Source organism: Arctopsyche grandis, chromosome 3, assembly GCF_051622035.1.
Source record: "Arctopsyche grandis isolate Sample6627 chromosome 3, ASM5162203v2, whole genome shotgun sequence".
Classification (NCBI taxonomy): domain Eukaryota; kingdom Metazoa; phylum Arthropoda; class Insecta; order Trichoptera; family Hydropsychidae; genus Arctopsyche; species Arctopsyche grandis.
Genome location: NC_135357.1, coordinates 31,453,420 through 31,525,508, shown reverse-complemented (window position 1 = coordinate 31,525,508; position 72,089 = coordinate 31,453,420). Strand labels below are relative to the sequence as shown.

Below are 72,089 nucleotides of genomic sequence, written 5' to 3'. Positions count from 1 at the left end.
CTTAGATGCTAAATTGATCGAATTTCACACACACACACACACACACACACACTCACACAATTTATAAGAACTAAATAGCATCAACAATACATTCAACATGCGTTGAATTTAACAATAAATGCATTTAAAATAGAACAACAAAAAAAAAATCAGATAAAATTTACATCAAATGAGACGAAATTTTCATCCAATTTTTAAGTAATTAAAATTTTTAAAAGTTCATACAAATCTATATATGTGTGTGGGAAATTCATCAAACAAAATCAGCAGAAGTATATACTCATATAAAAAAAACAACCCTCAAAGCGTTAAGCCCACCCTTAACTGAATCAGTTTGAATCGCGAGCTCTGTACCCAAAAGTTTTTTTTTCTAGTTTGCTTTACTTGTTGTTTTTTTTTATTTTTTCTGCACCAGCTTTTGTAACAGATAATATGGTTTTAGTGGACACGGTTGGTCTGATCAGTCGAAGTCTGTACCGACCGGCCCGGTGTACCAGCACCGACTGAACTAAAAGATGCCGGTTGCACATCTACATATACCGCGGACATACTCTCTCGGTTAATCTTTATTACACACCGTACATACCGTATATACTATCTGCATAAGATGTGTGTGCGTTGCTGATGTTGATACTGATGTCGCGTTTCGATTGAATTTCGACAAAACGGTGGTGTGACACATCCATGTCCAAAGTGTGACAAGCACTCCTACATACATACATACATAGATCCAGATCTCCAACAGCTTATCGAAAATATGGACCACTGTGGCGTAACAGGTAAAATTGGAAGTATAAGCTATATAGGCTAGCTGACTGGTTGTACCGTTAGATTTTTTTTTTTTTTTTTTTTGTCTTCAATTTATACCAGGAAGGCCTAACAGGTAACCCCAATGTGCCTTCCTGGCCAGAAACATTGTAAATTTTGATACAAATATTATGGGTGACCAAATATTATCGTTTACCATGCATAAATATTAAAAACGGTTAGTATATATATATATATCAGTGGCGTGCGGTAAAAGTCTCTCTCCCCCCCGTCGTATATCCTCACTTAATTTAGCAGGATACAACAGGAACAAGAGGAACAGGCTTTTCCTTCCGTATCCTGCGCGCGCACATTAAACAAGACTGTATGACAAAAAGAGAGATAATTTCACCGCATGCCACTGATATATATTATAATAGCTGAACCCATCATGCGTTGCAATGCCAAAAAAAACGCCTGCAATTCCCGTTCCCGTTTGTCAGAAAAACGCAGGCAGCGAACACGTTGGTCGTGACGCGAAAAAATTTGAAATTAGAGCGTTGCAATGACATTCATTCCCGTTTTTCCCGTTTTTTCCCGCTTTTTTTTCACAGTAATCTTTTCTAATATGCATACAACAGATCCTGAAAGTTCCATTGTAATCGGTTCAGTGGCTTAGGAGCCTATTCGAGACACACACACACAGACATTCATTTATATATATACGTAGATATATAATACATACATAGTACCGTTTACCATTCACCCTTTTTTTTCCGACTTAAGATCTTTCGATTTTCGATCTTTGCCTTCCGATATTTGATTTTTCGACCTTTTCACTTTCGGTGCTGTGAGGTACAGCCAAATATTATTAGTATTAAACAAAGTACATAAATACATATAAATTTATATCCACAGACAGAGACACCTATGGTCAAATTTGTAAATTTACAGCATTTTAAACAATTCAGCGGAATTCAGTAATAACATATCAATCAACATCCACAGAGAAATTTATTGTCAAATTTGTAAATTTGCAGCATTTTATACAATTCAACGAAATTCGAGATTGCTGTGAAACTCGAGATTTTGCGAGAAAGTGGGTCAGGTTGCCAATTTGTTGGAATCGTTTCAATGAAAATCAGATAAATTGGCAAACTCTGATGGGAAACGATCGACCTGGAGTCACAAATCCAAGGTATGGCCAGCAGAAACCAGTGGGATTTGAACCGGTGACCACTCTGTCCAAAGCATTATATGCTAACCACTAGTCTATTCTGCTGGTTATATTTTCATAATCTAAATACAGACATTCGTGGGTTCGATCAAGTCGTGGTTCGATCCTGGCCGGAATCGAAAAATTTATTCTATTTTCTCAATGGTTAGGTATTATACATCCATCGCTGGTAAGTACTTGATTCCAAGTACTACCGAAACCGATTCTACCGGCTTTTGAATAATATTCGGCTTTCAATTCCACATGTAGTACAAAGTAGGGGTTCCAAAAAACCGCCCGAAAGAAATAGCCGGTGACCGGCTTTCACCGGTTTCAGAAAATTAAGATTTTTTTTTAAGTTTTTTTTTTTTTTTTTTTTTTTTTTTTTTTTTTTTTTTTTTTTTTTTTTTTATATTTTTATTTTATTTATTTTATTTTTTATTTTTTCATTTAATTTACACCAAGAAGGCCTAACAGGTAAACCCAATGCACCTTCCTGGCCAAAGACAATTATATAAACATATATGTATACCATCCATATATACACAAATTCTTACACGTATACACAAATACAGATACATACATTCATAAATATAAAAATACACATATATACATATACATACATACACACCTACATATATATATATATACATACACACATACATATACATATATACATATACATACACACATACATATACATATATACATATACATACATATATACATATACATATACACATATATATATATATATATATATATATATATATATACATATATATATACATATACATATATACATATATATATATATACCCACACATATATACATACATATACATACATACACATATACATATACATATACACATACATTACATACATCCATAAACATACAAACATTATACATGCATATACACATAAACACATCAATACACATAAATAAAGATAAATTACTCATATATATATATATACATATATATATATAAATAAAAAATAGCATACATATATAAATATAGATAAAACCAACATACATACACATTATGCTAAATAATAACATTACAAAATGAAAACAACATGTGTAAATATGTATGTAGCTAGAAGTCATTTAAAATATGCTGCCTGACAGAACTGTATGATGAAGTAAAAACATCAAGGCTCCCAGAAAGCAGGTTAAATAGTCGAATGGCTCTTGAAAGGGGTGAGTCATCAAGCACATTAGTCCTGGCCCGAATAGGTAGGAATAGAGTTCTGGAGCGAGATTCTCTCAGTTTCTCAGGTACTCTAAGTTTAAGATTACACAGAACTTCAGGAAGATGATATTCACCCCTTAGAATTTTTAGAAAAAGCTTACCAAGATGATTGTTTCTACGTGAAGCTAAGGAGTCAAAGCCCAAGGAGCCCATGACAAACTTACTAGGAAATAAGTAGGGATAGCGCCCAAACTCTCTCATGTAGAGATAGCGAAGAAATTTTCTTTGCACCCTCTCTAACATTAGCGTGTACCTTAAATGATTAGGACTCCATATGGCCGAACCAGATTCAAGCAAACTGCGCACCAATGTAGTATACAGTAAACGCGTCACTCTGGTGCTATTAAAGGCGCGTGAGTTTCTGATGACGAAGCCTAAAGTTTTTGTAGCCCTATTGCACACATCTTGGATATGAGAATTAAAATTCCAGATATTTGAAAAAGTAATTCCCAAATCCTTGATATGTGTGTGACGGGCAAGAATAGAGCCATCAATATTGTAACCAAATTCAATTGATGATCGAGATCTGGAAAAAGAGACAATGTGACACTTTTCAACGCTTATCGGAAGACAATTTGAGTGTGACCAAATAACGAGTGAATCTAAATCGCTCTGTAGCAGTAGAGCATCGGAAGAAGATTCAACGCACCTAAAAAGTTTTAGATCATCTGCATATAATAAGAAGTTGCAGTTGTGGAATATTTCCCTAATATCATTAACAAATAAAATGAATAGTAAGGGGCCAAGATTAGAACCCTGTGGAACACCAGAGCAGGTTGGGTATTCAACAGAAGAATAAATTCCATATTTTACAAACTGACGTCGATCCTTGAGATAATTTGTGAATAACTGAGAGAGACCATATGAGAAACCATAACCAATTAGTTTATTGATAAGGATGGAGTGATTTACTTTGTCGAAAGCCTTTTCGAAATCCGTGTAAACAGTATCTGTTTGAATATTAGCATCCAAGGAACCTGTTACAAAACCAGAAAATGACAACAAATTTGTGGTCGTTGAACGTTGTGGACGAAATCCATGTTGCTGATCAATAATCATACTCTGGCAATGATTGAAAATATACCTATGAAGTATAATTTCAAAAAGTTTTGCAGAAGAGGATATTATAGCAACCGGGCGATAGTTTCTAATGGAATACTTATCACCTTTTTTATGGATCGGAGTTACTTTCGAACACTTCCATGATACAGGAAAAACTGAAGTCTTCAGCATTAGATTAAAAATAAAAATCAATGGAGACGAGAGTCCAGGCTCACTACCCTTTAAAATGAAATCTGGAATGAAATCTGGTCCAAAAGATTTAATATTTTTAATTTTACCAAAACCGTAGCGTAAATCAGATAAATGGAACTTGTCAACAGACAATAATGGAAACATGGAGGAATCTAAACTAGGGGAAGTCATAACAGTAGTCGAATCAAAAACCGAATGAAAATAGTTAGCAAAGGCATTTGCGATGCTGTCATGACCAATAAAGTCCTCATCCATATCGTGCATTTTCGTAAGTTTTGAATCTATAATTCGTTTGCTGTTGATGAAGCTCCAAAAATTTTTCGGATTCTGAGCAATTGAATTTTCACAATTAGTAATGTATTCCTCGTAAGCGGAAGTCGAGATCCGCTTAAAAAGAGTACGCAAGTTACAGAAATCAATAAAAAATGTAGGATCTTTATATTTTTTCCATATTTTATGTGCATTATTTTTCTTGTGCATTAATGAAATTATTCGGGAATTATACCACTTTGGGTAAACCCTTGCTTCATTAATTTGACGCTTTCTCATAAAACATTTATCAAATACAGAGTTAACGATACTATAAAAGGAATCAACGGCAGAATTAACATCAACGCACTCATATAGTTTATCCCAATTACAAGCAAAAAACAAACTATTGAGGATCACGAAATCAACACCATCAAACAACCATCCACCCGGAGCCGGTATATTAGCAGAATGAAAATGAGAGGAAGCCGAAACAAGTGTATTTACTTCTAACTCAAGCGCCGGATGGTATGGATCCTCAGGCAGCAAAGGAAATAGGCTTCTAGATACATTGCAAGAAATAAAATTTAAATTAGTGAAAATTAAATCTAATAAATTATTATTACAATTAGTTATTGAGTTCAATTGACTCATATTAAATAGTTCTGACATAAAAATTAATTCATTAGGAACATAATTCAAACTTCTAGGATTAAAATCACCCAAGATCATGACTTTCCTGCCAGCCAAAACATTAAAATTATTTTGCAAATTTGAAAAAAATGAATTTATAATAAGAGGAGATTCATTCGGAGGAAAATACAGTACACATATTAAAATAGAAAAATTCTTTAAGCGAAGTTCAACCCAAATATGTTCACCGATGGTATTGAGCTGATCAAAAAGGCGAACAGATTGAAAACTAGCAGCTCGTACAGCGAGAAGAACTCCCCCGCCTCTGCTGCAACGATCCCTCCGAAAAACTAAATAGCGGTCATCGAAAAGTTCGCCATTTAAGACAGAATCGCAAATCCAAGTTTCAGAAAAAGCAATTAAGTCATGATCTTGAGCAAGAACAGCAGATAAACAAATGTCTGTCTTTGAATTAAGTCCCCTTACATTTTGGTAGTAAACATTTAAGGACTCACAAAGGCGCGCCCGTTCCTTTCGGGTCTTATTAAATTGCGGCCTTTGTCTTCCGAAAAAGCCACCGACGCAACCCGACTCCCCGCGGCCAAAAAGCAGGATCAAAAACCACAGAAAAATCAGCTGTGCAGACTCCTATTTTGAATGAAGCATAACTGCCCCTAGCTGATAGTGATTGAACTGTGAAGTTCTGATCAATTCGTCCCAACTTCCTACATAAATAATCCTTTATTTGAGTTTCTGTAGACTCACGTTTCAGATAGAATAAATGAATAAAACGTTTATCGGAGACAGCTTTTAGATGCTCATCTTCAATACCCGAGCAACGGATGAAAGACTGCCTCTGAGACCGTTGAGACTGAATTGGAGACTTAGAAACTGCATCTATCAGAGAAGCCTTCCGTGGTGCAGGAGTTGACGCAGGTGATGGATAAGGTATTGGAAGGCTGGCATGCGACGCTCCATTGTGAGTAGCCGAGCAACGGATGAAAGATTGCCTCTGAGACCGTTGAGATTGAATTGGAGACTTAGAAACTGCATCTATCAGAGAAGCCTTCCGAATTGCAGGAGTTGGCGCAGGTGATGGAGAAGGTAATGGAAAGCTGGCATGCGACGCTCCATTGTGAACGGCGGCAGGAACAGCAGTCTTCGGAGAAGCGTCATTAAAAGAAGCAGCTAAGTCCGGACGGGACAACAAAGCGCTCTTTGACACTTTGTTACGGCGCTTACGTTTGCTTATGCCCTGATCGGCCGGCCGCGCCGCTGCAGGTGGAGCATGGGTTGGAGACAAAGTAGAAACCATCCTTGCAGCCTCCATTTGAGCAGTCAGGGCACGTAAGGAATCTGCGAAGAATATCTTGAACTCACGCGAATCCTCCACCAGACCATCAATTGCTAGCTTGAGGTCAATCAGTCGCTGAGAGTCATGCGCCTCCTCTTCCTCTCGTGCGACCGTGACAATTTGAGAGGTGGCAACCAATATATCAGAAATCCTGGAATTGGAAAGGAGATTGCCCCCAGATAGAACGTCTTTGATTGAGTCACACAGTCTGTAAATGCACTCAAAACGAGACATTGTGAAACTATTGATAACCGAAATTATTGAAATCAAACAAAAAACACAACACAAGCACTTTTTCACTATGATTAAACAAAAATATAAATTCAAATTATTTTTATTACACGTCGAAACAAATGACAAAATTTTATTAATTCTTCATGTTGAAAATTCGTCACAATTTTCAGATAAGAAATTAAAACACTTCACTATTATAAACAAGCGGGTTTTTCATCACACTATTAATATTTAATATTTACAATCTTGCAAAACACAGACACTTTAGAAACGGTTAAATTATCGTTAATTTAACCCGATTAACGGAAGACCGACACTGCAACTAGTTAGCAGTTGTGTAACGTTTAAATTTTTTAAATTTTTGTTTTAAATTTTTATATCGAAAAAAAATAATAGACATATATATTATGTAAATATACATATATATTATGTAAATATACATATATATTATGTAAATATACATATATATTATGTAAATATACATATATATTATGCAAAAAAATAATTGCTTATAAATTAAATTGAGTTATAAACATTATGAACTTTCATAAGATCATTATTATATATTATTATTACAAATATTACATCATATATATCAAAGCCGTAAAATGGTAGACCCTGAATACGCACAAATAATTAAATTATTTAAATAAGCTACTATCAAAAATATATAAAAAATATAATGTCTTTCATCGTTGAAAATCTGTAATCGTGGAATCGTGAATAAGAACACTGCTCAGATGAATTTGTGTCCGAAAACGTAATGAACTATGAAATATTCCATCTTTCAAAGCTATTTTACACATCTGTTTTATTCTTAATAACTTACGATAACTTTTTCTATACTTTTACACGCAAAAACCAAAAAAATTATGAAAAACCCAAATTGTCCGAAATTCTGAAAGGTGTAGGTTACTGAAACTACATACTTTCAACAATATTTTATTAGTTTTAGACCTGGTCTTCGTTCATTACTAAATCTCAAAGCCGCACATTTATTTTGATCTTTCATATACATTTGAAATTCATAATTTTTAGTTTTCAGGAAAAAGCATTAACCAGCAGCGTGGTCTAGTGGTGAATGTTGAATTATTTCGTACTTGATGTTACGAGTTCGATTCCCCGCTAAGTCTCGTTGTTGGCCAAACCTTGATTTGTCTAAGTCGATCGTTTCTTATCAGAATTTGCCAATTTTTCTGATTTTAATTGAAACGATTCCTGTAAAATTGGCGTTTCCTTCCAAATTTTCCGTTGCGAACCTTTAGTTATTGTTATATCTTAGGTTACGCCATATTGCTCACCATAGATGTCTCTGTGGTTGTTTATCGAATATAAAATTCGTATTGTTACATGAAAGTTATTCATCGTTATTTATCGTATTAATACGATGTTTGTAATATATGTATACTGATCATATGTAGATGTCAGATATTTAGATTTACATGAATCTATGTAATAATTATGTGGACCAGGAAGGCACATTTGGGGTTTACCTGTTAACCCTTCCTGGTATATTTGTATATATGTATGTATGTGAAAATATGTATGTAAAATAAAATAAAAAATAAAATAAAGTAAAAAAAAAATAAAATTAAAGAAAACCTTAAAAAGCTGGTAGCTACGTCTGGACAGTGTTACTACAAGGATTTAAAACGTGGACTCTGAAGACTAGGATTATCAGCCACATCGAAGCTTTTGAGATGTGGGTCAACATACAGGCGTATGTTGAAGATCCCGTGGACCAAAAAATGGTCTAAAGGGTCGTTTTCGTATAGATAAATGTCAAGCAAGGATAAATACTACCATACAGTCTCAACGACATAGATGTCATGGACGTCCCATTTTTTCTATATGTTTAAAACTATCTAAAAAAAACCACGTGCCACATTCACCGCTGTGTGATTTCGCCATTACCCTTGCTACGCCACTGGGTACATACAATCGTAATTTTAATCAACACGTTTATAAATGAAAATGAATAGACAAGTAATGGCTATAAGTCTTAAGAAAATTTCCAAACAAAAGGTTGTGTTAGCCTTAGTATCTTAATATTGAAAGGTTTCTATTGAAGGGTTGGCTATTGAACTCGACAAATAAATTTTCATGAATAAATTTCCAATAGAAGTATATGAATTTTTGTTGTCTTGAGACCTCGAAAGACATTTGAATATTTATAATTTAATGTACATATTCGAATATTTAGAATTAACATTGTAGCTCAGTGGTTAGCGTATAATGCTAACAACGAGTGACGTCCCTAGACTATGTGCCGCCCTCTTAATATACATATACATATGTATATGGTTGAAATGAATATTTTTTCATAATTATAATACCATGGAGGGTTTAATATTAAAAGGAGTTAGGAGGTGGTAGACGGTGGTAAGGGGTGGTAGTTAAAAACATTAAATACACATACATATATAATATATAAAATATGAGTAAATATATTTTTAAGAATAGAATATGAAAAATAAAAAATATTATCTTAAGTAAATATATGTACATATGCAATAAAAATGAGCATGCGCTTTTTTCAGATTTTTGAGAAAGTTTGGTGTAGAATATGAGCTCAATGGGTCACTGTTCGAAGAAGAGTATCTGCGAAAGTCTAACAAAAGTCATACATTTTTTCATGTCTTCACCTAAGTTGTGTAAATAAAAATTTACCATCATAAGGAATAGATTGTTGACAGACCTTGACCATATTGCTGAACAGACCTTCAAAAATGTGTGGTCAATAGTAGCTTGATCCACTCCAGATAATAGTAATTAGTTAAATTTTATTCTGCCGCCTCTAGGAATTGCTTTACCCGTCTAAGCTCGGTAAATAAGCTCCCGACATAACCGCGCGGCGACAAAACCGTGAGAGACAAAACCGCGCCAGAATATATGAAAAAATTAAAATATCAATTTCAATTTCGACTGCGATTTGATTAATTAAACTTATGCAAAATCCATTAGTGATTTCCCGCTTTCAGTGTTTAGTTTAACTTAAGCAACGCATTGGGACGCGTGCTCTTGTATCCTATAATACAAGCTGTGCGATAGAAAAAGAAAATTTTCCGCCACACACCACTGATACATACAAACATTTACCAAAACCATATTTGTTTTAATTTCTCAAACTTCTACATACATAAAAATGGTATTGTACAAATATAATTCGACTGCCATTTATTCATAAGATTGTTAAAATTTATGGTAATTTAGAGGCGCTTTTGGAGCACTTGCTTGAACTCAATTGAAAAAATCATATTTTGTATGATTTGAAGTATTCCTGCGATGCTGCTGACCTGACTTTGTGACTTCGATCGTTTCTAATGAATTTTGGTAATTTATCTGATTTAATTGTTAAAACGATTCCGTATTAAAATGTCTACCAACCATCTATTTGACACCACTACTGAATATATTTTCAAATGTATAATGTTGACAGTTGAGCTATGTTCATACATATTTATTTATTTATTTTTTACATATATACCATGAAGGCCTTATAGATAACCCCAATGCGCCTTCCTGGCCAATTACAAACATTGCAGCATTTTTATTACACATACAAGTCGCTGAATAACGAGACACTAAAAAACTCGCAAATTAACGAGACATCTATGAATTGTACATAGATTGTATTGTCCATTAATCAATCTCAAATAGTGGTGACATAGTACTTAGGAAGGATATTTAAACAATTTTACCGGGAACCGTTTCAACAATGAAATCAGAGATAATTGGCAAACTCTGATTGGAAACGATTGACCTGGAGTCACAAATATCCAGGTCCAACCAGCAGCACCAGAGATATACTCAGAAAAATGCTTTTCAATCGAGGTCAGCTCATGGGATCGAACCCGGCGCCTCTCGACGCTAAGCAGAAGCTTAACGACCAATTTTTGCGGCTGGCTAACATACATATGTATACTGTTGAAAGTTTTTCATCATTAGAAATATTTCAAACGAACTCAAATAATCGTATCGCATCTTGCAATCTTCAACTAATTCAAGTCCACTTGATTTTTCCACAAACATGTCTTCATTGGATGACGGAAAATTTGCCGCCCGCTATTAGTGGTTGTTTCCATTTAAAAAATTGCACGTGGAATTCTGCATTTCCATGCAGTCCGATGCGCTTTGCAGCGGCGAGTGCATTCGGTGAAGAAGAAGTACCAGGCTAGACTGGCCACTCGAAAATAACAAGTTAAAAATATGGCGGACGCGCTCGAGGGAGAAAAAGTACGTACAGTTGCACATTCATTATGCACGAATTTTGCACGCGAAAAACTTCCCTTGTGATAAATGCAGAATTTAAAAAAAACACACCGAGGAAAGGTATGGGGAATTTCCACGGCGGAAAACTTTCCAAAAAATCTAATTTCATATCATATTTGATAAGTACATGTGCATATACACACACATAGGATTTTGTTTAAAAACCCAGGAGAGTGCATTTATAATACGCTAGTTTACCCAGTTTTGGTTTTACCCGGCTTCGCTCGGTATTTGTAATATAAACCGCTTAAACATGATTAATCTAATAGTAAACATTTTATTAACTTTATTTGTTTTATTTTATACAAATTTATTTCAATAGTTTTATTTTATATAAATTTATTTGAATACTCATTTGTTTTTTTTTATTAAATTGACTGTCTCGAACAAACAAACATATATACTAAGTCTCTTTCGAAATTATATGTATACCAGAATCCGGCGACTTTAAATCCTTTGAATCAAAAATAATCGAATCGGTACCTATACTATATGTATGTGCCAATATGTATTTACCGAATTTAGCTGAATTGTTTAAAAATGCTGCAAATTTACAAATTTGACCATAGATGTCTCTGTGAGTGTTAATTGATATTTATTTACTTTGAATCAAATCCACAATGTTTTTGGTCAGTAAGGCGCATCGGGGTTACCTGTTAGGCCTTCCTGGTAAAGATTTAAAAAATATATATTATTTCAGCGCATTGAGAAATAAACATTTTATGGACAACACTTTTTTATATGCACACGTCATAACTTTCAATACTCTGATGCTTGGGAGTATTGAATAAAGTCAAAAATATTTCATCTCTAAGATGATTTAAAGGATAGAAAAACGTTGCCATTCAAATGCAATAGTACAGCCAGGGAGGGGGGGTAGAGGAGGTAGATGCAGTGCCGGCCTTACACCCAATGGCACCCTCGGGAAATTTTTTCTAAACACCCTTAGAAAAAACTTTCGCCTTTGGCGCTCTAATCTAAAATTTTGTATGGCTTTTGGCGCTCTAATTTTAAATTTTAAAGCGCCTTTGGCACATCGTGCGGTGCCCTAACTTATTTGGCGCCACCCGACCCAGCCCACCCCCTAAAACCGGCACTGTGTGGATGATGTTAAGGGTTCGATGATTACTTGTCAAATGTGAACCAGTCACAAGACAACCGGTTGCTCTAGATCGGTCACACGTGATCACTAGTCACTGGACCCAGAAGGTGCCGCGTATTGTTCAAAGGTTGTAAATGCATTGTTAAAGGTTTGCCGAACCTTTTTTACAAAGTATTTACAACAATGGAACAATGGATAGCACTCTGACTATCCTACCTATAGTGATCACCCGTCACACTAAAACTGGTCACGAGAAAACTGGTCACACCCTAAAATCGGTCACGAGAAAACTGATTGACCGATTTTAGGGTGTGACCAGTTTTCTCGTGACCAATTTTAGGGTGTGACCAGTTTTCTCGTGACCAGTTTTAGTGTGACGGATCATCACGTGTGACCGACCTAGAGTGACCGGTTGTCCTGTGACCGGTTCACATTTGACTAGTAGTCCGTTTACCGATTATAAGGTGTATGTCCACTTTTTGGTCTGACAAAGTATAATATTAATTTCAGATGAAATTTATTTTAAAAAGTACAGTTTGATTGTTCTAAACACCACATTTGATCGGCTCAAGTGCTTAAAAGTCATCAAGAATCCGCCTAACAGCCGTATAACGAATTTATTGCGTTCATAAAAATGTTTTCTATGCGTAGTGTACGTAAGTGCCATAATCCTATCTCATTTAGGTTTATGTGTAAGATGTTCTCTAACCGGACGGGAACACGCGATCTTCGGCTACCGTACTTATCGACAGATCAATTCGACACTATCTCAAAGTATCTCAAACTGTGCGACTTTTCCCCTACACACCCCCTTAACAAAAGATTAGTTATATAATTTCGAACCACAGTTTAACATTCGCCGAACGAAACACATAGTTATTGTATCGCATTACTAACGCACAATACAATATTTTCACAGCAACGTATCGTTGATAAAACGTTCGGAAAATTAATTTTTCCGGCGAACGGAATTAATCGAGTAAGCAGCGATCGAACCGGTTGTTATTTGTTTTGTGTTTTATAATGTTGTCGTTAATTATTACCAAAGCTCAGTCATTATAAACCTTCATAAAATGAACACCGAATTTTTGACAAAGACAATACTGATCAATTTAGATATAAGTAAGCACTTCATTTAGTAGCTCTGGAAGTTATACCAAAATATAAACTATTCAAAAAGAACACAATCAATGCAATACCAAGAGGAAGACCTCCACTCGAAATATCAGGAAGGACATTATCAGATGGTAAGATTGCGCACAGACAGACACCAGCTCGAATCGATAAGTGTTCCGTGGATGAAGATTTATTTTTAGTTTTATTACACTATAAGTTGTAAAACCTTGATCATTTAATTTTAATTTACCGCCATCTATTGAAAATTTATTTAGCAATAAATAATACACTAAATAATGAACAAAGTATACATATACAGTGTAGATACGATATGCAAGGGCTGTTTATACTGAAACTGCTAGCGACAATAGCTTCGTATGCTGTTCATACATATATCAATTCATTTCTAAAAGCACCCGTTGAAATATCAACGTGCACAACACTAGTATGTTATAAAGTAAATATTGCTGTTTTTAAAATGTTCCATTCAATCTGATGAAAAAATAGCTGGTTGAATTATATTTTTCGACTTCTACCAAAGCGTAAAATCGCCATTTGGATACTATTATATGTACATATATTTAAGTATCATATATATAATATCGCTATTCTGTCTGTCTGTCTGTCTATATCAGATCATAACGCTCGCCGTACTACATATAATAGTCGAATCTATTTGACATATAATATGTACATATGTACGTCACAGCTAAACCACTACCAAAACGTATATACGAATATAATAAATCTCTGAGAATTTACCGTCATCTATTGAAAATTTATTTAATTAATCAATTTTTCTATTGGTGTTTTGTATTGTTTACATATAGTTAGGTAGGTAGTTTTTATTACAAACCTCCTTTACGTTTCACTTATTTCAGGAAAAAATTTGCCTCTTATCCGATCGTTTTTATACTTTGCCATATTGCTCATTTTGGTCATCAATATAAGTAAATGGATCCGTCGGCATTACGATGGTGCAAAAATATCGTGTAAGACGCGTTTGAAAACGCTCCCACGAAAAAGTGCTTGACGTTTATCCAGCGTTTGTTAACACTATTCTCACTTTTCGCCATGTATGATTTCAACTCTATATTTTTACCTTTTTTTTCATATTAAACAATTAAATATAAATATTAAGTTAAATATTGTTACGTACGCCGCGGATTGAGCGAATTGCACTTAGACCAACGGATATCTGTTATCGGATTAACTAAATGCATGCACTTACTTCCAAAGATTATATCTGGACTCTGTGTGCATTTAGGCTAAACAATGACCGTTATTAGTTATTTCTCAGAATCGGTACGGGGAGACCCAATGTCGTGGAAATACATATCCGAATACGTGACTATACAACAGGTTAACAGATTAGGCGTCCTGAGAGATCTATAAGGCGGTACGTAGGGGATATCATGTCATTCTGGACGGAGCAGTGATAGTGTGTGTAACTCCTTTATCATCAATAAATGCTGTGAAACGACTGTTGGCCTTTTACTTGGATCCTCCACCCACCCGTACGCAACAATATGTTTAAAAGGTAGTTGAAAAAAATTCGACCGCATGGGGATCGAACACATAACCAACGACACATTTCTTTTATTTTTTTTTGTATTTAACAACTTAATATACCAACACCCATGCGATGATATGTCATCGGGTACAACACTATTAGGGTAATAAAGGTAACAGCACATTTACAGCAACTTTAATTGTGTAGTATTAATAGTGGATTTCATTACACAAAAGTTACAACTTTAATCATCAACTTTATATGATATAATATAATATATCAACCAGCAGAATAAATCTTCTATAGTACTTTCATATCGATAATAACCTAGGGTCAAAATCGGCACGCGCAACACTCAAATGCCGATTTTAATGTGTTGACTCGTCGTAAAATCCCAGTGTCGTGTTGCGGGGGCGCCAGTTGCGCCACTGCACTTTGTCTATAAGGTTTTGTTGACTTTTTGTATAGGAGACGAGCTAATCGACTGGCGCGACCTTGAATTTTCCTAGATTGATCTCACTTTGATGACAAATCGGACGAAAAAAAACGAGCTTGGCGCGTGCCCTGCGTGACGGGCACGTGCTCGTGCGTGCCGGCGCGTGCTCCAACGCGCAAAAAATCAACGAGGCTCATTTTCCACGATTCCACGTGCTGAAAATCTTTAATGTCGCACGATTCCTCTCCTTTCACTTCGTGGGAACGCTTTAATTGCAGGGATGCCCTTTGAGGTGAATCTCATTTACATACATACATATGTGTATAGAATTTCATTTACATAAAGGGTTCAACGAAGAATTACAAAAATTGTAAAAAAATATATGATATGAGATTGAAAAGAGTGAATCTTTAAACTTTGGAGACGAGAAGAATGAGAGGTGATCTAAATGCAGCCTCTAAAATTATAAATAACCATTACAGTTGTCCTATGATTAAAGAGCGGACCAACTTTGTGCCGTTCTTTGTTCATTGTTCGCCGTGGTTTGTTCATTTTTATGATGAACCTTTTTTATGCTCTCTAGTTTTGTAGTTTGCTCTGTTTCCTGGAAAATAGACCCAAAACGCCCTATTTCCTAGAAAAATCAGGCTTCCGGTCCTACGTTTAACCACTTCATCGCCATAAGCGCACCGGTGCGCGCTCCTTCGTATTTAAGGCAATGACTCGAAATTAATTTTAGTTTCTTCATAGAAAAAAGTCAATATTTTTCGTTAGTTTGTGATATATTCAAGTGGTAGTATCAAGGGTTGACATTAAACACATACATATATATAATTGTTCAATATATAATTATACACATACAATATATAATTATATGTATTGTTCTCCAGCTATTGCGTGGTAATACGTCATGCCCGTTGTTGCTGGAACAGTTGGGACTTTATGTCCCTAATAATTATGTGCGTGGTAGACATCATCATTTGATGGTTGTACCTGCTGCTCGCACAGTGCTTTTTCGAATGGCTCCTATTCCAAGAGCTATTCGACTTCTCAATGAAATCGTTGCTGCTGTCCTTGAATGTGATATTTTCCACTTTGGGGAGCGTAGATTATCGGATATTATCTTAACATATTTATCTGGTAACCTGCGCTCATCATTACTTTCTTAATTTGAATGTGATGAATGAGTGGAATCTTAATCTACTCTCTTCCATTTGGGCCTCGTTGTGATTTTATTTTTTATTCATATTTTGTTTTATTTTATTTTACTTTTTCTTTCTCCTTTGTATATTTTTATATACTATTTTAATTTTGTTCAGTGTAAACAAAGAATGGGATTTATAGATTTTATTTTTAATTTTTACACTTTTGTTATTTTTTTTTCTCTCTGAATGATGTATTATTTTCCTTTTGTTACTTTTTTTTATTATTTTATTTTACCATGTTTTCTGCTTTTGCTTTTTTCCTTTATTTACAGTTTACTTGTTTTTATATCATGTTTTTATATCTTTTTCAAATGTAGGCCATTGTGGCGCATTAGGTTCTTCCTGTAATGCCACAATGGTCCAAAACTATTAAATAAATAAATAAATAAATAATAATGAATCGAATCGGTTTACAAACGCGTGGCGATTAAGTGGTTAACAATAACACTCACTTGAGAGGTCATACTCTCAGACTCCAAAAATATATTTACTAGAAAATTATTAGAGAATCCTTCTTTGAAATAGAGTGATTAAAGTTTGGAATAGTCTATTCGATGAATTAGTAACTTAAGCCTTTTTAAATTTAAACTCGATGATTTCCTTAAAATAAGTGGGTTTTTGTAGTTCTTCCCTTTTATTTTTGTCTATTTTGAGTTGTTAATGTTTTGTTTTGAGTTTTTGATTTTGATATTGATTTCAAGTGACTGGCTATTTATTATGTATGTGCCATTTGTTGCTTAGAGTAAACTTTATGATAACATGAATACTACATATCTCAATCATTCGTAGAAAAAATGATGATTGAATATCATAAGTTAATAAAAACTATTACTTCATCGGCGAAAGAGTTCTATATAATACTACTTGCCTGTGTTCGCATAATTGTGCACTCGGTAAAATATCGCAATTCGGATCAATAGAATTTTAAATTAAAGACTAATAGTACGAGTTTTAAGCTCGCAATTTTACCGATTCAAAATTCAGCACACTTCTAATTAACCCTTTTAACCGTAAACAAAAAATAGTGTGGCCAGAACACTATCCCAATAAACATGTTTCAATAGAAAATACTCAATATAAAATAGTATTAACAGTGGGAAAAAATCCCAAGTGAAAATATGTACTTTTGACTTTTGATTTGAACTGGACGACTACTTGGAGAGATTTGAAAGCTAAAAAGTACTACAAATGAAAGAATGTTTATTACCAGATTCGTGTTTATTAGGCGTAGATCTATAAAAAAAAGTCACATACCGTCTCTGAACCATTTTTAGTGTCAAACAGTGTAATTAATAAAAAATATTTTTTAGCTGACACCACCCCTACTGACGCCACTGACTACTGCATGATTATCAAACCCCTTGGGTTCATTTGCTTTGCTGCCTCTCCCAAGTACCTACATATATTCTGAAATAAATTAATATAATATACCACACGCTCTGAATCCAAACGCTTAGAAACTAATTTGATACTAAAACAAATATGCTTCAATACATGTTTCCTAACGCGGAAAAACCATTACATGAGTATAATCACTTCCATAGTATTTTTAATAAGAGAAGATCTAGCATGTTAATAGACATTCCATTCGCCCAAAAACTGAAGCAGAGAATAAATTTCTTGATTTCATCATGTCAATTTCGTGAAGCGATTGTTTAAAAAAAATAGACTGTAGGAGATTTGAAGCTTTTCGCTATCTTTATTAATATGTATTACAGCTTAATAAACATGTGGTTATATAAATACATACTCCTATGCTAATTTTTAAACGATTTAAAGTAGAACTTTTGAGAGTAGACCCCTTTAACAACTCCAAAAGGCAAAAGCTATAATTTATGTGAATATGATGATAGGTTCTGCGTCCACGCCCTTCTACAATATTACAATTTGAGATACTCAAAAGAAAAATTTCGATTGAAATAAAATGCACTATTATACATAGAAACTATTAGTGATTAGTTAAAAGTGTGTCTGTAATAAACAAAAACCAGCAACGTTTGCCAATTTATCTGATTTCATTGTTGAAATGGTTCCTACCTCGTTTGACACCATCATTTGAATTTAATTTAAAATCGTATATAATAATTGTCTAATGCGTGCGTGCGTGCCTGCGTGTGTATTAAGCACTCTCTGTTAACACCATGCTCCGTCTCGCGGTCTACCCTTCGAATCGTATATCATGGAAAGAGACGCGGCATATCATTTCATTCACATGATCAGCCGAAAAAACATAAGAATTTCTTGTCAAAAAAGTTAATTAAATTTTAAATTATTAATTCCATTGATCCGAATTGCGATATTTTACCGAATGCACAATTACAATTTATTTATTTATTTCATAGTTTTGGACCATTGCGGCATTACAGGAAGAACCTAATGCGCCACAATGGCCTACGTTTGATAAAGATAAAACAAAATACAAAGATAAAACAAGTAAAATATAAAATAAGGAAAAAAGCAAAACCAGAAAACATGGTAAAATAAAATAAAAATAAGCAATTATGTGCACACAGGCCATTAGTTTATAATAATATGATAAATTTATATATGTATATAGATACAAACATACATAGGTGTCGCTTTAGAGCAATTTCGTAATGACAAAGTGGTAAAAATAAATTTAAAAAATCCCCAAAATACACAGACACACACATACACCTATTTTTTCTAGATCCTGAAAACGTGATCAGTGATCGATTCTCAGTTCGAATCAGTCAAAATCTCGAGTTCGAATTTTCACATGGTCACAAAACATCATCTATTGTTACTACATACATAGATAAAGTAAAAAACCCATCTTCAATCAGCTCTATCATCATCATATCAGCTCGTACACAAGTCAAGCTAGGCTAATCGCATACGATAGGTTTTTATCGTTTATGTTGAAATCATTCATATTTAGCCTAATTTTATCTTCGAACTCCTCCTAGGCTTTGTGAGGCCATCTTTCATATACATAAATACTGTGAGACGATGCCCGAAACTGAGTGGACATCCCTGATGATTCGTAGAAAAGAAAAACTGGATCGTCGAAAATCGGTGGCACGCACGCCGGGTGTGGCACTCGAAAGTGAATCGGTACATACAACATAAATATGTAGGTACCATTTGAATTGAGGATGAGAAGCATGTGAAGGTGGAGCCGCGAAGAAGATTTGACATGATTGACGACTTCCAAGTGGCAATAGGAGAGAAAGTGCATTCGAAAAATAGCACTAATTCGCGCGCAGCAAGACACGAAGGGACACACACACGAATATCAGTTGGGCGATGCAGAAGAAGAAGACGAAGAAGAAGGCGACGACGAAGATGATGATGACGATGATGCCACATATTTTAATGGTGGCCGCGTCCTAAAATCCAACTTTCTATGGCCAGAGAGGTCGTTAAAGCCCTGTTACTTCTCAGTCGTAAATCTCGCGGAAGTTCAATTTTGTCGTTGCCGGTAGCCATTGCACCAGAGTTTCACGCAACTGGTACACTCCTTTTGCAGATACGTACATACATATGTTCATTTGTGCATTGACTTTATAACCCAACTTTAATTCGTTGGAATCCACATGAAGATGAAGCTTAATCATAGATACATTTATGACCTTCAGGTAAATACACAAGCAAGACTACATAAGCTAGAACTTTTATATATCTGTTGGAACGACTCACATTCTCAATAATTGTTGTAATGGTCCAAATCATTATTTGTTATTTTATTCCTTTGATATTTTGCTCGAAATTGAGTATGCAACAATTTAGTTTAATTTTTTTTATTTCAATCGAACTCGTACACCGACTGGTCTTTGTATGTAGATCGCTGCAAAGCGACGAGTGTACTAATACAGATACAATACGATCAATGCAATAAATACAAGCATTTATCCAATGTGAATTCATCGTCAAACATCTATGGAGAAATTTTTGCAGCATTTTATTATACAAATTAGCGAACCTCAAGGCGCTGAATACTTTGAGATTTGCAAGAGAGATTGGAAAGGAGATGTCAATTTACAGGAAGTGATTCAATTAAAATCAAAAAAATATAGGCAAACTATGATAGGAAACGATCGACGTGGAGTCACAAACCAAGGTTTAGCCAGCGGCTACTACTAGGGGGAATCGAACCGTGATCACTCTGCTCGAAAGCATAATATGCTAGCCACTAGTCCACGCTGCTGGTTATAAACAGTTAACAGTTATTAACTTAATGCAATTGAGGAATGAAGGAATCTGATAATGCATTGCTTTTCCTAGTTTGAATACCAACAGCAGTAAAAGTCTACACTCTTGAGCTCTTAATGATTATTTCTGTTTTATAGTTTGTGAATAACGAATTGAATGAATTATTTATAGCTGGAGAACGATCATGAACTTTATATTTATATTTTAGCAAGATTGATTTGCAAAAAGGTTAATTACATGACACTATGACAAACAAATAAAAATCTTAACAAATAAAAAATCGACTTTTTTTAATTAAATGACAAGTATTATACTGGATTTTTCTCGTGAAGAATATACATATTTAATTAATTGGAAAAAATCTAGATTCTCTACAGTAAAACTCAAATAATCTAGATTCTCTACAATAAAAGTACTACTTCCAGTTGAGGTTTGTAAAAATACTAGTAAAAGTACTAGTGTTTGAAATTCGTATAGCTTATTACATGTAAAACAAGTTTTAGCCTAATATGTTGAACGGTTAAAGGGAAAAGTGTATTCAAAAACTTTAGAGGATTCCTCTAACTATAATACCGGGTTGACACGAAGCGAGTAGCTTGGACCACGTATCTTGGACAAGTAATTTGGACGGCCAAAACGTTCAAAAAGCGGTTGGATCACCTGTTGCCACGCTGCGAGTAACGTCCGAGTTACTCGACAAAGCTCATTGGTTCAAGCAAATCGCATCGTGTCAACCCGGTATAAGGAGGTACCACTTAGAGGTTCCAACCTAAAATTTAAAAACAATTACATCGTAATTGTAAACAATTCTATAACTGTATGGTAGGATTAATAGTATTCGGATTATTTCCAAAATACACAACACATCATTGATCGATTCTCACCACAAATCAAAATCCTAATTTTGAGGTTGAATTTTTAGATGATCTCGAAACTTTATCTATTGTTACTACATATGTACATATGTATGTATCTATGTATGTATGTACATAGATAAAGTAAAAAGAAAAGTTCAATAATTACGATTATTTTTCACCACCGTAATGGCGGACTTTATTTCCACATATATTGATAACAACGCCGAGCAAAATGGCAAAGTTTGGAAACGATCAGATACGAACCCAAATTTCGTCAGATGAAATCAGACGAAAAAATAGAAAACGAAGTAAGAAGAGGCTAGTAATTATTATTTTGAATAAAAAATACCAATAATTTTATTTTACTACCACCATCTATGTTTAAAACTAAACACTGGATAGACGTCAGGCACTTTTCAGAAATTCAAATTTCAATTGCGTCTTACACAATATTTTTGCACCATCGTAATGGTGGAGGATCCATTTACTTATATTGATGACCAAAATGAGCAATATGGCAAAGTATGAAAGCGATCAAATAAGAGGCAAATTTTTTCCTGAATTGTAATCGTAAGTGAAACGTAAAGGAGTTATACATACCTCCTTTAAAAATGAAGAATGACGCTTTGCAACTAAAATTCTCAATGAAACAAAAACTTACCGACGTTTCATCTTTTTAATTTTAGTTTGGGGGTTGGTTTAATTGAATTTTGCATTTTTTTAAATTCATTTTACGTGAATCAAAAACGAAATTGCTTTATTATTACCCAATGATATCAAATTGGGTGAAAAAATATTGTTTGCTTAACATTAAACGGGGCGTGCCCATCGTTCGTACCTACTTAAATCGAGCATTGAAAAAAAAAACTAGAAAAACTATCGAATTCTATCATCATCGTTATTATTGTGTGTCGAAACAAAACGAGTATGGACCCCTTTCTGACCGCAAGGGCAGACCCCACCGACCCACCGCAAATTGTAAATTGGAAGATTTCAGAACGGATCGAACCGATTTGGAAACAAACCCGATGGCAACGATTGCTCAACACGCGTACAAAATGTTGCATATTCAGAACTAATTAATCGATACAACAACAACAAAAAACGTTTGAAAACCGCTGTAAATTGATTGGTAAAATATATACTTCAAGCAATTAGATGTCGAACATATGAACGTAAACATCGCTGTTACGGCCGCGATGATCATAGCTGTCAAAATCGCGTGCACTGTTGCCGTTTCTTCGCACGCTCGTGTGCGTGCACGAGTGTGAAAGAGATGCAGGATATATTTTAAAAATATGTAACGATGTTTACGGCTAACGACGATTTTACTTTTTGACATTTTTGAATACAAAAACAAGAAAAATATCACTGCTAGTTATCACTGTAACGAGTTCAAATTGAATGTACATACATACATATATTTTAAATTGAAATCTAGCATTTAGAAAGTGGCTGTTAATTGGCAACTTGTTGTGATGATGAAGCCTCAGTCAGATAAACGTCCATCGTTAGCAGCTAACTCTTTAAAAGCTGACTGCTTTATTTTGATTATTATTTTAATCAACCTCAACTTAAATTGTTTTACGCAATTTTCTTCATTTCCATTTTGACCCCATTGAGCTCAGCGGTGATCGGATAAATGCACTCAAGAGAGTCGCACTCTCGAGACATTTAAACTTTCAAAGATGCTCAAGAAGAACTACTTATAGAAGAATAGAATTCCAAAAAAATGCGTCAAGGGGCATTTATATTCCCAATTTTTACAAACCTCCTTTACGTTTCACTTTACGATTACAATTCAGGAAAAAGTTTGCCTCTTATCCGATCGTTTTCATATTTTGCCATGTTGCTTATTTTGGTCATCAATATAATTAAATGGATCCTCCACCATTACGATGGTGCAAAAATATAGTGTAAGACGCGTTTGATATCTGCCCGGTGAGATAGTTGTTGACGTTTATCCATCGTTTGTTTATTAGTTTTAAACATAGACGGCGGTAGTAAAATAAAATTATTGTTTTTATTCGGAATAATAATTTTATATACAAATTATAGAAGAGGTAGGTTTTTAAAAACCTCTTTTTTACATACCTGCTTTACGTTTTTACTAACCTCTTCTTAGTTCTTGTAATTATTTGTGAAATTCTATTGCGTAAGTTCTTATTGAATGCCTTCAAAAATTAGGATTTCTCGAAACTGTGCCACTATTCAGTGCAATTCAGTGCATTCTTCCGGGAACCGTACTCGGCATACATCTACGAGTACTACATATGTTTGAAGACGCAACATCTCATTTCAAGTTCAAGTTGAAGAAATGTAAGAGAAACTTGTCTAAATATTAAAACCATACAAATTAAGGTCTATTCATACTAGCACAGCACGTACCGGCAACCGCATGTTACAAGAAGTACGAAAAGTATTTTTTGGTACATTTTGTATGGACACATTCATGGGAAGTAATAGCAAATAGCAGCAGTAGCTGCTATTTGCTATTACTTCCGTGGCAACAAAATGACAGATAACCAGCAGCATGAACTAGTGGTTAGCATATATTGTTTTCAAACAAAGTGGTCACAGGTTCGAAACCCACTAGTTGCTACCGGCCAGACCTTGGTATGTGACTCCAGATCGATGGTATGAACATAAGCTGTCGTTTACGTAAGCTGCTGTGCTGTGCTGTAGCCGTGAACTGCTGGATAGTATGAAGAGACCTTTAATAATGACCTGAATAAACGCCCTTCCCAGCTGAAAACCACAAGCACGTGTATAGTGCACGTGTATATTCAGTATGTTTGCGCCTTTACCATCACAATTTTTCTACAAAGTCAATATTGAAGTTGAATGGGCACATATAAGACAAGGTTTTTATACTTAATCTATTAATAATTCATTTATTTATACGATTAAAGTGGTTGTATTACACTTTCCGAATACCTACAATGGGAAAAAACATGTGCATTTTGATTTTGTAAAATTGATATAACAAAAATGCCAAAACATATCTCATCGCCTTATCATTTCCAACGACCTCAACTGTAATGTCGTGAAAACAATATTTCATACAAATTACACGCTCATCATAATATTATGCAAATCGATTCAGGTCACGCTCCATTTCGATTACAATTTATTTATTCTCGATAATAATAAATAAACAAATTAAATTAATTGATTGTACAATATTTTTTACATACCTTTTATGCAATTTTCATAAAACAGAATTTTCTTCAGTTTATATGAAACGGTAAAACAAATGAAGATATTATATTAAATTTTATTCAAACTTGAAACTGGCCGCAAATGCGAGCACGACACGTTACACTTTTTGGCCGTAATACCTTTCGAATCGTGCACGAAATTAATCGCACAATTATTATGCGACATTGCATAATTATAAAAAAGCACACGTCACGTCAAACAACAATGCATCGACACTTCCATCCCAATTACATTTTCTTTATTAACTTTAATTATACACCCATTTAAAAATACCCCGTTAGCACCGAGCCGGCGTATGAAAAAAAACGTACCTACATAATGCAAATCGCCGTGCAAAAAAAAGAAAAGAGAGCTTTTGGCACATTTTTAATTGCACGAAAGTGTGTCGAATATTATCGTTTACGGATTATGGATAATGAAATTAGGACGCGTCTTAAGATCCGTTCGGTTTAAATGTTCGAATACCGTTCAATGCGATTTTATTCGTCTCGAAACGGTCCCGATTCTACTCGAACACTCGGATAAAACGCTCGTTTTTAAATCACAAAGACCTCGCTAAATCGAAATTCGTCACCGTGAATCAAATTGATTCGCGATTTTCGCTGTACGTACACGCGTCGTTAGAGTTCCACATCAACCCCATTCTTCGCTTCGAATGGATGCATGATATTAATACATTCCATTCCATTCATCGTTTTCCGCATTGCATAGACTCTGATGCATATATTAGAACTAGTTATATCTGTGAAATTGGATTCTTGTTTGTTTGTTTTTTCTGTAAGTAAATATACACAGGTACATATGTTAATACATACGTGTTTTTCATGAATAGTAATAGTGATAGCTAAGGCAATCATCTTCCTATACATATCGGCTATGAAAAATGGAATTGAAATCACCCAGCTGACTTCCAATTATAGCTGACAGAACTACTAGGTGTATGGAGTATAGAGAGAAAGGAAAAGGCGATGGTTGTAAATAACACACGTTTCAAAGGATCGCAGTATGTGTAATGACTTTTGACTATGATTTAATGGACAAAGCGAGAATATCCCAGATTTATTGATCGTAACTATCTACACCGTACCTGTAGCTGCAAACCAAATCGATCACTCAATTTGGTGAGGTGACTCATTTCTGAGAATCAATTTTGGTGGATAAAAGATAATTTTGGCAAATATTGTGATCGGATTGTGATATCCAGCAGTATAGCTCGGTGGTTGTGCGTTAATGCTAACCACTAACTATTCCAGGATGCAAGCCCTGGAATGACGTCGATCGAAGAGAATTAATTCCAAGTATTGATGCAATGCTGCTGATCAAATTTGGATATTTGTGACTTTAAGTAGATCAGTTCCTATGAGAGTTTGCCAATTTATCTGATTACATTGTTGGAACGGTTCTTCATGAAATTGGCAAAACCATCCTGTCTACTATTTGTCAACACTATTTATTTGAATTTCATTTCAAATTTAGATTTTTTTATTTATTACTTGGGGAAGTCAGACTAAAGGGGTTCGACTTGTAATTATAATAGTAATAACATTTTATTCCAGATGATAGGGAGAATAGTGCAATCCTCATCGTCCATATAAATAATATATAGATAATAAAAATAAATTATAAAATCAAAAAATATAATATAATGACAACAATAATTTACATACATATGTACATATAATAATAATAATAATAAATACATACATACATACAGAGAAGATCACAAACGATAAGACGCCGTAGCAAGCAAACAATTTGACGATACAAATACACGATAACGTAGAGAGGCCGCTTTCATACTGAGAATGGCCCCAAAGTTAGGAATGTGCTTATATATAAACTAACAGAGAAAAAATTAAATATGAAAAAAACATAATAACGAAATAAAATAAAATACAAAAAGATTAAAAATATTAATAAAACAATTAAATCTATAAATTTATATATGTTCAAGTTTAATATCATATGTAGGTATCGCTCAGGGGTAAAACGAGCAGGGGCTTCAAGCAGATTGCTGTGAAAAAGTTTTAGCTATAATAACGGTTTTTAGCTTTTAATTTGCCAATTTATCTAACTTTTGTGGCAGTTACAATAAAATCAGCAACCCCCCTTTTCATAAAATCAGCAACCCCTCTCTTGCAAATTAGGCCAGCCTGAGTTTGTTGAATGTTGCAAGCACATATGTTTGCGGTTTATAATTAACTAGTTGATTTGCCCGGCTTCGCTCAGTATTTGTAATATAAACAGCTTAAACATGGCGAATCTAATAGTAAATATTCATTTGTTTTTTTATTAAATTTATTTGAATCAAAAAAAATATATATATCGATTCGTCATAGAAATTGATTTCTTTTCGATTACCAACCAACAATACTTACATTCATACTATAGCATATGTGCTTGAATAGTACGATATATTGTCGATTTGGGGTGACCTATCGAGGCACTATGGCATATACATATGTAAAAACAATGTTCTCTTGTGCAATTCTTCTTCGCAATTCTTCTTTCATCTAAGGTTCCGACACTAATATTGTATATTGGACTTACATATAAGGATAGATATACATATATAAATGCAGCCATATGTGGTATTTCATCCGCACCACATTCTTAAATTGATTAATTGATTAATTAACTACACTTTATCGAAGACGCGTTAATTAGATAAGATTTAATAGCAGTGTTAAACCACTTCCAACGTCCTCCATATGAAGGCACACTACCCGCTAAGATTTATCGCCGTTTGTTCGTCGAGCTCTTCTGCAAAATTGAAATGCAACTTTCACCCGATGCACATGCGATGGCGATCTACAATATGTATGTCCATAGCAGCAAACCCCAGCGAGAATAGCTCCATATTGGAGAAAATCAGAAAAGTTGTTAAAGAGGTGTAATCAACGTGCTCTGATCACTGCTTGAACACTTCTCTCTCATTGGTGATATCGCTGCATTAGCTTTGACCAATGATAGAACTCCATTTAGAAATATTAATATGATCATGCGTTTTCAAAAGCAAGCAGCTGATTGATAAACTTTTAAAGACTTAGGGCAAAATGTGAACTTTTTGGCTGTTCATTTCATATTTCAGTTCTAAAATCTAGATCTAAAATATCTGCTAGAACTCATCTATATGAAGTACTAGTTTCTTTACTTGGCTTCGCTCGATATTTTTAATATAAACCGCTTAAACATGGCCAAACTATTAGTAAAAATTGTATTCAATTTATTTGAATAGTTTTATTTTAGTTGAATATTCATTTGTTTTTTTTATTAAATTTAACGTCACGAATACTACGAACCAACGATAGTTACATACATACAAAGTGTCTTTCGAAATTAGATATTAGATGTAATTATCGTATAATTTCTATGAATTATTTTCTTGGGTCAGTTAAAGTCTCCATTATTCTCCTAATTTAAAACTTCTTTTGACGGTCCGATCATTTTATAATTTCGTCAAATTGATATTTAATTCGAGTGCTAAAATTTAACAGAAAGGTTGTAATTAGATTAAAAGGTAATCTTAGGGTGATTCTACTGAATTTTCGTCAGAAAATGCGCTACATAAAACATCGTCATCGTGTAGTATGTGAGAAGTATAAAATTTATATTCTGATTCAAAATATTCGGACGAACTGAAATGGTGTATGCTTAAAGTTCACATCAAAGCTCATCGACAAGTATGGAAATCAAATTATTTCTCAACTTCTTCCCCATTGAGGGCGTATTTTTGGATCTATAGGGGGTGGGGAGAGACAGTTGGAGTGAAACGAGGGCATTATTTTAAACACGACTATTTAATATGACGGGCGGGAAGGTAGTTAAGTAGTCGCCATCAACGTTAACTCACAAGATGGTGACCCAAACTCAATCATTTCGAAGGGCCCATACAGTATGTAATATCCCCCTAGACGATACAAAGAAAAATGACAAATTACAATGTTACAAAAAGAGTTGAGACCGATTGGACAATGTTGGTGAATACTACTTTACTGCCTTCGCTCCCGTCATGTTAAATAGTCGTGTCTCCTACAATACCGTTATTTAATTCCTCTCGCTCAAATAGTAGTATTTATGTAAAACAGTGGCGTAGCTACCTCATATCAAAGGCATGCAAAGCATGAGAGCTCAGCTTGACAAGGGATCCAAATTTATATATAAATTGGTACATTTAATATAATTAAAAATTGTTGAGTCATTCATTTGTACGTATATAATATTATTTTGCTTCACGGCTATTTTACAACCCAGAAATGTGAAAATATCCAAGCCACTATTTGGGCTTGTATCGTTGAAGATCATAAAAAGCCATTTGGGTTCATGTGGGATACACTATGATTAAAAAATATTTATTTGGAAATATATCGATCAGACTCATCACAAAATTTTGCAAATCTTAAATCAAGAAAGATGATTTTTTTTAAATCGGTGAGTTAAGATAAATTAATTTTTTTGTACAATTATCGGTGCTACTTTAGTATGGGGTCTACCTTAGCATGCGTTCTACCTTTGAATCGCAGTCGACAATTTTTTTGTATTTGTATCGTAGCAACGAAATGTTTATTACAATGTTTGTTTATTTCCTGCCGCCCCATAATGTTGTCGAAGCATTTATATCAAAATATCGTCAACAGATACATATCTCTAAACCAAATCTCAAATGAATAGAGCCAACCTTAACTTATCCTGACCCTTACCTAAATAAGTGTTGGCTGCTAAGATATGCTTTTTTGTGAAAATATTGATGAAATAAAACTTTAAAAAAAAGATATCTTAACAGCCAACACCTATTTACTTAAGGATCAGGATAGGTTAGGTTAAGTTAAGGTTGGCCCTATTAATTTAAGATTAGGTTGTTAGGGTCGGTATTATTCAGTCTTAGTGTCACACGCGAGAACTGAGACAGTGAGACCGCATATTTAAGTAAAAACGTGAAGGTAGATCGCATACCACGAGGAGGCTACAGACGTTCCCGAATTCCGGAGAGGTCTACCTTGAGGCGACCCATGTTGACGCAGACAGCAACGTGTGTAGGAAGATTCGTCTTGAGGTCGATTCACCCTGAGGTCACCTCAACCTGTATGCGCTTCTGCTGTCTGCGTCAACATGGGTCACCTCAAGGTAGAACTCTCCGGAATTCCGGAGCGTCTGTAGCCCCCTTAAAGTAGATATGTGAAGTTAGACCACATACTAAAGTAGTACCCAATTATCATACCAATAGTCTTATGTAAATATGTATCTACAAACAAGTTGAATTATTTCATCTCATATACTATTAAAAATCGGGTTATGGGGGATGTGAGGCGGCCCTGGATAAATTTTGCATGAAGGTCCAAAATTCCTAGCCGATTCAGAATGGTGTGGACTCCATTTTAACAAGAGTTTCGGAACAAGATGATTTCTGATATATGTATGTATGTAGTTGAAGAAAAAAATTGACACTTTGAACAAGTTTTTGTATGATTGGGATCACTAATAACTTCATCCCCGCAAATAGGGAGATGAGATAGTCATAAATTTCTTTGACGAGTTTCTCATTTTGATCGTGGTTTTCGAATGCGTTTCTCTCCTCATGTGCAACGCACCGGTGCAAACATGCAGTGAAACCTTAATCGCGCTGCACAAAAGCCCATATTTGTTTTGCGGTTAGTAATGGGTGAATCTCTCTCCTAGAAACCGTGTGTGTGTTTATACTTATCTCCATTCTAAATATCTCTAATTTCAGGTCAACTGCGCGACTGAAATTGCTGCGACCATTATAAAATGGTATGCGTTTATATGTGATCTGAGTAGTTAGTTGGATACTTGACTTTGATATGAATTTATTGTCGTCGTATTATATTGTTCAAATTAATATCATGTTTTATTGTTAGTTTAATGATTAAATATGTATTCATGTTGTAAATATATTACACTATAAATGACGATAACCTATTTTAAGGCTAAATATTTATTACATGTAAATTACATACACTCTTACACATAAACTGCAATGGCATCTCTTGTTCATTATAATGGCGCTTGTTGAATGGTATATAAATTTTAGGTTATTTTTATAGATGGCAGTAAAGCAATTTATTAAATTAAATATGTTGGAGAAACTTGTCTTGTATTATGTGCTAGCACTGTTCTGATTCGACCCAAAACACTGTAAACAGAAACTTAATTTAATATATAATACGTAAAAATTGCAGTAAATGCATGTATTATATTTGTAAACAAGTATATTTTGCGACTTATAAAAGAATATGCATTTTGAATGTATATTTATATTAAGTGTATTAATTTATATCGTACGAGGTTTCTTGTTACAGCGTTGTAGTGGAGTCAACATGATCATACATATATACCTATATAATAGTGCTATTCTGTGTATCTGTGTGTCTGTGTAAGATAACGCTCACCGTACTATATTCGACATATGTACGTCACAGTTAAACACTGCCAACAAAACTTACGAACATAATAACAGATCAACAAAAAACTTCTATATATACTGTTTGCTACCAATGTTTCTTCCAGGGAAATAAGTCTCTGAGCATTTAGCGCCATCTATTGAAAATTTATTTAATTAATTAATTGATATATTGGTGTTTTATATTGTTTATATGTAGGTAGGTAGGTATTTTTTTTACCTTTTTTTCTTATTAAACAATTAAATTTAAATATTAAATTAAATATATTTAAAGGGTTTTGAAAAAAATACGACAGCATGCGGAGAGAACACATGACCGACACATTTCTTTTATATATTTTTTTCATTTAATAACTTGATATGCCATAAACCATGCGATGACATTTCATCGGGGACATCACTAGTATTGATATATGTATTTAACGAATTATCATGAAAAACCAATTAACTAATAACTATTTCATTAGTAAATATTTATTTTATAAACATTATGTACATATTGTATGCATTACAAAACTTTTTTATTTTCTATGAATTTATCTTTATTTTTTTAATCAAACTAAAATTTTGAATGATTTATAAATAAGTAAAAATAAAAACACTCTTGTATAAATTAATATCTAAATGGAAAACAAAACACAAATTTAACGCAGTTGATAATTTTTCGACTGGCAACTAGGGAACAGATTTTCCTACAAAAAAGAAAGAATAAGAATAATGAGTTAAAATTAAAATATGAGATGTAAAAATCAATATGAATCAATGAAATAATTAAAAAGCACACAACAAAATATAAAAAAAGTGGAATTATTTGTGATTCACACTTATGTACTTGTGTATTACGTATCGATCATAGGTATACATAAAAATCTTTACCATTTCTAAAACTAATTTATGTAAATACCCGGCTACACCCGGGATTATGTTAATTTTAATTTAGTAAGAAGTATCTTCAACTTCGATGGAATATTTCATCTATCTACTAAAATATGTACTCACTTAGCTTTTATAAAATATATAAATTTATATTAAAATGCTCAGTGGTTGTGCCATTCATGTGTATGGTGCCACACTGTGTTTCAAAATTTTCGTGCAACTTATCAAACTGCTACAAAAGTTTCTACATCATACCAGAAAGAGCTTATGATCCTTTCCTATTTAAAATCTAGAACTATTTGTGATTTCGACGACCTTCGAGTTTTTATGGCGATATAAATAGAGCACCGTGACAGTTTTTACTTGGGACTTTTCCCAAGCCTATGTATGTATATAATTTGAGCAATACCGTAGATTAAATATAAAACGTGAGCTTCATGCTTCAAACGGACGAGCACACAGTGAGAAAAACGTTCTTACTGTTCGGCTTCTTCGGATACATATCTTCAGTCTTCATTCTGGTGAAGCTACTCCTGCACTTGGCCCTGCGTCCTTCTATCGTGCTGGTGTTGTCTTCCAGAGAACGGTTCTTCTGCAGCATCGTCTTCCTCTTGTCCTTCACCTGGAGCGCTTCGGTACTCCGTATCAGACTCTGTTTCGATTTGGTTTGAAACGATTGACTTGGATTGTACACTTTGGACACGATCTCCACTCTCGGTTGTATTGGAGGCTTGGTGAAGCTCTCCGAGGTCTTTTGGGTTCGAGCTGGTGTATCGTTTTTGATCACGTCTGCCTTTTTCGAGTTCTTCAGAGGACTCGAAGGATAAGAACGCTGCTGAGAACCTAAAGTTTTATGCGCCGTTTCAGTTGGAGTCGGAACTCTTGGAGCTTCGCGCTCTCTAAAACCAAAAAAACATTGCATAAAATCAACACGAAATGAAACACAAATTTACAACTTCGACTACCTTGAACTGCCTCCCCTCAACAAGTCATAAATCCTATCGCGATATTCATCTATAGGCAACTTCAGATCTTCTCTGAGAGGTGGAACAACGTCACCTTTAATCAGCGGCTCGTTCATGTCAATATTAAACCTAGAAACATACATCGTCAAATTATGCTTGTAAACAATTGTCAATAAAATGATTTACCTCGCAATGTAAGGATGATTTAACGCTTGAGCTGCCGAGCATCTTTTGGCTGGATTGAACACGAGCAGACAAGAAGCTAGATCGACAGCTTCAGAAGGACCAGAACTGAGAATGTCGCGCAAAGAAGTTCTTCTTTTGACAGCAGTTCTGATTAAGGAAGATCCATAACCAGTACAAACTGCTAAAATGTCTATACAACATTTCGCACATTAGCAAAGATATATGTATATATGTATATATACATATAAGAAGAAGATTTACAAATATTAAATTATGCACACACCTGCTTCTGACGGTGGAGGAATACACGACATGATCCTTTCTATTTGATTTACAGTAGAAGATCCAGGAAAGAGGGGTTTGCCGACGATCATCTCACCTAATATACAACCCAAGCTCCACATATCCACTCCTTTTGTGTAGCTAATTAATTTTTCACAAAAATGTAATATTCTACTTCGATAGATCTTATAGATATGTTTTATAGTAGGTACCTTCTACTAGCGATGAGTATTTCTGGAGCTCTGTACCACCTAGTGGCCACGTAATCCGTTAAGCATGGATCAGCTCCTCCTTGTCCGATCTTCTGATTGTGCAAGGAAACCGATCTCGCCAATCCGAAATCAGCAATTTTCACTCTGAAATATTATATATTGAAATCGATCATACACACAACGTCAATTTACCCAAAAACGTTGCATTTCAATAGTTTACCTGCAGGCATTGTCAATCAGAACATTGCTCGGTTTTTGGTCTCTGTGTATGACATTTCCCGAGTGGATGTACTTGGTGGCTTTGAGCATCTGGTACATGATGTACTGTTTGTGTATATCCTTGAGTATGTTTCCGCATTTTATCACGTTGTGCAGATCTGTTTGCATGTACTCGAAGCCGAGATATATATCTCTGTTGTTCAATGCCCTACAAAAATTTCCGTTCAGTACGCAGTATATAGTCAGATTAGGAAAAGTTGACCCAAATTCGTCTTCTACGCATTACCAGCTTTCTACCGTGCATACATATATGTATATCGACTCTATGTACTGACCTGTGAATGCTGTGCAGTTTGATGATGTTTGGATGCTTCCTGAAAGCTTGCAAGAAGAAAATCTCCCGGTACGTTCTCTGGGCGTCCGTCTGATTGCGAAAAGCGTCGAAAATTTTCTTTATCGCCACAGTTTCGGTGGTTTTCTTGTCGATGGCTTTCCACACGATTCCGTAAGCTCCTTTTCCCAGACGTTTTTTAATATCGAATCTCACGGAAATGTGTTCGTCGATTTCTGAAGTTTTATCCGGAGCCTTTTTCGCTGTGTAATTTTGATTGTTGTTGGTTTTGTTTTCGCTTTGATGTGTGTCTTGCATTTTTATTTATTTTTTTGTTGTAAATTTTGCGTGTTTCAATCTTTTTAGTTTCACATTTGTCCGACGAGCTGTGCTGCAATGAGTAGGTATGCTGAAAAAGTATTGAAAATGCGCAATTTAAACTTTTTGCAAATCGATGTAGAAATAGCGTGTTTGCGACTATACAACTTGGGGTGGGTTAACTCAAAAGTTTGGTTTGAAATTTTTCAATTATGAGTTTGCAAACAATGATTGATTGCCTAAATTTTAACAATGGTGAACTGTCATCAATGATAACTATAAAGTCGAATCAAAGAAGAACGAAAGTTAATGTACAAAATATATGACTATAAATAAATATTTATATATAAGAGATAACGAGAACCTATAGAGCAAATTTCATAAAATATAGAGTGAATTATAGGCGTTTAAACAATTAAAATCTGATATCGCATATCAAGGCGAAAAGGTTGAAGATAGATTATGGTAGCTTGGCGTACCGTCATAGACGTCACCGTATCCGAGATTCTGGATATTTGATTCGCATTGTATACGATATTTTATCTCCAACGTAGTGGCAGACGATACATTAACATATATTGATGACCAAAATGAGCAATATGGCAAAGTATGAAAACGATCGGATAAGAGATAAAAATGACCACTAACACGAAAGCCATGTGAAACGTAAAGGAGGTATGTAATAAAAAATACTGAATATTTTTGTGAACGAAGTGACACTATGCCGCGTCTCTTTCTGCGATATACGATTCCAAGGGGAGAAAGAGAGAGACGGAGCATGTTAACGGACAGAACTTCACACACACGCATTAGACAATTATTATATTATATTACGATATGTACACATCTTCTCATATATAAAATCGAAAGAGACTTTTCATGTATGTATGTTTTGGTTCGTAGAATCCGTGACATCAAACTTTAATAAAAACAAAACTATTCAAATAAATTTAATAAAATGTTTACTATTAGATTAGCCATGTTTAAACGGTTTATATTACAAAAACCGAGCGAAGCCGGGTAAAACCATTAGTACATATACATATGTATATACATATATAATGTGAATGTTTCAGATTTTTTAATAATTTTCAAAATAAAACAAGCAACTAAAATTGCAGAGAAAATATCTGATTTTTTTTTGCAAATTTATGGGGTAATTTTTTTTTTTTTTGAATAACGTTACAGTTTTGTTTCATTTCTTTGAGATGATGAATGCTTTTTTTTTTAAAGTAATAGAAATGTGACCCAGATAAGGTAATATGTTCATGAATATTTAACTCTCGTACACATTTTCGGGGTTTATACATCAGGCTTTAATTAAAATGTCGTTAATCCGAGGAAACATTTCATGACCGGTATAAAATATAATACTTCTTTATGATGAATGTTTCGCATTTACATCAAGTCGGATGACAGTTTGACGAGTTTGATACATTTCGACTAGTCTATTTTAAATAATAGCCGAAAAAGTTGATAGAAAACAATTTCCGACGTAATAAAAAAAGCGATTAGAGCGACCCTCCAGTTTTAATATTTGCACGATACATCGTAACTAAGGGATGTTTATGATTCGTGGAACAGAATGACATCAGTCGAGTGGTACAACACGAAATTTTCATAATTTTATGTATATAGGACAGATTCGTCATAAAATCAATATGATAATATTTTTATATTTAAAAAAAAAAAAACAAATAAATAGTAGCAAAAATCATCAAATAAATTTAGATCATTATCTAAAGTGATTTTTATGATATTTTTTGTTAATAATTAAAAAAAAAACATGTGAAATTAAAATTCAATAACAAAATAAAAGAGTGCGTAAATTATTTAGCACAAATATGAAATCGATTTAAGGTGAACGATCTGTTTACAATAAAATGTAATTGATATCTCCCTAATTTCGCACTAGTTCAATGATTTAAATTAAAATGGGTTGCCGCCTCGTCACTTACCCGCTTGATTACTTCGCAAAATATAGGAAATGTCTGCAGAAACTAATGCCGATTGTAAAACGTGCCCATAGCGGTCACTGAACGAGTTTGATTTAATTTGTTTGGTCAGTGCCTTAACCCCTCGTGAATCTCCATGGAAACTCGAATGCCATAACTTTGCGAGCCGGCGTACTGGCAACACAGTCGGTACTCGCTCATTTTATTACGGTTCAGTGATTACTGGTCACAAATTACTCGTCACAAAGTCACTAAAATCTCTATAACGGAACATCTGGCAGCCGAAAAGTCCATCATACTAACGAGAACTTGAGTGCCAAATATTGTGTATTCGCGATTTTCATGGCAAAAATTGTCTTTGTGACCATCCCAATGTGACGAATAGTCCAATTACCTTTATTACAATGAACTTACATTTAATTAGTTAAACTATTTTGATCCAATTTGTAATGGGAAGATAATTAGCAAGCAAGATAACTTAACCAGCAGCATGAACTAGTAGTTATCATATAATATAATGCTTTCGAACAAAGTGGTCAAAGGTTCAATTCCCACTGGTTTCTGTTGGTCAGACCTTGAATTTGTGACTCCAATCGTTTTCAATCAGAGTTTGCCGATTAATCTGATTGCAATTGAAATGGTTCCTGCAAAATTGGCATCCGTGTCCCTATTTCTCTAGCATCTCGATATTTCGCTGATTTTTTAAATGCTGCAAATTTCTCCATAGATGTTGATCGTATTTGCCTTGTATAAAATGCTTATAGTATAAATTGTACTTCTGTGCAATGTTTGAACATATGTAGTATCGTGTTTAATGTAAAAATATATAATAATCATGTATTTATATCATTGATATTTATTGATATGTACATTCGTCGCATTGGAGGTATCTGTAAGAATATATACCTACATGATTGATTGAATAAATAAATCTATCAATACTATACAGCAGTACATTTCGATTGTATAAAATTCTGCGAGTTTACAAATTTGACAATATATGTCTCTGTGGGTGGATTATTCGTCACATTGGGGTGGTCACAAAGCCAATTTTTGCCATGAAAATCGCGAATACACAATATTTGGCACTCAAGTTCTCGTTACTATGATAGTTATCGTTAGTATGATGGACTTTTCGGCTGCCAGATGTTCCGTTATCAGTGGCGTAACTACCGCGCCCGCAGACCCCGCAATGCGGGGGGGCGCCTCGAAGCGCGCCTTTTTCACGGATTTTTTAATTTGTTCTGTATTTTTTTTAAAAACTTCTCTTATTTTTCAACCTATTTGTACCATATGTGTATGTACATACATTAACGTATTTTGAATTTATCCTCATTATGTAATTGATCTATGCCAATAGGGCTAGAAGACTACCGTCTTTTTCCATCTTTTGAACGTCAGTGCCACTTCAACCTATTAGCTGAGAATTCTCTTATTCTTGTATATATTTTTTCAATGTGTAAACATTAAAACAAAATTATATGATTAAAACCAATAGAATTTATACATTTTTCGCTGTCACCATTAACAGGTGAGAAGTTTTTAAGGAATATTCACCATCAGTTACATTAAACAGATTATGCACTGCTTGTTGGTCGTCCAGATTAAACTATTAATGCACTTTGATATATAGGTACACATATCGATACGTCAAAAAGTATAAATACTAATTTGGAAAGTTATTTTGCTAATATTAATATATGGGGGAGGGGGGGGGCGCCGTAAAATATTTTGCGGGGGGGCACCGGAAATTCACGCTATGCCACTGTCCGTTATAGAGATTTTAGTGACTTTATGACGAGTAATTTGTGACCAGTAATCACCGAACCGTTAATTGATATGTATTTACTTTGTATAATACTAATATTATAGTATTTATATAAAATGTATAATGTTTCTAGCCAGGAAGGCGCATTTGTGGTTACTTATTATTACGGCATTAGGCCTTCCTGATATATGTAGATTAAAAATACAAATAAAATAAACTTGAAATTCTTACCTACAAAAATAGTGCTAGTATTGATTTAAATCGATTTTTACTAACCTCCCCTAAAATCGATCAACCAGTTTTCTCGTGACCAGTTTTAGGATGTGACCAGTTTTCTCGTGACCAGTTTTAGTGTGACGGGTGATCACGTGTGACCGATCTAGAGCGACCGGTTGTCCTGTGACTGGTTCACATATGACTAGTAGTCCGTTTACCAAATTTTTGTTGGATTTGTGTGAATCGAATGTTTTTTCACACTGGCAGCACCGATCTGTCAATTTTGGCGGTTTGCCGGTTTGTGTTTGTGTCATACTAATTGTGGTTTTTGCAATCGTTTTAAACCATTTTCGTGCAGAAATTAGCCGTAAGATCCTTCCTTATCTATTTGAAAACACTTAAATCGTCTAATTTTGCCATTTTAAGAATGCTTTATATTCCATAAACGTAATAAAGTACTTCAGTATCATGGTTTGATAAATATCCTTTCGAATTGTATATTCACCACTCAAATTCAAATTTTATTTCATGTTCTTCTCTACAACATCCTCACACATTGATAGTTTACATAACTTATAAAATGTACTGTTTCGTTTATGTTTCAGATTATGGATGAATATGGTGAAGTCCACATCAGAATTTTGCAATCAATCAGTCGAAATGGTGTGCTGACGGATATCGAACTTGTAAGACTATTAGACTCAATTCCACAATACTCTCAGCGTAAGTTTTACTTAAATGTGTGTAATGTAATTATCCGTTGTATCTGTATCTGTCGAACTAATTTGTTTTGGCGCCCATTTTAATATTTTTAGTGGAAAGCACAGATGTGAAGGATATCATTAGTCAAATTAATAAAGAAATAAACGTATTTGAAAAACAGATAATATTTGTAAAAAACGATATCACTGGCAGCGAAGAACTTGTATACATTTCCACGTGTGACGATGAAATATCACGATCTCAGAAGTATTTCACAAAATCTGACCTGGAGTATTTCAAATGGGTGTTAGAAGACATCATAGTATCTGAAAATAAGACTATTTCAGGCATAAGCGCCGTGAATCTTGTATCGAAAGTACAAACAAAAAATATGTCAAAAGTTGAAGCACAAGTGACGAATTCATACACAAATTAAATTTTCCTTTATTTTATTTGTATTCTTATTACGACGACTATATAATTTCAGAGACTGTTGGATGAATGGTGTTATATGTATTATTTCAAAAAAGAAGCGTCTGGGAACTATTCTCTCAATACAAGAGGAATTCACGAGTTTGTACCATATTACGCAAGAAACTATCCAACTTACATTGATGTATGTGACCTATGCAAAAAAATTGTGTTTACGGTATATATTTACATGTTTTCTTTTACTGTTTTTTTTTGTTTTAATTTCAAATGTATAATCTTGTAAATAATCATTACAATTTCAGAGTAAAAGTTGCCCTCTGTGTGGAGAAAGATTTCACATCCATTGTTTAAATAATTATTTGAAAAGGATTAATAAATGTCCACATTGTAAAGAAGCTTACGAAGAAAATATGACTCAAAGCAGTTCTCAATATCAATTGCCATCTCAAAGTTCTGCTGTTTGAATATTTTATCTGTTAAAATATCTACATTATTATGCTTTCGACTGAAATAATTAAATTGATATAAGCATTTAAATTGATACAAATAACCAACGAAATGTATATTATTATGTATGTATATGAAATTGAAGGTGATCGGATAAATGCACTCAAGAGAGCCGCACTCTCGAGCCATCCTAACTTTTAAAGATGCTCAAGAAGAACTAACGCAATAAAATTCATCAAAAAAGCGGCAAGGGGTTTTTATTTGGTACCCGAGGGTGCTAATCCTTTTTTGTGGAATTCTATTGCATAAGTTCTTCTTGAGCGCCTTTGAAAATTAGGATTTTTAGAATCTGCGCCACTATTCAGTGCATTCTTCCGGGGACCAAAATAGAAATATGTTTAAGTAAACTAGTGATAAATCTTTATATGTTGAATAAATAATAAAATAAAATAAATAAACAACTAGGTACATATGTATATAAATGTGTAAAGTAATCCAATATCAGCTTTTTCTACCATTCGATTGAAAGTCCATTCTTTTTCTCCCAGTAGAAAGTTTTCAGAGCTGTGGGGTCAAGAGTTTGTAGAAAAATCAAACAAAATCAAATCAAAAAAATGAATCAAGAGTTTGTTGAGTCGTGCTTCTTCTATGACTCGACAACCCTGGTAGTTTCTGAAAAATATAAAAAGGGACATTAATAAATGGCATGACGCGACTTTTTTTGACATGAATAAGATCAAAATTATCTTGTCCAGGGCTTTTTTTAAAAAAAAGAGTCTAAATATTACTAAAAGTACTCTAAAATATTTATCAAGCTTTTCAGTAAAGAAAATTTTGTTAAAATAAAAATAAAAACAACCTTTTCTATTTTGACTAATTATATACAATCTAATAAATATGTTCATTATACGTAATTATGATCGCGCGAAAAATTTTTCGTCTAATTTCTTTTGAAACATTAAAAATGCTGTGAAAAAAGTTGTGGGGAACGCCGTTCTACCACGTCACAAAACAAAAATAGTTTGGTGATTATTACGCACAAATCGATCTCGCACACGTCACTAAAATCTCGATCACGGAATATCAGGCATCTGAAAATTCCATCCATCAAGAATAACCTACGTGAACTATCATTATAACGAGAAGGGAGTGTCACATATTCCGTATTCGTGATTATCGTGTGCGAAATAATCCGTATACCAACCAATACCCCCTACTCAAAAAAATAATTACAGCGACTAAAAATGACTCATTTTTAATATGACGTTCTTACGAAATAATTTATATCCTATAACTATCTCCCTAGCATTATCATCACAGGTTCGGTGATAACTCCACAAAAAGCGATCTCGCGCACTAAAATCTGTATCACGGAACGTCTGGCACCCAAAAACTCCATAAATCTAAAGTTAAATATTGTACTAACGAGAACTCGAGTGCCAAATATTCCGTATTCTTGATTTTTGTGGTAACGATTATCGCAATTTGCGCAACAATCCGTTTACCATCATCACAATATACAAAACTGCCTTCTCCTCGGTGTCAATTTTGAAAAATATAAAAATAAAACAGTACAAAAAAATTGAATTCATATAAAAAACCACTTTAACATAAATTCTATCAATATTAAGCGTGTATATGATTAAACAGTGGGCTTTTTATTTGATAAAAATGAAAAAGTGACATATGAGAGATGGCCGTATAAGTCGATGTTTGGTTATGTATCAGCGTGTTGATACGTCAGCCGCGCGAGCCACGAGCTGTCACTCTCCATGTCACCGTATTGTTCCTGAGTGGTGACCGCCGATCGTCGACTCCTCGCTCGCGACTCCCGAGGAGTGGACCAGCGGAAGACCAGCCACCTTCCGCAGACGATCCACCCCCACAGGTCAGCTTACGGCCTTCACTCCTCCATGTTTTAGTCACGCTTGTCGTGATGTTTCTCTGTGGCTTTTCTGCCGTTACTCACATGTATACATCGCTTCTATTGCACTGTTGATACCTGTCACTGTAATAGGTTAAATGAGTCGCATAATAAAATAATTAAAATCGACTTAATTGAATAAATTAATACTGATTGAGTCACCATATCGGAATCTATCATAATCAAATTGGAGGATGAGTAAAATTTATCTAGGAATTTTTCTGAGAAATTTCGGTCTTATGTATTAAGTTATCTCGTTTGTACAATTCTCTTTTTATTTTGTTTAACTTGTATATGTTGTCAATTTTTTTTTATGCATGTTTTCCTTATATGTAAAATTTAGTATTCACTGTATTTTTTTGTTGTTTTTACCTATTAATTGCCTTATTAAGTAATATTATACATATTTCGACTCGATTTTAACCCACTCTATGTTTCTCATATGTACATACATACATATATAGGTTTTATGTTTTTGCGATCAACATCAAGTTCTAAATGAATAATAATCAATTTCATAAAATATGTCAGTTGATAGATTTTCTTTGTAAGCCAACGATATAGTAATAAATAATTGTACTATTTACTAACAGATATACCCAACGGTGATCGGATAAATGCACTCAAGTTCGGATAAGTGCAATTCAGTGCATTCTTCCGGGAACTATTGTTTGTTAAAGTTATAAAAGTTACCAAATTTTGAATTATATTACACTAGTTATGTATGTACATATATATCATTATCATATAACCAGCAGAATACACTAGTGGATGGCATATAATGCTTTGACAGAGTGGTCACGGTTTCAAATCCCACTGATTTCTGCTGGCCAGACCTTGGATTTGTGACTCCAGGTCGATCGTTTCCTATCAGAGTTTGCCAATTTATCCGATTTTCATTGAAACGGTTCCAACAAATTGGAAACCTTATCCATTTTCTCACAAAATCTCGAGTTTTCAGCAATTTCGAATTTCGCTGAATTGTATAAAATAATGCAAATTTACAAATTTGACAATACATGTCTCTGTATATATTAATTGATATGTATTTACTGAATTGTTTAAAATGCTACAAATTTCACCATAGATGTCTCTGTGGATATTAATTGATATGTATTTATGTACTTTGTATAATATTGTTACGTACACCGCCGAGTAAGTGCAATCGGATTAGGCCGAGTAGCATCCCAGAGACTGTGTGACCGTTATAATTGGTTTCAAGGATTATCTCCAGACTAAGTGCAAGTAGGCTAAACAATGGCCACCGAATTGGCCACTATTGGTCCCTTCTCAGAAGTGACCGATAGCGTGGGACTGAGTGTTGTGGGAATACATATCCGGGTACATGCCTAAACAATGGGGAAGTAACCGGACGTTGAAGATGCCCTGAGCGACCTATCCGTTATAAGGCGGTACTTAGGCGATATCAAGACATTCTGGACGGAGCACTGCCAGTGCGTGTATCTCCTGAATCACCAATAAATGCTGTGAAACGACTTTGGCCTTTTACTTGGATCCTCCACCCACCCCTACGCAACAATATTAATAATATTTGTATCAAATGTACAATGTTTCTGACCTATAAGGCGCATTGGGGTTACCTGTTAGGCCTTCCTAGTATAAATTAAACACAAAATAAAATATTAAAAGTCAGAAAGTTTCTATATACATATAATGTGCTTAACATTTTGTAAGCATCGTTTCGAGTTTTTTAATATACATATGTATAATATGTTGGATTTGAAATTCAGTATAGTCGATTTAAACAAAAACTCACACAAACACACTTTCAACTTTTTATATTCAATTGAAAAAATATTCACAACTACATAATGAACGTATGTATGTAGTGTATCAAGTATTAAATTTATGATTATACTATTTTTCACTGTTCTGCAGTCGTAAGTGTAATAATCTTTGAATAAACTCACATTTTTACTATGCCTACTTTGTTGTAATCTATGATATATCCACATATGTAGGTTCAAAATACTCTACAGGCGTATGCAGGTCTTATCTCATCCACATTTACATACATGTGTACACAGTGGCGGACTGGCCATACAAGCGAACATGCCCGATGGCATGTGGGCCCCACTATCTGTTAGAAAATATGGGCCCTCAGTAAAATTAAATAACTTTTTAACTATTTCACGTGTGTAAAAATGTATAGGATATTGCAACTTTAGGACCTAAAGTTTGGGTATTTCAACAAAACAAATTTCTTACGATATACACAAATAACTAATACCTGCTTTAACAGCCCAAGGATCGGTTAACTTTTTTTATTAGGCTTGAAATGTAAGTTTCAACATTTGCGTGGGACCTTTTGCCGGGCCTATTCCAACCTCAAGATTATGTATATACCAATACCTATGTAACAACTAACTACTGAAATAAAAATGGGAATAAACAAATTTTCGTGAATAATATAAACTGAATTGCTTAAAACAATTTTGATAGGATGATTCATCATCAACCAGCGATTTAAATTTACTTCATACTTTCAAAATAACATTTGATTATACTTCGATGATATAGTAAGATTTAAATACACAATTTTAAACAGTTTCCGAATATAAAATCTTTTCCTAATCTAGACACATCCATGTAAATAGAAATATAGGATAGGGGCCCCCTCCCCAAAATCCCGATTTTCGATTAACATTAATTGAAAATATTATGCATTTTTTTCAGGGACGTAATTCCTCGCCTAAATTAAGGAATAGTGTGAATTTAGAAAATATTATGAATTTAATGATTAAAGAGATACTATGGATCTATGAATGCTACGTGTATTTCTTATGTATGTTACTTTTGGGTAACTAATAAAATAATCGCTGCTATGTGCTTTGAAAAAATAACAAAACAAAACTTTATCTAATGTTATTACGTACATATGTACATAGATAAAGTGACAAGACAGTCGGTAGAAATTAAGTTAATTGATAGTTTTTTGGAGAATCAGTTTGATGGTCGATTAATGTTGACTATGTAAAGATTTGTGGAAAAAAATTTTCGCCTGCGGCGCTTTTTTCTCTTTTTACATAATATTTTTTTATAATTACTTTTTCAAAAATAAACTTATTTTTTTCATATTTTATAACTCAATAAGGTAAAGAATATTTTCCATTTTTATTCCGATATAAAAAAGATTTTTTGAAAAAAAATTCAATGTGACCAATCTTTGCCTGCCCTGCCCCCCAAAGAAAAAGCTGAAATGACATCCCTGATTGTTTTCTACCGAAAGTAAAAGCCGCTTTTATGCCGCATTCTTTTATGATGCATTATATTTACCTAGGACAAGGGTTAAAACGAAATATACAATATAATTTATGGATCTATTTTGCTTTTGCCATTTTTCTTGTACCTAAATTTGTTTATTCCCAATTTTGAAAAAAAAAAAAATTTCCCTTGATTTTTAGCGTGATGGAAAGCAGAAAATTTTTTTATATGGGGGGAGGGGGAAAAATTATTTTAACCCTGGGTGGGGCCCCCTTTGACTCCTGGCATGCACTGATTTCAGTCCCAGTCCGCCACTGTGTGTACATTTAAAATATAAAATGTAATGATTCCTCGGTGATTTCACTCACTTGCATGTACATATATTAAATTTTTATGAGCTTATATGTATGTACATGTGTAGATGTTGTTCACTCTAACCGAGACTTTACACTGAAAAATCGGGTTCGATCGTTGAATATTATCTTGGAAGTTTTTTTTTGTTCTATTTTTCGATATCTATATTACTATCTAATCAAAATGTAAACTTTCCTTCTGAAGTTCTCAATCATTGGATTTTTTTTAGCACTTGTAAGCCGAGTGAACGTTTAATCGTAATTAATTAAGTTGAAGGAGCTCATTGGAAGTATATAAGTGCGTCTTATCTATGGACATATACGCGATAATATCAGTTTTACAAATATTGGGTAATTTTATTATTGTATATATATATTGAAAGATTTTTTTACTGCACTTAAATAAGCATAAATACATCGACTTATTTTATGGATGTGAAACTTGGACATTGAATATCAAGATGTTACACAAAATCTAATGCACACAACAAAGCATGGAGTGCTGTTGTGTGCTTTAAGTGTATGCAAGTGCTCCAATTTTTACGTTTTTCGTAATAACTATGTGGTTTTCAAAGCTATACACCCTATATTTCTTGTATTCCTAGAATGAAATACAAGAAATTTATTTTGATAGATTTTGTATGATTTAGAAAAGGTGTACATCGTAAAAAAATACATTATACATTTCTACGTTCCAAAGTATGATTTAAAGGCGGTAGCGATAAGTCATGTTTTTGACTGTTCGCTTGCATATATGTCTTGTTGATCGATGAATCAATGCGAGAGAAAGAGACAGCTATATTTTCGTAAGCTATTGTTTTCGACGCTTTTGGCGCGTGGCTATTGAGTCATGCAGTCGCCTGTTGGCCTTACCTATGTGCGTTTGCATGTTGATGCTTGTCGTTATTTTTTAATACAAAAATAGTCAAAAACATGCTATAGGACTAAATGTTGATGTATAAAATGATTAATAAGATATATATTGAACCCATTTGTTTTGAGAAAATCTGTATTTTCTGTATGACTACTTTTATTATTATTTGAACTTTTGGTGCTATTTTATTTTTATACATATATATGTATGTATACCAGGAGGACCTAACAGGTGAATCCCAATACGCCTTCCTAGCCAATTATATATATACGTCGATAAACAATTACATAGCATCATAGAGACATTCATGGATAAATTTGAAAAAAATTTCGCAGCATTTTATAAATCAGAAAATTCAAGATGCTGAAAACTTTAATTTTACGAGAAACAAGACAAGGTTATTATTTTGTTAGAACCGTTTCAATGGAATTTCAGATTATACATTTTTGAAATCGTATTCAAATAGTGGTGATATACAGCAGCAGTCACATAAAACGGAACGCTTAAGCGAAACATGTTTTTGCGTGAAATTTCGGTAATATTATATAAAACCAAAGCCGAAAGTCATTTAAATGATAGGTTGTACCATAGTACATTCGTGTAATACCAAACTTGAAAAAAAAAAGGTGACAAAAATGAGTTGGGGAGAATTTTAATGGAGGGCAGATTTTACGACCGTGCGTTGACTTCACGGTTAAATGAAATTTGAAATGAAAATAACACTATACATATACATTTTTAATTTTATTACAGTCACATATTATTATTTACAACTTATAAAAAAGAAATTAATATTTTGTAGCGGCTCCTTTCGATTTTATAACTTCTTTTATTCGGTTTGGCATGGAATCTACTAAAGTTTTTAAATTTTCGATTGGGAAGTCTTCGTACCATATCTTTTCTATTATTTCTTTCAACGATTTAAGAGTAGTAACATTGTTCTTCCTTATCCTGTACTTGATACCCATCCATAAATTTTCGATTGGATTTAAATCGGGACCATTGCCAGGCCATGGTAGTGTCTTTACACCCATTTCTTGTAAATAGTCCCGAACCTAAAAAAAAGTAAAAAAAAAAATTCAGTTTTTTGATTGAAATTTTATAATTTATATTCAATGCTATCAAATAAAATGAATACTCACCAATTTAGCTCGATGACAAGGGGCAGAGTCATCTTGAAAAATGATATCATCGGAATATGAAAGGTGGTTTTCCATCGATGGGACAAAGCTTTCTTCTAAAAATTTTTTATATTTTTTTCCATCGATGGCACCTTGTAGAAACTCCAATTGTCCAATGCTATGGTACGAAAAGCATCCCCAGACCATTTGACTAGGAGGATGCTTAACAGTTTTAAGGGTACAATTTTCATTATACCTTTCGCCAACTTTCCTTCGGACATACGGAAAACCATCAGGACTATAGAGGTTAAACTTTGATTCGTCAGAAAATATTACTCGTTGCCAATCTGATGGACTCCAATTTTCATGTGCTTTCGCCCATTCCAATCGATTGTTTTTCATTCTCTTGGTTAGTAGTGGTTTTTTTGCAGCTTTCCGACCGTAGAGTCCAGCTTCTCTGAGTCGCCTTCTTACTGTTGAGTCGCTGATTTCCATGGAAAATTGTGACGATACATCTGTTCTTATTTCTACAGCAGTTTTGAATCGCTGCTGTAAAGATAATCTGGTTATTACACGGTCTTGCCTCTCCGATGTGCATCTTTTCAGTCCGGTCCCCTTCTTACGATCAAAACTTCCAGATTCTCTTTTTTTTTTCAGTATTCTCGAAACAGTCGATACAGAACATCCCATTTTCTTGGAAATTGACCGAAAGGAAAATCCTGAACTCGCCAATGTCGCGATTTTTACACTCTTCTGCAATGATAACTGAGCTCTTTTTTTCATGTTGACGTGTTAAAATTCGAATTTGATGCTTTCTCCTCGAAAACCCACACTAAACTGAACTAAAATCTTAGAAAACAATCATATTCAGAATATTTGGTCGTTAAAAACCCTACACATAAAGGGATAATCCTTTAATAGCCTCGAAGTCGTAAAATTCACAAGCGTTCCGTTTTATGTGACTGCTGGTGTATGTATATATTGGATTGGATGGTTTTCGCCAATTTGATGAGGAACCGTTTCAACAATGAAATCAGATAAATTGGCAAACTCTGATAGGAAATGATCGACTTGTAGTAACATATCCAAGGTCTGGACAGCAGCACCGGGCCTGGGATTGAACCCGTAACCGCTCAGTTGAAAGCATTAAACGCTAATTGTACATATGTATTTTTGTATAATTAAAAAAAAAAAATCTTTCGTATATGTATATACATATTTTCGACCGTTTTGGCGCATTAGGAATTCCTATAATGCCATAATTGTCTTAATTTTAAATAAATATTTACACTTTGATATATGATATATGGTGATATATGAACCAGCAGCGTGGTCTAGTGGTGAATTTTGAATTATTTCGTACTTGATGTTACGAGTTCGATTCCCCGCTAACTCTCGTTGTTGGCCAGACCTTGATTTGTCTAGGTCGATCGTTTCTTATCAGAATTTGCCAATTTTTCTGATTTTCATTGAAACGATTCCTGTAAAATTGGCGTTTCCTTCCCAATTTTCTGTTGCGAACCTTTAGTTATTGTTATATCTTAGGTTTCGCCATATTGCTCACCATAGATGTCTCTGTGGTTGTTTATCGAATATAAAAAAAAATCGTATTGTTACATGAAAGTTATTCATCGTTATTTCTCGTATTAATACGATGTTTGTAATATATGTATACTGACCATAGATGTCAGATATTTAGATTTACATGTATCTATGTAATAATTTTGTGGAACAGGAAGGCCCATTTGGGGTTTACCTGTTAAGCCTTCCTGGTATATTTGTATACGTGTATGTGAAAATATGTATGTAAAATAAAATAAATAAATAAATTATGACGATTCAAACTTATATAGAAGGCTGACCGCACTAAGCGGAACTGTACGGCAGCGGAACTGCACTGCAGCGGAACTGCACTGCAGCGGAACTGCACTGCAGCTGAACTGCGCGGCACGTCAGAGTTGGTACAAAAGGCAACTTTGACGCGCAGTGTCGGGCCAATCGTGGTGCTTTCTATTTCATACAAACTATATCTGGCCGCGCAGTTCCGCTGCAGTGCAGTTCCGCATAGTGCGGTCAGGCTTTCATACATAATATAAGCCAACAAGTATGGCTCAGTGGTAGCGTGTATGTTTAGCACCAAGTGATCATTGGGTTCGATCCGCCATACTGCTGGTTAGATTTGGGGGATTTTTGTGACTCCAAATCGATCGTTTCCTATCAGAGTTTTAACAATTTTATCTGATCATTGTTGAAACGGTTCCTCAAAATTGGCAAAAAATCACCTTTCCTATTTATTTTTTTTTTTTTTTTATTAAATTTTTTTTATTTAAATTATGTACAAATCTAAAATCCATAGATGTCTCAATGGATTAATTATTTAATTAATTAATTAATTAATTGCTATTTCGTGTTCTTCAGCTTCTGGAAATACAGTGATTTATGTAATAATAAAAATGCTGCATTGTTTGTAATTAATCGTCCAGGAAGGCGCATTGGGGTCTTCCTGGTATATATCTATGTAAAAATAAAATAATATACACACAAACCTAGCTTTGACGCAAGTAAACATGTCAAGTTTGACCTTAAAAGGCACGCAAATTCAATTAAATCGCGACTTGTATCAAGTAGACCGCGCGCGAACCCGTCAGCTTGACTTGATATTTTAACTTTCACATATTAAAACCGTCGTTTTATATTTTGATTCCAGACACACAATGAAGAAGTCCGCCCTATTATGCATGGTGATTTACAACCTGTTGATAACATTTCCGGCCGTACTACCAAACAAGCTGCCAGAAGAAGAGACAGAACCCGCTATAACAGTATCGGTAAGTCGTATCAAATCTCACCGCACACACTCGTATCTTACAGAACCTCGGAAGAGCACACTCTGTACATACTTGAGATCAGATTAAATTACACGTCCACGCCTCTGGAGTGATTCAAGATAACCGACTGATAATATAATACACACTTGTTCGTTGAATTCGCCATTATGTTAGATATTATATATCGGAGCACATTACCGTGTCGTCGGCGGGTAAACACAAGTGTTAACTACACGGGTCGTCCCGTATAATTAGCCGATAATTTCGCCATATGTTCGGTTCGACGTTGCTTTTTTATATTGTATTGTAGTCGATTTCGATAATCAATTTTTTTTAATTAGATTTTCACTCGCTAATTACACACATACATACGTATAATGTCGATGATAGCATCCTTCGAGTGTCTCTGAACAAACATTGATTTTCGCGCGCGCTCGGCTATGGATCTCAACTCGGTGTCTATTCTGAGCATGGAGTACGACAGGTCGAGTCACTCCGGCGAGATGTACCCGTCTACATTGGAGCACACGACTCCGACTGCTCATCACGGCCTTCGCGAATTGCTCTTCGGCAGTTTCTTAAAGGTACGGCCGGTTGTTTGAACGTTGGATTTGCAAATTGCTAATGATGTTGACGTTTAATTGAAACGTTTGCATCGTGTGTGGCGTTTCAGCGAGTCGCAATCTTGTTCATTTAATCTGGATTTTTCCTTGACCTCATTTCTTAATCGATTATTTCGATTGTAACGTGCAAAGATGTCATTCGAGATGTAATTAATCAGATTTCTAAGCCTTGATATTGATTTATTTGCTGTGAAGAACGTTGATAATGCATGTATGTAATGAAATACTGAAATAGTATATATGTACTATACCGCGTAATAGTCATTTTAAATCTATAATCATCTCAATGTATTCAAACTTGATGAAAATCCAAATATTTAAATTGCAAACATCTAAAAGAATATTTCACATGTTGTTTCAATGTATGAAGACACTTTTTAGTGTTTTCTATTAAGTTGCTACTACAGAAAGGGTGGGTTCTGATGTGTTGCAATGCATTGTGAGTTGCAGCTGTTGAAACATTACTCACGTGGGTTGAATCCTTTTTACATAAATATATGCGTCGTAGGCAGAGAATTTGTTTTCCCAGAGATTAGGCCGAGTCTTATACGAGAAGTTTGTCTGCCTTTAATGGTAAGAACACACTCAAAAGTGCGGCATGGGACGCGTATTTGGACTCCAGTTGTGAGAGGCGTATCTTCATGTCATATTAATTCATACGGTCTTATTATTTCGACAAGTTTCTACTACATTTCTTCAAATATGGGAATCACCGTTATCTAATCACTATCAAACCTATGTCAATACGAGAATAAAATTTCACTGAAAACACTCCAGGGGGTTGGGTTTATCAAGGTACGATGCAATATAGATTTGGCGTACCAAAGTACGTCTAGCGTTTTTTTTGCGTGTGCAAAACTATCTAAAAATAAAAAAAAATCATGTGCCGCATATACCTCTATGTGTGTCTTTACTTTAAAATCGTTAGAAAATTGTTAAAAAATTTAGAGCGTTATTTACTTTTTTAAGCCTTTCATAAACCGACGCGAATATAACACTGCGTAAAAATCGCGACACAAAACTCATGCTTATCTCAACCATTTTTAAATTTGCTTAAGTTATAATAGCTACAACACTCCAGCAGGTGAGTTTTGAAAAGGGCCTCAATTGTACAGATTTGGTGTGTCGAAGTACGTCTAGCGTTTTTTTTTTTTGCATGTGCAAAACTATTTTAAAAAATCACGTACCGCATACCTCTCTGTGTCTTTACCTTAAAATCTCTCAAAACTCGTACTTTGTATTTATCGACAATTCAATGGGTGATGATCGTTTTTTGTTTATATTTAAATTCTTGATTATCTTTAAACGCTGTTTTCATTATTGCTTTTTACTTTTTAAGCCTGTCATAAACCGACGCGATTATAACGCTGCGTAAAAATCACGACAGAAAACTCATTCTTTTTATCAATCATTAAATTCACTTAAGTCATAATAGCTGCAACACTCCAGGGGGTGAGGTTTGTGAAGGGACGTGACGTTGCAAATTTGGAGTACCGGAGTACGTCTAGCTGTTTTTTGTGCAAAACTATCTAAAAAAAAACCTTTCAATGTGCCTATAGTTTAAATATAATCCATAAATGTTCACTTTTATTTGCATATTTGCAACTTTTTATTGTTATTTTCAATGAAATAAGTACATTTTGCAAATTGTACTTACATTTGTTTAACCCTTTGAGTGTTGACGTCTTTTCTGTTGAAATTTCGCCAACATTTCCATCTAGAATTATTCAGAAATCCAATAGAAAGCAGGTATAAAAATTGTAGCTAATCCAAACAAACCCTAGATAACTACCGCCGAGTATTTCGAGTTTTGTAAAGGTGTGTTTAGACTCTCTAATCCATCTTGCAACAATATAAAATTAACAAAAGAAGTCTATTAATGAATGTATTTTTCCAAAACTAGTTCCATCTGCTTCATTGTTGTTAAAATTGAATGCTAACAATCTAAATACCAAGCTTCAAACTAAAATACTCAGCAGTTAGGGATTTCCATCGGGTAATTCTGCTATGGTTATACATTCAGAAATTCCGGTGTAAAACAGTCTTTATAAACATTGAAACGCATTACACGACCCATGTTCAATGCATTTTTTTTCAATGCTACCTGGAAAGGCTTAGCGGGTAGTATTCTTGTTTACTTTGTACATGCTCAAAATGCATCGACTTGTTAGCAAAACACCGATAGGCTTTGATCAGCATTCAACAGGTTAAAAACATGTATCTGTACTGAGAGTTTTTGTCCAACCTATTCCAGAAAATCGAAAATGAAACGAGTTCAGGATTCGTGCAGGCCCTCATTGCCTCCCTGTCGATGATAATCGTCAGCGAACTTGGCGACAAGACGTTTTTCATCGCCGCCATCATGGCGATGCGGCATCCGAGAGCCATCGTCTTTTTCGGTGCTATATCGGCGCTCATTTTCATGACAGTCCTATCAGGTAAATCGAATTTCATACGACTTAACATACAGGTATATTAAATTGGTGTCTAAATGTATTGTTTTCTTCTGTAGCCGGATTTGGTTGGGTGGCCACCGTCGTGCCAAGAGCGTATACATATTACGTGAGTGCAGCTCTCTTCGCCCTCTTCGGCATTAAAATGCTGAGAGACGGATGGAAGATGGACCCGAACGAAGGTCAGGAGGAACTGGAAGAGGTGCAGCAAGACTTGCGAAAGAGAGACGATCAGGTACGTACGTCGTAAATACAATTATACACACTTATGTACATATATCTCATTTGCGTCACTCGAATGGTTTGTATTGCGGCCAACGACAAAGCTACTAATCTATCTTTAATTGATTTTGTATTATAATAGATAAAGTATTAGCTAGAGATTACATACATAGATAGTTGTATTGGTCTTTGATTGATTCAATTAAACGATTGAGAAATGATTGTTTGGTATTAATCCGTGGCTTTTTTTTATGTTTTCAGTTCGAAAAGGAGGCTGTTTTGACGTTGGTTGACCAGGAAATGGGTGGACGAGCTGCTAATGCTGGTAGCAGGCGTCGGGCTTGGGGAGTGGTTGCTCGTATTTTCATGCAAGCTGCCTCGATGACCTTCCTCGCTGAGTGGGGTGATCGTTCCCAGTTGGCCACTGTTATCTTAGGAGCTAGAGAGGTTACTATCTCAATCTCGTTTATGTGTGCAAGATAGTCAAGTCTTTGGAATTCTCTTTGTGTCAATTACACACATATTTTTACTAATACCTCGGAAAGGCAGCATAGCCGACGGACCCAATATTATATTTTCCCATGATGCTATTTTCGGGTTAGCCCTGAGCGACATCTATGGTATTAAACTAGTACACATGTATATAAATTTATTAAATTGTATTCAAATAGTAGTGATATAGTGGGTCGGGTGGTTTTCGCCACTTTGATGAGGAACTGTTTCAACAGTGAAATAAGATAAATTGGCAAACTCTCAAAATATCAGAGTGTGACCAGCAGCACTGCAAAAATACTCGGAATAAATTCTTTTCAATCTAGGTTAATTCACGGGATCGCACCCGGCAACCTCTAGGTGCTGAAATTAACGCAACCACTAAGCTATGCTGCTGGCTAAATTTCAATATATGATTTATTTTGAATCTATGTAACTATCCTTTGAATCATTAAAAAAAAAAAAACAACATTTTTTGCTTACAACTTTCTCCAATGTCTAATGGACTTTGGATTTTAAGTGAGGTTTTAAATCAATTAACATTTGTGTCATTAATTAGTTGATTTAATAAGTGCTTGCTCAGACACATATAGTTAAAGAAAGTCTCATTATATTGCGAAGTTTAATTCTATTTTATTTTTATATACGTCATGTGTCATGACAGGAATTACCCCAAGGTGAGACGAGACATGTGGTTTGATCATTTTTTACATAAGTACTAACAATTTTTCAAACAACAGTACATAGAATATAATAGAGACATCTATGGACAATTAACTAATATCTTGATACACAACAAATTTGTGAAAATACATTATGTAGGTGACATGTATAAGATGCTAATAATTCGAATTTGCGAGAAACTGAAGGGGAGCATACTGATTTATTCGATCCGTCACAACAATTAAGCTAGAAAAATCGTAACATTTTAACAGAAGACAGTCGAACTGTGTTTTAATAACCTCAAGATCTCTCCAGCAGCGTATTTGGCCGGGCCTTGAACCCACGACCTATCTACTGGTATGCAATAACTCGACCAGTGTACTACCAGTGTTGATACTTCATAGCATTTATTGAATGATTCAGCAGGTCCACGTGCAGCCAGCACTCGTTGCAGAATTCTCGCTGTACCAAGTGTACCTCCTTTTTAAAGGGCAAGTTGCCCACCACAGCTTCCCCGATCCATTGTTTAGGCACGTGCAGTCTCACACTCTCAGGCACATACAGTCTCATGCTCTCGTCCGGATTCTGAGAATTCTAGCAGGTACTTACCGAGTACAGTTCGGCCTAATCCGGGGGTCTCTATTATCCACCCCAGAATGCACTTACCTGGCGGATCCTCTTCTACTGTGTTCCCACGTTATAATAGTATAACAATCATTGCAACAGAATTTCTGTAATAAGAAAGCCAGCAGCATAACTCGGTCGTTAAGCTTCTGCTTAACATCAAGAGGCGCCGGGTTCGATCCCATGAGCTGACCTCGATTGAAAAGAATTTTTCCAAGTATATCTGTAGTGCTGCTGGTCAGACCTGGATATTTGTGATCGTTTCATATCAGAGTTTGCCAATATTCTCTGATTTCATTGTTGAAACGGTTCCCGATTAAAAATTGGCTAAAATCCTTCCGACCTACTATGTCACCACTATTTGAATATGATTAATGTACAATAAAATGTATGTACAATTCATAGATGTCTCGTTAATTTGCTAGTTTTCAGTGTCTCGTAATTCAGCGACTTGTGTAAAAATGCTGCATTGTTTGTAATTGGCCAGGAAGGCGCATTTGGGTTTACCTGTAAGGCCTTCCTGGTATAAAATGTAAAAAAAAAGACATGTATGTATGTAGTTATCGTTGAACAAAATGGCGAAGACTGTCTTCTCGACGCAGAACATCTAATCTAACCCGTTATCCTTACTTATCGAATTAGAAAGGGTTTGATTTGTGTCAACCGGCTCTACAATGAGTAGATTATAATGTATGATTAATGTATTGATTGTTTTTAGGACGTGTGGGGAGTTATACTCGGAGGTATAGTCGGTCATTCGATTTGCACCGGTCTTGCAGTATTAGGTGGAAGGATAGTGGCGCAGAGGATATCCGTCAGAACTGGTTAGTACCCGTCCTCGTTTCAATCTTTGTCAGTTCATCGAATGGTATATGATACTAATTTTGATTTGTGATTGTTTCAGTTACGCTTATCGGAGGAGTAGTCTTTCTCGTATTCGCAATTAGTGCGCTGTTCATCGATCCCAACGACACGTAGATAAGCACTCTCGTATGCGTGCCAATTATGTATGAGAATTGTAGCCAAATTGTATTGAAATTATAAATAATTGTATCGCTCTGAGGGATGAATTGTTTCATTATTATTTTTATATATGTAATGTAAATATACTGTGTGTGTGTGTGTGTGTGTGTGTGTGTGTGAGTGGATGTACGATTTAATATGTATATCAAAGTTTGTAATTTCACGCCAGATACTGTGGAATGTGCGAGTAATTCTTGCATACATTTTTGAGTTGTCGTTTCAAGTCGAATGTTTATGTGAAAAGAGGGACCAACGTGTGAAATGTCTCTATATTGTCCAACTGTTTTATTTATTATCAAAAGTGTGAATGTCTAAATAATCCCATTGCTACTGTGAAAAATATAATAACCACTATAAAATATGTAAGTACATATATTTTTTTACAATTTTACTTCCAAATGTTTTTTATATTATATATGTATATCGCTACTTTAAAATTTGTATACTGGATTTTTCTTAATTACATATAATATTGATGAATTCCACATCGCGATATATGTACATAGTCTTATGCAGTGCCGGTTTTAGGGGGGGGGCTGGGTCGGGCGGCGCCTAATAAGTTGGGGCGCCGCACGATGCGCCAGAGGCGCTCTTAAATTTAAAATTAGGGCGCCAAAAGTCATACAACATTTTACATTAGAGCGCTAAAGGCGAAATTGTGTTTGGAAAAAATTGCCCGAGGGCGCCATTGGGTGTAAGGCCGGCACTGGTCTTATACCAAGCATAATCCCAATAGAAAACATGTGATAAATTGGACTCCAAATACCTACATAATTGAATGCGTGCCACGAATAAGGTGGTAACTAATAAAAGTTGTATTTTACGATAATTGGACTATTCGTCACATTGCGATAGTCACAAAGACAATTTTTGTAATGAAAATCGTGAATTCACAATATTTGGCACTCAAGTTCTCAATAGTATGATAGTTATCGTTAGTATGATGGACTTTTCGGCTGCCAGATGTTCCGTTATAGAGATTTTAGTGACTTTGTGACCAGTAATCACCGAACTGTATTTTACAGTATTCAAGAGCTCAAAAACAAAAAAAAATACTATAACTGTATTTTACAGTATTCAAGAGCTCAAAAACAAAAAAAAATACTATAACCATGCGGAATAACGTGGTTCGCGAATGCACTCACAACGTTATTCCACAACTCTTATATAAAACAAGAAAGCGCTAGTGGAGAAGACGACGGGCGTCTCTCCAGGCATGTTATTATTTTATTTTTTAATATATTAGCCACAGTGACATTACAGAGTACTCGAATGCGTCACTGTAGCCGGTCACACAAATAAAGGTATATAAAACATCCGTGCTTGACATTTATAATTGATTAAATCAACCACGGGCGTTGCTCCACAACTAATCAACCAGTTCAGCACAGCTTATATTAAACAGGTCAATTTTACCAGTAACCCGGTTGAGCAGATATATCGCTCTAGATATTGGGAGAAGTTGCCATCATATTTGTGCGAGCCACAGGAGGAGAAAACAAATCAAATGAAATGTTGATACTCGAAACCACGTTATTCCACGAAGCGCGCGCTAAAATCCAACGGCAACGTTGGCTTACCAGTAGAAACTAAATAAATAGAGAATATTTTTATTAAAAGGATGCATGATGTAACCACATAGTACGTTATTCCACAAAAAACTGGATTTCTAAAAAATGTTACCAAATTATTCTCGGCTCGTATTCAATTATTAACGGTGTAGGTGTAAATTCTTCAACTACAAATCTGCTACATATATAAGCCTACAATCATCTATTTATCTTAAGTTTTCTTTAACTGACAGCTCTAAAAGCGGGCCTGCTCTAATTATCATGACGGCCTCAGTCTGATACAATAATAATATTTGCAATTTAAATGATTCTTATATAGTTTTTATTATATATGTATGTATGCGTTTACTAAATTATGACTTGTATGTTGATTATTATTTGAATTATTACTTGTAATGTCTCGGAGGATTGTATAATATAATAGAACTTGCCAGAATCAGTTTATACTTACTTACCGAGAGTTCCTAAAGAATACAGAACGTTTAAAAACATAACTGAAATTCAAATTACATATCGCTCATATGTAGTATGTAGTAAGCATAATGAACGTTTGGGATCTTATTAATTGCTAAGATGATATTATTTTAAATTTAAGTTATTTTCCTGAAATTATAATGCATATAAATGTGTGACACCTATTGATGTTGAACTTAGCAAAATGTAATATGAAGAAATTTTCAAGTATTTGACAATACGTAATTGATTTTACTTACCGGGTTCAATTAGCACGTCCTCACATTGAATGACATTAGTTACTAAGCAGACAATTCGTGAAACGAACGTGTACCTTTGTCTACGAAATAATTCATCTGAAGAAATGACGTGATATCGTATTTGTATTAATAGATAATGTGGGTATTGTAATATTGCTGCATTTATAATATACAGTCTCTTTGTGGGACTGAATGAAAATACCTACTGTTTGTTTTGTTTTTCATAGATGTACGGCACTCTTTATTTTAGCGTTGTTAGCAATTGTGAATGTTTGAGACGTGTTGATCTTCATCGTTGACTGCTATGCAGTGAGTATCGTTTGAAATTGTGAAAAATATTTATTTTTATTGTACGAGGTGTGCGAGAATACCTATCTAGACTAACTGAGTTTGTATCATTGAATATTTGTTAAATTTGATCTAAATAAAGCTATGTAGAAACAATAAATTGACTATTTAATTTAATTTAATTATTCATCCTACACTAAAAAGAGACTAACTGTGGTACTTATTGGTTATACGGGCGCAACCAAGCTTCAAGTATACACCCTTACTCAAACATCGAGAGGCGCAAAGGAGACAAAATTATATATAAAAAGATAGAAAAATTAAAATTAGCATTTACACATTGATGTATAATACACTAGATGGGCCCAGACGTGTTATTTTGGTCGGAGATCTTGTCTTCACTAACTGAGGGGTGCGGGGGGTTTAACTACCGGGGAAGTTGGGTTTTTTTCCCTACGACGCAGCGGTACCTACCTACCTACTAAGAGAAACTGTGCATGCGCCATGTATTTTGCATGCGCCAAAAGGGAGACAAGTATAACAAGTGAGGGCGGATCTAGTGTATTATACATCAATGCATTTACATCATTTGGCTGGTAAAAATTAGCATTTACACCTTATAATTGATTCAACTTAACCATAGAAGTAGAATGCATAGAATGGTCATTGTTAACAAAAGTATCGTCCAAAAGCGAGCCATCGAAGAGAGAGACGGAAAGTCGGAAGAGAGACGAAGTTTAGCAAACTCTGCCGCGCAGAGTTTTTGTAGCAACATTTTTGGAGGCTGAGAGCGATTCTATGCATTCTACTTCTATGAACTTAACACATGATTTGTTGGTAATTGGATTATTAGTCACATTGCGATGGCCACCAAGACAATTTTTACTATGAAAACCGCGAATGCGGAATATTTGTCACTCGAGTTTTCGTTTGTATTGTTGCATAGGGGTGGGTGGAGGATCCAAGTAAAAGGCCAACAGTCGTTTCACAGCATTTATTGATGATTAAGGAGATACACGCACTGCAGTGCTCAGTCCAGAATGACATGATATCGCCTTATAAGGGATAGATCTCTCAGGACATCTTCGACGTCTAATTTGTTTACCTATTGTTATGGTCACGTACGTATAGGTCTTCCCACGACATTCGCTCCCACGGTACAGGTCAATTCTGTGAAAGGAACAATACCAGCCAACTCGGTCGCCATTGTTTAGCCTACATGCACTTAGCCTGTCGCTAATCCTTAAAACCACTTACACCGGTCACACGGTCTCTCAGGACGCTACCCGGCCTAATCCGATCGCAATTACTCGGCGGCTCTTTTTAGTAGGTATACGTAACATTATAATAGTTATTGTTAGTATGATGGACTTTTCGGCTGCCGGATGTTCCGTTATAGAGATTTTAGTGACTTTTGGGGGAGCGCTTTGTGACCAATGATCACCGAACCGATTTTTTTAACAATAAAACAAGTCAGTACATGGACGGTAAATACTGTTTTATGGTATGTATTTAAATTGACAGCTGTCATTTCGGTTCAGAGTTCACTTTTCTACACAAACCATCAGTGAGACAATTTTCATATTTTGATTAATTTTAACCAACAATTGTGTTGCACAAATCACATTTGTCAATAGAAATTGTAAAAATTTAATTTATTATGCTATTTCAGTGACCTTAAACAAACGATGAAAACAAAAATAGTTACCTAACCTCAAACTGTTTGAAACATCCTGTATTGAAAATATATTCAAATTCAAAATGGCGTTGGCGATAGCCAGTACGGCGGCCATTTTCAGAGCCGCCCAAAAGGACGAATTCTTCACGGGCATGCTTGCATCACGCTGCAACGACGTCTTACGACTCCTCGGCAACCGAACATGGAACAAATACTCGCAGCACACAGCCAAAGCGTCGCAACTACTCTACAGTTCATTAACAACCCTAAAAGACTTCCAAACACTCGGAGAAGAATACACGGGCATCGTCCAAGTAGACGACACATACATGAAAATACCCTTGAAGCTGTATCAAATCATTTCTATACTACTCGGCGCATTCGGAGAAACCATCGTACAAAAAACGCTCAAGAACCTCAAAGGCAAAGTATCACAAAACGATAACATGTTACCGGACGCAAAGCGAGCGTGTATGAAACTTCTATTGATCATTCAATGGGCAATTCCGATTGTTAAAGAGTTACACCGAGCTTGGTTTTACTTAGGCGGGCAGCATTACAATATAGAAAAGAGACTGATGGCGATTAATTATGTGAGTTCAGTACCGGGAGCGAGTCCTCCATCAGGACTGCTGCGTCCTTTAGGTATTCCGACTCTGTTTAGAGCAATTCTGAACGCTGTGAACTCTCCGCCAACCTTTGACGAGATCGATACTAAAGATGTGAAGGCTTCCGTGTCGGATGTTGCAGCTTGTAGTGGATGTCTGGAGCCGAATGTGACTCCGTGTGCTCTACCGTGTGGACATATTTTATGCAATCAGTGTGCGAGGAGTTCGAACGTATGCTTTCTGTGCAGAGCTCCGTATTTTCCTAGAAGGACAGTCCCGTTGCAGAATTTCAGCTTAAAATTGTAATTGTATATAAGAAATTCCCGTTGTGTAATATTTTGTTATTGTTATTTTTTTAATAAAACTATTTTATTTATATGAAGGTAACAACAATTTATTTTTTGGATGTTTATATACATCTAATTTACATACATAGACATTTGATCAAATAACATTCTATACATACATACATATATTTTCTTGATAATTGTAAAATGTGCTATGTTCGCTACGTGATTCACATACATATATATATATAGATATATAATTTAAAGATATTCATTTCAAATTCATCACTCATCGCTTATGATTAATAATTAGAAAACATTTTTTTTATGTTTACAATCTCGAAAAAATGTCTGAAAACCCTGTAGTTGCATTTAGGAAACGGAACAATTTAAACGTCCATTTTATAAAATAAATGTTAAATTTAAAAAAAAAATTTGTACATTAAAAAAAGTTTCTGTTTACATTGCAAAAAATTTGTGTGCATTTCTAAATGACGGATACAGATTGCATTGGAAAGTTTGCTTTGATCATTGAAAAAAATACTTGCTACTTAAAAAGTGGATGAAATGTGCATTAAAATGACAGATTAACTTTATCGGCAACGTCGCGAATATTAAAATACGAACCAAAGTTTGGTTAGGTTTTATTTATTTATGGTTTGGTTAGGTTAGGTTAAGTTAGGGTTGGTTTTATTTATTTAATATTACATTTCACTAGTGAGAAACAAAAGTAAACACTGTTGACAGTTGAAAATCGTGGGAGGCTGCAACATTGTCACTTTTGTATCCATTCAAAATCTATTTATTCGAATGATCGTTTCATATTTTTTAATTTGAAAGTCACTTTATAATGCGGAAATATTTTATTCGATGCACAATACTCTATTGTTTAATGCACCGAAAATAATGTAAATTTTAATGCACAAACATTTTTTTTAAGATACAAAGTATTTTTCTCAGTGTACATACAGTTAAACCCTTTAGGAAATCATACGAATTGTAACATAGAAGTTCAATGTTTGTAAATTACATAAGTACAAATAATGATTTTATAAGAGTGTATAAGTTTTTATAGTCGAACTATTCTTTTGAATATTGTACAGTTTTCAATACTCCTACATAAGGCAGTAGAAATGTGAACATGGTTTGAAAATAAGTCAAAAATTTATATAACAAATCGGAAATACATATATAAACATTTGAATTTAAACAAAAGAGCTTCAGCAGTAAATTTACAAACAAAAATATTTCATATAAAAAGTTTATAAATATATATATTTGAACACATTCATTGATAAAGAAGAGATATTCAATATAAATAATCTAATATAAAAAGTTTTTTTCATAAATATATATTTTTCAAATCTTTCACGGTAATTACAAATGTACAATATAGCCTCTCAATATGCGAAGTGAATTTTAGTATGTGTTATAAATAATATAACACATATACGTATCGAATTTTCAGCACGAAGCGTACAAGAGATCTGATCGGACCTTTTTTATGCCCCTTGCTGAAGTCTATTGTGAATTTTATTCATCTTAAACAGACTGTGTCAACTTTTCAATCGATAAATACAGTATAGTCGTGATCTCAATACTCCTCCACACACTATTTTTCAATTATTCTAATTTAGGCTAAAACCTGGCCAATAGTGACAAGTATACATACATAGAATATATAGAACTCGAGGAATATCCTCACAATATACAGTTAACATAAGTATTAAAAAACACGTTATAAATAGGATTCAAATCCCGAAATGACTGACGCTATTATATACAGAGTTCAATGGATCAGCTCATGATTTGAGTCCAACTTAACGTATGTTTTTGCCAATGATTGGGTCTATTATTCTAGAAGAACTTCCGACTTATTGTGATGACCTCTGCTCAAGATGATGTAGAATACTTTTAATAAAAATTTGTTTCTGAGAAATTATTATACGTTTAAAGGTCTATTCATACTATACAGCAGCGCACGTTCAGACAAGTTTAGGCCGAGTGCGAGGAAAAATTGACTTACATATACATTACAGAGCGCGACGATAAGGCGCAATATTGCTTACATCGTATCATCAAGTCAATATTGACAAAATATAACACGTGCGCATGCGCACTTTCATTAGTACACGTGCACTCACTGCTATGACGTCACGTCGTGTGTGAATATTTCCAAAGAAAACCAGTTTTGCTTGATACGTTACGGCAATATACTGCAGTATAATATGAATAGATTTTGTCGGCTACTGCTGTTAGTACAACCTTTAAGGTCTATTCATACTATCCAGTACAGCAGTGCACGGAAAATACTACTATTCATACTATACAGCAGCGCACGTTCAGACAGGTTTAGGCCGAGTGCAAGGCAAAATTAGCTTACATATAAATTACAGAGCGCGACAATAAGGCGCAATATTGCTTGCATCGTATCATCGAGTCAATATTGACAAAATATAACATGTGCGCATGTCATGTCATGCGTGAATATTTCCAAAGAAATAAAATTTCTTTTGATACTTTACGGTAATGTACTGCTGTATAATATCAATAGATTTTGTCAGCTACTGCTGTTTAGTCTATGCCATGTACACATTACGGAACATATGAATATGTACAAAAAAATACTTTTCGTACTGTTGTTTACGTGCAGTAGCTGGTCTGTGCTGTGCCGTATGAATAGACCTTGAATCGATTTTGATCTTTTGAGATACTGACCAGTGTCCGTTAAGTACAGTTAATATACTAATAGAAGAATCGATTGAAGGTATTTTTTTATATTTATTGTCTTTTGCAAGAACCAAGTCTTAAATAAATATGTATTAGGTCAAATGTTTGGGCCCGCAGTTACATGTCAATACAGATTAGATTGATATTTAAAAATTACACCGTTCAAAATATTGTCGGCGAACGTATCGAGTAAAAAATACTATTGTGATGCAGATTAGATTTGTGACGAAGGGACAAATTGTAATTCAACGCTAATTGACGCACAGGCGTATTTTCCATGGATCAGGAAACTCGGACGACTGTGCAACCGATGGCTCCCATGCTGCAAGCATGAGCCAAAGCCAGCTCAAAGTCCTTCAGAGCGTATACCTGAAAAAAACAAACAAAAATTACCACCGTACAAATTCACACCATCAACGAGCTGAACGTTCATACCTTATCTACAACGGTTTGAAGATTGCCGGCTTCGACGTGCGAAGCGAGCCTATCGAGCATTTCCGAGTCCAGTGGATTTGGCAGCAAAAAGTCTGCATCTGAATGCACTCCACGCATCCACTGAAATACGAAAACACATCCTCGAATACACATAGTTTACTTCACAATTGAATCGATCCAATACTAACGGTAAATGTTCTCCGGACGTTTAAGTAAAAGCCGTAAAACAGTGATAGGAATCCGCCGATTTTGTCCGTGTACAAAGACTTGGGTCTCAGGTCTGAAATGATGGCAGTCGGTGCTAGGAGACCTTTGAGCATGGACATCTGCAACACTTTGGGTGCCCGGCATATAAAGGCTGCGTCCCAACGTTCCCGTGTCGATAGGTCTTGCACGAGGGCTTCGGCTAGTGCTAAATTGGCATCTTGGCCTCCATTGACTCCATCACCATCGCACCAATCTACCGTCACTACCTCTTGGGCACCTGAAATGAATAAAATAATTATACACCAACTAAACTACCTACTTACCTACATATAAACAATATAAAACACCGATAGAAAAATTAATTTTCAATAGATGGCGGTAAATTCTCAGCCTGGAGGAAACATTAGTAGCGATTAGTATATATAGAAGTTTTTTTCTTTTGTTATGATATTCGTATATATGTTTTGGCAGTGGTTTAGCTGTGACGTACATATGTAGGTCGAATCGAAACTATTGTTGCGTAGGGGTGGGTGGAGGATCCAAGTAAAAGGCCAAAGTCGTTTCACAGTATTTATTGGTGATTCAGGAGATACACGCACCGCCCAGAATGTCTTGATATGGTCTAAGTACCTCCTTATAAAGGAGAGGTCGCTCAGGGCATCTTCGACGTCTGGTTACTTCCCTATTGTTAAGGCATGTACCCGGATATGTATTCCCACGACACTCAGTCCCACGCTATCGCTGTCACTTCTGAGAAGGGACCGGGTGCCGTTACTAAGCCAATTCGGTGGTCATTATTTAGCCTACTTGCACTTAGCCTGGAGATAATCCTCGAAAACTAATTATAAAGGCGGATCCTTTTAGCATACGCTACACTATTAATATAGTACGGCGAGCGTTATCTCAGACAGATAGACAGACGGATTAGCGAGATTATATATATGATGATGACGCTACTTAATATGTGTGTGACCCATTGACTCACACACACATTAAGTAACGTCATAATCATATATATAGGGTCTACCTCACGGGACCGAAAGTGAAAAGGTCGAAAAAGCAAATATCGGAAGGCAAAGATCGAAAATCGAAAGATCTTAAGTCGAAAGATCAAAAAAAAGGGTGCATGGTAAACGGTACTATGTATATATAATATATATATCAGTAGCATGCGGTGAAATTATCTCTCCTTTTGTCATACAGCCTTGTTTAATGTGCGCGCGCAGGATACGGGAGGAAAAGCCTGTTTCTCTTGTTCCTGTTGTATCCCGCTAGCACAAATTAAGTGAGGATGTACGAAGGGGGGAGAGAAACTTTTACCGCACGCCACTGATATATATACTAACCGTTTTTCATATCTGAAATCTATAGATATCTCTATAGACATCTCTATAATTTCGTATTTATTATATGTATAAAAATTGTATACAAAAAAAAAATCTAAAAATAATCCATAGATGTCTCTATGATTATTATTTCTGATTAATTGTTATATGCTATATATTCTGATTGTATATGTATGTATTACTGTATTTCTGATTTCTGATTGTTTATGTATTCTGTAGTTCGTTAACATACACCCGTCGCATTGGAGCAAATCTGTAATGGCGAGTGTATATTGATTTGTAACAATAAATAAAATAAAATATGTATGCATGATAAACGAATATTTTCGACTTTTTCACGGTCGCCCGAGTCAATGACGCTCGCCGAACATAAATTAATAAAAAGCCTAAACTTTATATAATTTTAGTCGTTCTGGGAAGCCTTGAGGAAAGTACAGAGGAAGAGTATGATTCCTAACAAGATGGAACGACCAGGTTAGGGCTGCCACTGGGAAAACTGTAGTCGAGTAACTGCGAGCTGCAGGGTGTCGGGGAGGACCATGACAGGCCACATTATGGAAGTTAGAAGGCGGGAAAGTCACGACCCTCATAGTCAAACATGAGAAAAGCGATGGTTACTACAGTTCTCGTGGAACCAAAGTGACGTCTGGACACTAAATAATATAATATCATATGTATGTATACCGAGTGCAGCGACGAGTTTTTGCGCTCGTCGATCGCACACAGCCACAACATCGGAACCCCAGGTCTTCAAAAGTTGTACGATAACGCATCCTGCACCGATTCCAGCACCTACAATCAGAACCCTAAAAAACAAAACAGAGAGAATCAAATCAAATCATCGAATCTTCATACATTAGCCGACATATGTATGTATAAAAGTGTGACTCGGCATTGCCTTTTACTCTTGGCAGTGTGCGTAGTGAGTGCTGACAATTGTAAGTGGTATAAAGCTTGTGAGCCGCAGTGGGGAAGAGACGCTGCAGCCTCGGGAGGCAAAGCTCGAGGACTTCGGCTGATTCGATGAGCCGGAGCCGCTAGCATTTCTTGAGCACTGCCACCTTCCCATTCGGCTAAAGCACCCCATACCTAACAAACCAAATACATCAATGAAACTACATACATACATGTAATACATGATACTTCAAACAAAAAAAAGTGTTAAAACCTCATCGCCTATATCTAAACGAGTGACCGACGAACCCATTTCTGTGATGACTCCAGAGAACGAACGGCCGATGGTCACTTCCTTCAAAAATAATATATAATAAAACAGTATTAAAAGGGCAGATAGTCGATGTGATGTCTTGACATATGATGAAAAAACCTTATTTCGTGGTTTGATTAGATCTCGCAGTCGTCTTGCTCTACCTCTTAGTATGTCTCTGTCGATCGTTTGAATGGAAAAGGCGTGGATTTTGATTACGACGTCGTTGCCATGCAGGATGTTGGCTCCAGCACCGTCTTCTACCACGATTGCACTACCCTGAAAGAGTTTCATGAGTTTTATTAGGATATATGTATGATTAGTGGCGTAGCGAGGGTAAATGATGCCCAGGGCAAGCTGATATCTTCAAATAATCCACGAGGTGGTCAACAACGCCCGGATGCGGACAGGGTATTGAGAAGAAGAAGAAGAAGAAGGTTGCCCCTGAGCAATATCTATAGTATTAAGCTTGTACATATATAAATTATAAATTTTGAAATCATATTCAGTTATTCAATGTGGTACTTGAGGGAGTTTTCAGGAACTTGGAATAGGACACAGCAGGAGTAAAAATCAACGGTCGTTTCTTGAGTCATTTTCGGTTCGCAGACGATAGAGTTTTAATGGCTCGCAATCCAGCTGAGTTAGCAGACTAACACAGCTGGACAGGGAAAGTAGGATTAAAAATTAACGTAGATAATACTGTTGCATAGGGGTGGGTGGAGGATCCAAGTACAAGGCCAAAGCCGTTTCACAGCATTTATTGGTGATTTAGGAGATACACGCACCGTCCAGAATGTCTTGATATGGTCTAAGTACCTCCTTATAAAGGACAGGTCGCTCAGGGCATCTTCCTCGACACGTTTGTTTACCTATTGTTATAGTCACGTACCAGATATGTGGACTCACGCTTTCGCGCAGTCAGTTCTGAGAATTCTAGCGGGAAGTGGCTGGGTGCCGGTACTGACCGCTAAGTCCATCCATTGTTTAGCCGACTTGCACTTAGTCTGGAGATAATCCTCGAAACCAATTATAACGGTCGCACAGTGTAAGGGATGCGCCGTCTCACGCTCGTCTGGATTCTGGGAAATAGCGGGGATGCCACTCTTCCTAATCCGATTGCACTTAACCGGCAGCTCCTTTTATACATACGTTACAATACTAAACTAATGTTCAATAGCTATTGCATGCCTGATAGCATTTCATTAGATGATAAAATAGTAGAAGTAGTAAATAATTATTTGTATTTAGGTCAAACAATTGACATGTCCGGTAGTAAAGAAAAAGAAATAAAGAGACGTATGAAATTAGGAGGGAGTGCATTTGGACGAATGAATGCAGTTTTTTCTTCGATCAATGTGTTTTGCCAGTAATGACGTATGGATGTGAACCATGGACATTGAACGCCAATTTGCTACACAAAGTGCAATGCACTCAAAGAAGTATGGAACGTTGTATGCTAGGCATAACAAGGAGAGACAGGAAACGGAATACGTGGGTGAGAAGTATGACAAGGGTAGTGGATAGAGTGAAGATATTGAAATGGCAATGGGCGGACCAAGTGGCTAGAAGAATGGACGAAAGATGGATAAAAGAAATGCTAGAATGGTACCCGAAATAATGCAAAAGGGTAAAAGGAAGACCGCAGGGAAGATGGGTAGACGAACTTAGAACATTAGATATCAAACAAGATATCATTAGATCGGACTTATTGTGATTTCTGCGTTTACAATGGTACTTAAACATTGTAAATATTTTAATCTAAAAAAAAAAACAATGCAAAGCGTCAACAATTCTCATGAAATTGTGTGAAACAATAAGTCCAATGCACTCTATATAATATCATAATTGACATGTCCGGTAGTGAAGAAGAAGACATAAAGAGATGAATGAAATTAGGATGGCGTTCATTTGGACGAATGAATGCGGGTTTTAAATCAAAAATGCCACTTTACTTGAAGAAAAATATCTTATATCAATGTGTTTTCTCAGTATGTATGTATGGATGTGAAACTTGGACATTGAATGCCAAGTTTCAATACAAAGTGCAATGCACTCAAAGAAGTATGGAACTAGACATGGCGAGGAAAGACAGAAAATGGAATACGTGGGTGAGAAGTATGACAAGGGTAGTGGATATAGTGGATAGAGTGAAGAGATGTGGCTAGAAGAAAGGACGAAATGTGCACAAAAAGGTAAAAGGAAGACCGCAGGGAATACAGGAATATAGGAAAATGTGTAGGGTGAGATGGATGAGAGTTGCGCAAAACAGAGATGAATGGGAGCGTGTTAAAGAGGCCTTCATCCAGCATTGGATGGTGAATGATGATGATTCAAATAGTGCTGACAGTGGATAAGATGGTTTTGCCAATTTGATGAGGAGCCGTTTCAACAATGAAATCAGATAAATTGGCAAACTTTGATCGACTTGGATCACAAATATCTTTCACAAAGTCTTTTCAATCGAGGTCAACCCAGGACTTGAGCCCAATAGCATCTCGGTGGTTAGCATTAACGCAACCACCAAGCAATGCCGCTGTCTATGTTTAGTCTGGATAATCGAGGTTTTAATATATTTACTTACATCTTGCAAGGAATGCAACGCTTTATAGTGAGGTATGGCGAGTGATCGGGATCCCCAATGCCATCCAACGGCAATTCCAAATACCGAACCACAGGCTGCACCACAAACAAATATCAGTGCTGTATGTCGCCACACTGAAAACATAAATTAAGTCGTTCAATTTCAATATAATAATTGAATATTATTAGATTAAAAAAAAAAAATACTAACTGCGGTCCTTGAATAAAACATTGAGTCGTCTTATAATTTCTGCGGGAGATGGAAGATCATCTATTCCTATTCTTTGCCATGATTCCTGTACGCTTTCTAAAGCTCGGTACCCTGTCGATTTTATACTTTCTGCGCTTCTTTCTAAAGCATCTCTCAAAGCGGGATTGTTCCATGCCTAAGCAGAAAAATAATAAATTAAAAAAATGCACACGTATACATTAAAAATAATTAAAAAACAACAATATTACCTGTTGTAGTATTTCATGTATTTGATAGGCGAATTCTTTGGCACGATTAGCACCGGACACTGCGTGCATCTAAACATTGTAATACAAAGACACGTATTATGTCACATTGAACCAATTTCATTCATGAAATTGGAACGAGATCCATTAACCTCATATTGAGATTTTGGGCTCTGGTCCAACTCACAATTCAACAATCACTGCTTTCGATATACGTATATTGATGATATTATGCCATAACTATGATAACAAGTACTTACATGCAGCACGTCTAGCCTCTCCGTTGTCCTGAAGACGAGTTCATCGAAGCTCGGAGCCATCGAGCATCGGGACTGGATAAATGTATACGATCAATCTAAAGGAGAAATCGGCTTTCATTTATTAGGACAGTGTTTTAACTCTGATGATTGTGACGTGTGGAAGGCTTTGATATGTGGTCGAATTACCAAGTTACACAATCACTCGAATTGACGGATGTATACGTTTTGTGACACGTGTGCACATTTTTAAATGATTGCAATATATAAGTATGCAAGTATAATGCAATTTTTATTGATAATGATGATTTCTGGCGCGAAATGAATATTATAAATTCAAAACATAACCTTTTGGATGACAGTTCGCAGCGATCAGCTGCGACGGTGTGACCAGTGCATAAAAATATTACGTAAACAGTGTGTACACACTTGTGCTATTTTTTTCGGTTCGGTGATTACTGGTCACAAATTACTCGTCACAAAGTTACTAAAATCTCTATAACGGAACATCTGGCAGCCGAAAAGTCCATCATACTAACGATAACTATCATAGTGACGAGAACTTGAGTGCCAAATATTGTGTATTCGCGATTTTCATGGCAAAAATTGTCTTTGTGACCACCCCAATGTGACGAATAGTCCAATTACCATTTTTTTCGGTTTATAAATTGATAAGGGAAACGCTACAATTGTTGGTCAGTATATAAACTAAAACAAAACAATACGCATTAATATTAGTAATTGGTGTACAGAAGCACTATCTAAAGTTTAAAAAGTTCCAAATAATTTAAAAGGGTTCTTACTTTTCGACTTCAAAATCAAAATTTTTAATAACTGAACACTGATCAACATATTTAAGCATATTGATATAATGGAAAATTTGAAAGGAAAATAAAAATAACAAAATGTGGAATTATGAAAGCTAAATTATTAAAACTTGATTGAAATTTTTAAAATTTTGAGTCTGAGTTTCGATTACTATTCTTATTCTTATAATTCCACCATATCCTTTTAATGGTAAACGGATTATTCCGCAAAAATCGGTCTCGCACATATTACTTAAATCTCGATCACGGAACATCTGCCACTCGAGTTCTCGTCAGTACTATATATCGCGTGATTGATGGAG

General features: G+C 35.0%; 5 protein-coding genes across 14 annotated transcripts; 3 read left to right on the top strand and 2 right to left on the bottom strand.

The window, feature by feature from the left end:
• Positions 1–31,710: 31,710 nt before the first annotated feature.
• Positions 31,711–51,063, bottom strand: Erk7 (Extracellularly regulated kinase 7). Of its 6 annotated transcripts, none has more exons than XM_077427663.1 (10): positions 50,867–51,063; positions 40,685–40,841; positions 34,336–34,740; positions 34,002–34,208; positions 33,782–33,925; positions 33,571–33,710; positions 33,288–33,477; positions 33,102–33,230; positions 32,617–33,035; positions 31,714–31,952 (listed from the first exon to the last, which is right to left on the bottom strand). In XM_077427663.1, the coding sequence occupies exons 3-10, from the start codon at positions 34,647–34,649 to the stop codon at positions 31,936–31,938; spliced, it is 1,560 nt and encodes a 519-aa protein (XP_077283789.1). In that variant the 5' UTR covers positions 34,650–34,740; positions 40,685–40,841; positions 50,867–51,063; the 3' UTR covers positions 31,714–31,935. The 6 variants fall into 6 exon arrangements, with proteins under 6 accessions (XP_077283786.1, XP_077283789.1, XP_077283788.1 ...); XM_077427662.1 differs by lacking the exon at positions 50,867–51,063 and adding an exon at positions 50,567–50,666; XM_077427665.1 differs by having other exon boundaries at positions 31,715–31,952; positions 40,639–40,841.
• On the top strand, positions 38,825–40,667 carry Nse1 (SMC5-SMC6 complex component Non-SMC element 1). 2 transcript variants are annotated; one of them, XM_077427669.1, is made up of 5 exons: positions 38,825–38,955; positions 39,194–39,311; positions 39,404–39,702; positions 39,778–39,939; positions 40,025–40,667. In XM_077427669.1, the coding sequence occupies exons 2-5, from the start codon at positions 39,197–39,199 to the stop codon at positions 40,184–40,186; spliced, it is 738 nt and encodes a 245-aa protein (XP_077283795.1). In that variant the 5' UTR covers positions 38,825–38,955; positions 39,194–39,196; the 3' UTR covers positions 40,187–40,667. The 2 variants fall into 2 exon arrangements, with proteins under 2 accessions (XP_077283795.1, XP_077283797.1); XM_077427671.1 differs by having other exon boundaries at positions 38,829–38,955; positions 39,404–39,666; positions 40,025–40,666.
• LOC143909604 (putative divalent cation/proton antiporter TMEM165) lies at positions 41,878–59,316 on the top strand. Of its 3 annotated transcripts, XM_077427667.1 has the most exons (7): positions 41,878–42,057; positions 50,374–50,494; positions 53,372–53,555; positions 53,630–53,805; positions 54,054–54,239; positions 56,290–56,395; positions 56,476–59,316. In XM_077427667.1, the coding sequence occupies exons 2-7, from the start codon at positions 50,381–50,383 to the stop codon at positions 56,547–56,549; spliced, it is 840 nt and encodes a 279-aa protein (XP_077283793.1). In that variant the 5' UTR covers positions 41,878–42,057; positions 50,374–50,380; the 3' UTR covers positions 56,550–59,316. The 3 variants fall into 3 exon arrangements, with proteins under 3 accessions (XP_077283793.1, XP_077283792.1, XP_077283794.1); XM_077427666.1 differs by lacking the exon at positions 41,878–42,057 and having other exon boundaries at positions 50,473–51,078; XM_077427668.1 differs by lacking the exons at positions 41,878–42,057; positions 50,374–50,494 and adding an exon at positions 51,611–51,690.
• A 1,356-nt stretch (positions 59,317–60,672) lies between these two features.
• Positions 60,673–61,837, top strand: Pex10 (peroxisomal biogenesis factor 10). The gene is made up of 2 exons (XM_077446723.1): positions 60,673–60,733; positions 60,839–61,837. Exon 2 carries the CDS (start codon positions 60,928–60,930, stop codon positions 61,756–61,758), a length of 831 nt encoding a protein of 276 aa, XP_077302849.1. The 5' UTR covers positions 60,673–60,733; positions 60,839–60,927; the 3' UTR covers positions 61,759–61,837.
• Positions 61,828–71,372, bottom strand: LOC143923175 (NAD(P)H oxidoreductase RTN4IP1, mitochondrial-like). Of its 2 annotated transcripts, none has more exons than XM_077446721.1 (12): positions 71,309–71,372; positions 70,964–71,058; positions 70,707–70,775; positions 70,459–70,633; positions 70,249–70,382; positions 67,785–67,943; positions 67,626–67,706; positions 67,356–67,546; positions 67,142–67,263; positions 65,093–65,388; positions 64,905–65,024; positions 61,828–64,838 (listed from the first exon to the last, which is right to left on the bottom strand). In XM_077446721.1, exons 2-12 carry the CDS (start codon positions 71,021–71,023, stop codon positions 64,752–64,754), a joined length of 1,494 nt encoding a protein of 497 aa, XP_077302847.1. In that variant the 5' UTR covers positions 71,024–71,058; positions 71,309–71,372; the 3' UTR covers positions 61,828–64,751. The 2 variants fall into 2 exon arrangements, with proteins under 2 accessions (XP_077302847.1, XP_077302848.1); XM_077446722.1 differs by having other exon boundaries at positions 62,801–64,838; positions 71,150–71,334.
• Between the last annotated feature and the right edge of the window lie 717 nt (positions 71,373–72,089).

Coding starts and splice junctions, on each gene's coding strand:
- Erk7 (XM_077427663.1), bottom strand. CDS start 34,649: ATGCAAGACACACATCAAAGCGAAAACAAAACCAACAACAATCAAAAT. Junction 34,209..34,335: donor AAACTGCACAGCATTCACAG/GTCAGTACATAG, acceptor AAATTTTTGTAG/GGCATTGAACAACAGAGATA. Junction 33,478..33,570: donor TCCTCCACCGTCAGAAGCAG/GTGTGTGCATAA, acceptor AATGTTGTATAG/ACATTTTAGCAGTTTGTACT.
- Nse1 (XM_077427669.1), top strand. CDS start 39,197: ATGGATGAATATGGTGAAGTCCACATCAGAATTTTGCAATCAATCAGT. Junction 39,312..39,403: donor AATTCCACAATACTCTCAGC/GTAAGTTTTACT, acceptor TAATATTTTTAG/TGGAAAGCACAGATGTGAAG. Junction 39,703..39,777: donor TGTCAAAAGTTGAAGCACAA/GTGACGAATTCA, acceptor ATATAATTTCAG/AGACTGTTGGATGAATGGTG.
- LOC143909604 (XM_077427666.1), top strand. CDS start 50,935: ATGGATCTCAACTCGGTGTCTATTCTGAGCATGGAGTACGACAGGTCG. Junction 53,556..53,629: donor TTTCATGACAGTCCTATCAG/GTAAATCGAATT, acceptor TTTCTTCTGTAG/CCGGATTTGGTTGGGTGGCC. Junction 53,806..54,053: donor TGCGAAAGAGAGACGATCAG/GTACGTACGTCG, acceptor TTATGTTTTCAG/TTCGAAAAGGAGGCTGTTTT.
- Pex10 (XM_077446723.1), top strand. CDS start 60,928: ATGGCGTTGGCGATAGCCAGTACGGCGGCCATTTTCAGAGCCGCCCAA.
- LOC143923175 (XM_077446721.1), bottom strand. CDS start 71,023: ATGGCTCCGAGCTTCGATGAACTCGTCTTCAGGACAACGGAGAGGCTA. Junction 70,776..70,963: donor AGAGGCTAGACGTGCTGCAT/GTAAGTACTTGT, acceptor TACAATGTTTAG/ATGCACGCAGTGTCCGGTGC. Junction 70,634..70,706: donor TACATGAAATACTACAACAG/GTAATATTGTTG, acceptor TTTTCTGCTTAG/GCATGGAACAATCCCGCTTT.